This window comes from Leptodactylus fuscus, chromosome 10, assembly GCF_031893055.1.
Source record: "Leptodactylus fuscus isolate aLepFus1 chromosome 10, aLepFus1.hap2, whole genome shotgun sequence".
Taxonomy (NCBI): domain Eukaryota; kingdom Metazoa; phylum Chordata; class Amphibia; order Anura; family Leptodactylidae; genus Leptodactylus; species Leptodactylus fuscus.
The window spans coordinates 59,682,672-59,737,587 of record NC_134274.1 but is presented as its reverse complement, the minus strand read 5'-3'; the positions used below and the strand labels follow the sequence as shown (position 1 = coordinate 59,737,587).

The window sequence follows — 54,916 nt, the reverse complement described above, 5'->3', positions numbered from 1 at the left end:
ATTTCAGGAGCCCAGCTCTATACAATATATGACGTCTGGTAACAAATATACCTGCGCTGTGTGCACAAACCATTTAAAATAAAGAGTTCTTGCTATGAGGGGAGCGTGTCCTTAATTCTAGGCATGCTGGACGTGTTTGCAGAAATCACCAGTTCACATTGTGACTAATCAGCTCCCGGTCTGACTTCCACCACGGCCAACCTTTGAACTGCCTGTTGTCTGCATTGTGATTATTGCAGTGACCTCACCAGAGTTACCATTTCAGTGGATAAAGTCCATTTTCAGGCATTATACAAAGTGCAGCCACACAGCGCAGACAGTTTCCTCTGTACATCTGAGCTCTCGCTGCAGTATGAGGGCCATTATTAAGGCCGCTGTGCTCTGTCTGGCACTTGGTATAGTAACCAGTACGGACGATGGAACTCAGAATAACACCCCGCCAATTCCCCCTGAAGACGACTCAGCAGATTGGGGCATTGGAACAATACGGGATGGATTTGAAGCAGTCAATGGTTATTTTGATTCCTTCCTAGAACTCCTGGGTGGAAGAAATGGAGTTTGCCAATACAAGTGCCGTTATGGTAAGTTCCAATTTACAACCAATATTTGTACAGATGTAGCAAACTGTAACCTGGCTTTCAATGAGATACATAAACAGTTGCAAGAAACTTTTACTTGTCTTTTTTAATGGCTTTAGTGATACGATATCACGCTTAAGCATATTAACAGATGCAATCTGAAGTTTGCTTTATATGTACATTCACCAATAAGCCATTATCAGCGGTGCATTAAAAATAGGGCAAACATTATATCTGTATCAGGTCTATGGTAGTGGGGGTTCCCCACGTCCAACCTGGAAAGTCCCATATTTTGAATGCTGTCCCGTTGTAGCAGTTTACAGGTAGTGGTTTCCACTTTATCTGCACCCTGAATACAATGGAGGAGCATGGCTCCCATCAGCTGAGCGGGAGACATCACTACAGTGTAAACCTATAGACAGCTCAGTGATACTTGAAGTGACATTAAATTGTGTGGGGTGAACCCACTTATGAAATCTTTGATCTGGGCCCACTAATAGCCAAAAACAAACCTGGCCATGATCATCTATAGATTATTCAGGGTGTTGGTAGAGTGGAAACCACTACCTGTAAACTGATACAGCGGGACAGCATTCAAAATATGGGACTTTCCAGGTTGGATGTGGGGAACCGCCACTACCATAGGCCTGATACATATGTAACATTTGCCCTATTTTTTATGCACTCCTGATAATGGCTTATAGTCTAGGATCAGTAATGGTGTAGATGAACAAGTAAAAAGTGGTTTAATCCCAATTTCCAGCTGATAATACACAAACTGACAGACACCAGTCTCCACTGTAGATTTAAATTTAATTTTGGAGGACACCTCTAACAAAAAGGGACAGTCCAAGGCAGACAAATCCTTTAAAAGCAATTTAATAATAATAATACATTTTATTTATATAGCGCCAACATATTCCGCAGCGCTGTACAATTTATAGGGTTCAGATACAGACATACATAACAAAGAACGTCATTTCACACAATGGGACTGAGGGCCCTGCTCAAAAGAGCTTACAATCTATGAGGTAGAGGGGGTGACACAAGAGGTAGCAGGGGCGGCATTGCTTATACAGTGTTCAGACAATTTTGTGCATTAGGAATTGTGATAGGCTTGTCTGAAAAGATGCGTCTTTAGTTTGCGTTTGAAACTGTAGAAGTTGGGAGTTAATCTTATTGTCCGGGGTAGAGCATTCCAGAGAAGTGGTGCAGCTCGGGAGAAGTCTTGTATACGAGCGTGGGAGGTTCTGATAATAGAGGAATTTGAACTATTATACTAAACTGTATAACCTCCCTCCCCGCCCGAGTGCTGACCCCATATCTCATGTCACTTTTACGCTCATACCTTGACACTTGCCCCATCCCTAAGTTCCCATCCTCAGCAATTGTTAGTTTAAATACTCCTGTCACAGAGGAGGAGCTTACACTACCCTTAGGGGCTTCCCGAATGGCAGGGCCCCAGGCCCGGATGGGTTTACGTATTACAAAACATTTCAATCTGATCTGTTCCCATACATGTGCCACCTCTTTAATTCCTTCCTTCATGGCGCCCCTATCCCCCAGTCTATGCTTCATTCTCATATCCCCTAGTCCCTAAACCCCATAAGGACCATCAGGAGTGCTCTAATTAACCACCCTGTTGCACTCCTGAATACTAATTTAAAACTTTTCACTAAGATTCTGGCCAATAGGCTTAGCGCCTGGCTTCCATCTCTAATCAACAAAGGTCAGGTCGGTTTTGTCCCCTGTCATCAGCCAACTGGTCTGCCACCCCTACTCTCCTTTTGAGCCTTGACGCTGAGAAGCCCTTTCACCGCCTTGACTGGTCATTTATGTCCACCACCCTTGAAAAATTTTGGTTCTCTGGAGCCTTCCTGATGGCAGTCAGGGGACTGTACTCCCAGCCCTTGGCTATAGTAAAACTCCCCAACTCCCTTTTCGTCGCCATTCCCCATCCATAATGGGACGCGCCAGGGTTGCCCTTTATCCCCTGCTTATAAACGCATAGTGTATTGAACCCCTGGCCTCCCAGATTTGATCTAAACGTGACATTACTGAGATGGCAGTTAAGGATAGGGACTTTAAGATTAGCTTGTTTGCAGACAACGTCCTTTTGACCCACACTAACCCTCACACATCCCGTCCCAACCTTCTCCAGGTGCTGAAAGTATATGGTGATTTCTCTACTTACAAAGTCAATCCCACTAAGACCAAAGCTTTACCCCTTAACATCCCTAACTCTACCTTACAACTGCTCCAGTCTAACTTCGATTTCCAGTGGAGGGAGGGCTCCCTCCATTATTTGGGGATCCAGCAATCTCCACCTTTTACTCAGTAAACTATCCCAGCCAGTGTAGTGAATTACGTTCCCTTCTAGATAAGTGGCGCCCTTTTCATATTTCCTTCATAGGTGGCGTTACCTCCGTCAAAATTACCCTCCTTCCAAAGCTTCTTTACTTCTTTGAAACGCTTCCAGTTGCTGTCCCCCGCTCAGAGCAACGTGCCATACTAAAATTGATTTTCCAGTTTATCTCAATATGCCACAGTATTCCCCGCTCGGTGATGTTGTTGGGGGAAGGTGGTGGTGGTGGTGGGGGGGAATGTTGGTGATCCCACATGTTTTGCATTACTACGGGGCATCCCATTTGCACTGTATCCCGTTCTGGCCCGCTCCGCAGGCCTAAACAAAATGGGTCGAGATTGAGAAGCTCTAGTTTGTGCAAATCCACCCATCCGCTTCACGCAACCTATTTGGATCACGTGCTCCAAATTTTTCACCTCTCTTCCCCATGTTACTCTATGGTTTCCATTTTTTACAATCTGGTACAGCCCTGGAGTAAACTGGGCCTCTTTCACATTGCTACCCTGGTGGATCTGTCGCCCTTGGAGCTCACACTTAGCCACATTTTTTGGGAGTGCTCAGGGATCCACCCTTTTTGGTCAGACGTCAGGTCCCTTACTAATGCCCTGTTTGTCCAGGACCCCTTTACCTACCTGCTTAATCTTCCTTCCCCACGCACTTAGGTAAACAGACCTCTAAATTGTTTTTATACCTACATACTGTCACCAAAACCCTTATTGCTCTCCACTGGAAGGAGACTTCTCCTTCCACTGGTCCGGAGCTTATCGCTCGAGTTAAAGACATCTGTAGTATGGAGTATTTGATGGCTTCTTTTAACCATACAACCAATGCCTTTACTTCTGTGTAGTCATCCTGAGGCGCATATTGTATTTTATGTCTCTGACTCCTCCCTCCTCTCCCTTTTCCTTTTTCTCCCCTTACTTCTCCTTGTCATCCCCCTCCTCCCTGTGTTCTTTGTGTTACCTTTGGACGACTTGTCGTTTACGCTTCTTTTTCCCTGTTTATTTTTATTTTATTACTTAGATTGTTGTTATATTATTTATGAAAATTCTAATAAAAATTACAGTTTAAAAAAAAATAATAATTAAATTATACCTACAGAAATTCTGGCATTTTCCATATCCATGAAAAGCGTTGCAGAGAAAAAAATGTGATAGTTTCCGCTGCAGTCTTTTCCGCAGTGCTTTTTGGCTGCAGCTTGCTGCATGGGGAGCTTTAGCCTCAAACAGGTTTTTGAGTGAGCTTTTGGTTTGGAAAGTTTCAGACTCCAAAATTATACTAATTGTATCAGTCTAAACCTTACTGTTTTCCCTTTAGTCACCCACACCTTCCAAGAAACCATTTACAAATTATTATTATTTATTTATTATTTTTTTTAAAGTGGCCCAGCACCCAAATCCTCCTCCTCCTCCTCCTCCTCCTACTACTACTAATAATAATATAATTAATGTTTGTTACTCGATCACGCAAAAACGACTGAACAGATATGGATGAAATTTAGCACATAGATAGTTTGTAACCTGGATTAACACATAGGCTACTTTTTATCCCGGTAAATTACATGGCTTCACCACTGTTAAGAATTTATGTTCTTATAGTATATTACACTGCTCTTGTTGCCAGGACTATCAGTTAATTGCACTTTGCTGATACAGCCAGGTCTGTTATCTCTCTATGTAACCACACAGATAACCCTAAGTCCATTGTGTACAAGTATCTTTATATTATCTGATCTCCTCTAGGCAGTGCTGACATACTGGATGGGAAAACACCTTAAATCCAAATTGTCAATTTGCCAATTTTAAACATGCCGAGAAAAAGATAATCTAATTGGTCGCAAAATTCTAAAACAACGAGAGCTATGAAGGTAGCCAGAAGTCAAAAGCATTCTCCTCAAGCGGATCTGAGGGGGATCATCAACACCAGCAACATGCTCATTATATGGCGTCCCAGTGAGCTACTAAGATGCCGGAAAAAAATCACAGGCACAGTGCGAGGAACAAGTTCAGCAGCAGGCAGATTCAGAGCTGCCGAAACACCGGAGCAGGCAAACCATCGACGGCAGCAGTTTGCTGAAAATAGCACAACAACACGCAGACGAAGTCGCAGGCAGAGGCTAGTTGTGTATAATTGAAGCAGTAAGATCTTCAGTATCTGGCCAAATAAACACCAGACTTGTTTACTGGGAATAGTGACCAATTCATGATAGTTAATGAATAGAGATGAGCGAACACTAAAATGTTCGAGGTTCGAAATTCGATTCGAACAGCCGCTCACTGTTCGAGTGTTCGAATGGGTTTCGAACCCCATTATAGTCTATGGGGAACATAAACTCGTTAAGGGGGAAACCCAAATTCGTGTCTGGAGGGTCACCAAGTCCACTATGACACCCCAGGAAATGATACCAACACCCTGGAATGACACTGGGACAGCAGGGGAAGCATGTCTGGGGGCATAAAAGTCACTTTATTTCATGGAAATCCCTGTCAGTTTGCGATTTTCGCAAGCTAACTTTTCCCCATAGAAATGCATTGGCCAGTGCTGATTGGCCAGAGTACGGAACTCGACCAATCAGCGCTGGCTCTGCTGGAGGAGGCGGAGTCTAAGATCGCTCCACACCAGTCTCCATTCAGGTCCGACCTTAGACTCCGCCTCCTCCGGCAGAGCCAGCGTTGATTGGCCGAAGGCTGGCCAATGCATTCCTATGCGAATGCAGAGACTTAGCAGTGCTGAGTCAGTTTTGCTCAACTACACATCTGATGCACACTCGGCACTGCTACATCAGATGTAGCAATCTGATGTAGCAGAGCCGAGGGTGCACTAGAACCCCTGTGCAAACTCAGTTCACGCTAATAGAATGCATTGGCCAGCGCTGATTGGCCAATGCATTCTATTAGCCCGATGAAGTAGAGCTGAATGTGTGTGCTAAGCACACACATTCAGCTCTACTTCATCGGGCTAATAGAATGCATTGGCCAGCGCTGATTGGCCAGAGTACGGAACTCGACCAATCAGCGCTGGCTCTGCTGGAGGAGGCGGAGTCTAAGATCGCTCCACACCAGTCTCCATTCAGGTCCGACCTTAGACTCCGCCTCCTCCAGCAGAGCCAGCGCTGATTGGCCGAATTCCGTACTCTGGCCAATCAGCACTGGCTAATGCATTGTATTGGCGTGATGAAGCAGTGCTGAATGTGTGTGCTTAGCACACACATTCAGCTCTACTTCATCGGGCTAATAGAATGCATTGGCCAATCAGCGCTGGCCAATGCATTCTATTAGCTTGATGAAGCAGAGTGTGCACAAGGGTTCAAGCGCACCCTCGGCTCTGATGTAGCAGAGCCGAGGGTGCGCTTGAACCCTTGTGCACACTCTGCTTCATCAAGCTAATAGAATGCATTGGCCAGCGCTGATTGAAGCAGAGCTGAATCTGTGTGCTTAGCCAACTACTCCACCGGTGTAGTTGAGCTAAACACACACATTCAGCACTGCTTCATCACGCCAATAGAATGCATTGGCCAGCACTGATTGGCCAGAGTACGGAATTCGGCCAATCAGCGCTGGCCAATGCATCCCTATGGGAAAAAGTTTATCTCACAAAAATCACAATTACACACCCGATAGAGCCCCAAAAAGTTATTTTTAATAACATTCCCCCCTAAATAAAGGTTATCCCTAGCTATCCCTGCCTGTACAGCTATCCCTGTCTCATAGTCACAAAGTTCACATTCTCATATGACCCGGATTTGAAATCCACTATTCGTCTAAAATGGAGGTCACCTGATTTCGGCAGCCAATGACTTTTTCCAATTTTTTTCAATGCCCCCGGTGTCGTAGTTCCTGTCCCACCTCCCCTGCGCTGTTATTGGTGCAAAAAAGGCGCCAGGGAAGGTGGGAGGGGAATCGAATTTTGGCGCACTTTACCACGCGGTGTTCGATTCGATTCGAACATGGCGAACACCCTGATATCCGATCGAACATGTGTTCGATAGAACACTGTTCGCTCATCTCTATTAATGAATAATTGGCATTTGTTGAGACTGGGTTTACAGAGTGCTTTTAAGGCTGGGTTCACATGCTTGCTGTATTGAGTAGCACATATTACAATACATTTCACCTGTGTGATTAGAGTGCAGGACAGTATGTCACTGGGAGGTAGGGACTCCTCACACCATAGATAACTATACTACTAGGAGTCCCACTCCCAACCTGCTGCTTGGGCTAGTGAATTGGAGGCACACACAGATCAGATTTACATCTGAAATGTGGTCATTTAAATGTAGTGTAAGGCTAAGGCCCAACATTGTGATACGCAACAGGAAAAAAAGATGGTGTTTTACAGTACCAGCATATTAATTGTAGCTGCGAATTTACAAGCATTTACTTATATATTTACCGTAATAGGTGAAGGAAAAAAAATAGAGAAAAAATTGTAGCCTGGGTCAGTTTTAAATAAAGTGTGGTCCTAGGCAAATTTAAAAGTGGCTCCCAATGCTGATATACCAACAATACTGTCATATACTGTCATTTCAGAAGGCATTGCTAGGGTCTTAATATCAGGGAAAGAGATTTATAAACATATATATATATATATATATATATATATATATATATATGGTTATGAAATAATACCACTATACTGGGGAGAATTACTACTATTATACAGACAATTATTGAACTAAACACATCGTATAAAGACCAATAGTACCAACAATACATGACCTGGATTGTAAACTACCATGACCGCTACATAGTGACACAGAGGCAATAGTGTTACTTTATGTACTGCAAGCACCACTTTTCTCTCCACATGCTTTGTGTCGATTCAGAGTGGAAACCACACAGACCCCATATGGGATCCGTGTGTTTTCTTAGTAAACGCGTGTGTATTTTGGCAAAATGCATGTGTACAAAATACACGTATAAAAATAAGACTCCCATTGACTCCAATGACATTTTACACGTGTATTTTGACGTGTTTTTTTTTTACACATGTAAGAAACGTGTCATTGAAGTCAATGGGAGTCTTATTTTTACACGTGTATTTTGCCAAAATACACATGCGTTTACTCCGTGTGAACGGGCCCATAGGTAACTTTTTATATGTATAGGTTTCTGTTCTGGCTAATCCCATCCACAAATTACAGAAAATAATCCTCAGCAGAAGTACTGCGATTTGAATAGCGCACGCGTTTTTGCACATCAGTTATGCCTACGGAAAAGCTGGCGGTTTCCACATAATGGAAATGATAAAAGCAGAAAGTTTGCAGAGGAAAACTATGGTTTGCAGGATTAAAATTTAAAATTTCATTTCGCTTTGTATCTTGCATCAGTACACTCCTTTTATCTGCTAAATGGGAGGAAGACATGCTACCCTTACGTGTAAAACTGAGAAGGGTTTCAATGTCTGGTTTTACTGTACCCTGCCATTTCTGTCTGAAAAACACAAATCTGATGCAACAGGCTGTAAGCAGGCTATACACAGGACAGCCCCAAAGCTTGCAGGTTCTCAAGACTGCTTTCTGAACATCAATGAATAATAAACCTTTTGTGTTTGTATCTTTCAAACTGTGATACCACGAAAAAAAAAAATTGCTTAAGAAGTAATTTGGAAAATATTAGGTGTCTTCCAGACATGGTTCTTCTTAGAGGATATGGCTGCATAAAAACATATCCCTCAGCTGGATATTAGTGGATCCATCATGGGAACTGTTGACATATATTACACTAAACATAAAAAAAAACACATTTATTCAACAATATCTTAAGAATTTGACCTGATAGAGCAAAACGGTTTTCAGATTTGAAATCAGCATAAAAAATAGCGTAAGAAACACTTAATAACATTTAAGATATCCACGGCAGTGTTATTGGCCACTTTGGCTTAGTGGTTAGTGACATAGTGAACATATCCTCAATGTGTTAAATTGCAATCTTGCTGCTGAGAAATTCAACTTTCCATATTCAAGTGAAATTTTTGGTGTATTTTGGACAGCTCAACACCTGCTAGAACACTCTTAGGATAGGTCACCAATTAACAATTGGCAGAGGTCTGTCAACCTGCCCCCTGGCCAATCAGCTCACACTCATGCTGCAGCCTCTTCACCACAAGCCACAGCGCTGTACATTTGTGCAGTAGTTGTGTTTAGTACTGCAGTTAGGTCACTGGTGAACCTAGGCTCTCTGCTGCCTGAGGCAGATGATCAAAAGATGCCCCCCGGCTGAATACCGGGGGTAGAAGGGGGCAATGTTCATCTTTTCATTGTCCACCTCAGGCAGACTGTGTGTGTGTGTGGGGTGGTAGTCGTAACATTACAGTGAATACAATGCAGTAATATTTTGTGCAGTAATACTCACAGGAGACATCTTCTCACATTTCCTGTCTCTTCCCTTTGGACCGCCATGACCACTGTGACTTGACCCTGTAAAGTTTACAACACAGACGTCTTTGACTCCTCACTTCTCCACGGCGGCCCCTGCAGCCTATCTTATGCCCTACAGTGGCACAATAGACTAGAGGTTTCAGACCCCCGAATATAATAATCAGAGCCCCAGGGGAGGTAAGGGAACATAATAAACAGTGTTACTCACCTCTCCAGGATCCGATGTTAATCCTAGCAGGCTTCAGGCCTGCACTAGCAATACCGTACAGGCCCAAAGCCTGTGCTAGAAGTAACAGCCTGTTACTACTAGCACAGGCTTTGGGCCTGTATGGTAATGTCCCAGATGTGACAGGCCAGAAGCCTGCTAGGATTAACATCAGATTCCTGTTTATTATGTTCCCTCACCTCCCCTAGGGTTCCGATTATTATACTGGGGGGGTCTGAAAAGACGCCCCCCAAGTATAATAATAGCGGTAGTGGGTTTGTGGCCTGGGCCTGCTCACAGCCGCCCCCTGCGTCCTATAGTAGAAGGGGAAGTGGAGAATCAGCTATGAGCAGGCCCAGGGAGGTAGAAAAATATGCCGCTACTTGCTGGGGATATTCCAGCAGGTAGCGGCCTATTATAAAACAAAAAAAAAGTATTTAACTTACCGACCTCCCCGCTGCTGCCGCCTCTTCAGTTACCCAGCTATAAGACATCTGCGTATCAGCGCAGAAGGCGTGATGACACCACCTACGCTGAGACGCAGAGGTCTAAACCAGTGCAGGAGAGGGTCGCTCGGTTTTTTTTTAAGAGCATCCCCTCCCCTGCGCTAGTTTAGAAAAAAAAAAGTAAAAAAAAAAAATCCGGAGTGCCACCTGAGGCCGTCGCCTCACCTCGCCTCATTAGAGGTGCAGGCCCTTTGACTTGCATGGGATTAAGCCAAGTGACCAATGAATTAGACAATACATAGCCTGAGAAGTGGAAGTAACAATCAGGGAGCGCTGCTTCAGTCAGTTGATCCACAGAGGTCCTGGGTATCAGAATAGGTAGGTCATTGATAAATATAAAATAAATGAATCTTGGAAACCCCCTTTAAATTTTTGCTGAAATTTAACCTTCTCTTTTTCTAGTGCACATTTTGTGATCTATATAAGCAGATGATGTTAAGCGCTTCTTTCATTTAGATCGAGTAAAAAAACTTACCATAATATGTGGAGGAAAGTGAACTTCCTATGTGGGACGCATGGTAGATGACTCCAAATGAAACCTGCAGTACAAACTACACTAGATTCTTGGCATGTTTCAGATGTATGAGTTTCCTGTCATGCAATATGTATATGATAATAATGGAAAACTGGGGATTTATCTCCAAAATGTATAAACTCCCTTCCAGTCAGGGTGCTAAGAATAAATGAGAAAAAGAGCTATGATTGATCCCGAAACAAGAGTGGAAAGAGTCCAGCTCGAAGACTATCACATAATAATTATTAGATTAGCCAATTTATTTTATAGTTAATAGACTATATCTCACCCCAAGCAATTGGGCACATTTAATAGTAATAAAACCTCTAATTGCCCGTGATGTGAGAGGCAAATAGAAAAAATAATTAGAATAATTTCTTAAAAAATTAAGAAAAAAATGTAAAAACACTTCACAATAGAATCGTTCTACTGCCCATAAGAAAAAATACTTGGGAATTGAGAATTACTCTTCTATGCAAAAGAAAAAAAAAAACTTGATGAGATAACAGAAAATAAAGGATATGTCTATGGATAACAGAAGATGAAGCAACGATACAATGAAATATGACAGATCCAGCAATGAACAATACATCTCTCTCTTGCTGTAAAGGTCATTTCTTTTCATCTATCATCAAACACATCTTTTTCGGTTAGAACATATAGACCTTTACTACCGGTTACATCATTGAAAACCGCTCCGACCAGCTACAGATAGCAAAGGTCATACAATTCTGTAGAACAAGAGCGGGTATCTTGTTAACAAACCGTTAAAAGTACTCTCAAAATTTGGTGACAAATATGTTGCAGTCTGGATGATACTACTGCGATCTTAATACAATGTTTCTTCTGAATTTCTTAAAGGTAAAGCCCCGCTTCCACGACCAGACTACAAGCCTCCAGAACCCAATGGCTGCAGCTCTTACTTCCTTGGTCTCAAGGTACCAGAGAGTGTATGTACCACTAACATCTATTGTATTAGATGCACAAATATTAACATTATTAAGGAATATTTGTCTGTATCGGTAACTCCCATAGCAGTAAATGGCCAGAGTAGCACACTTACCACTTCACAAGGCAGATCAGTGGCTGGAGGACCTCCATTCTCTGAAGGTGGGACCTGAATCCATCAGACAATTATAGATACCATAGTTGGAAATATTCCCATAAAAGTGGTTAATAAATATGTATTTGATGTTATCACACAAAGGCAAAGCTGAAACTTACTTTATAGAGGAAGACCATCCATCCATAGCATACAACACTGGAGCTGTTCATTTTTACATGATATTTATGGAACCTGAAGATGATTAAGCAATAGATAAGCTTATTAGAGGCAGGTATACAACCATAACCACAGGCACATATACAGAAATGCAAAACAGCTATACACAGTAGTCCCTCGAGGTACAATACTGGCTCCAGGACCACCAGAATAAGTTGAAACCATTGTAAATTGAGACCATAACTCTATGGAGAACTAGTATTTGGTCTCTGAAGACCCAAAATGTCACCAAAAATATGAAGATTAAAAGAAAAATCAGCCTACAAATATATTTAGCAAATCCTTGCACATAATGTCATGAAGAGACCTGCTAGAAGCTGTACACATTTTATAATGGCAAAACAGAAAAACATGGAGTTGCTCTCAGGGGTGAACCTACCCCTTTCGCCACCCGAGGCGAACTACAGAAAGCTGCCCCCCCCCAAGGAGGGGGCGGAGCGAAGGGGCGTGGCCGAGCAAATGGGCGGGGCTTAGCGCCGTTCACAGGCACGGAGATGACCTGCTCTCTGCCTGAGCTTGAGGGGAGGCTGCTGGAGCAGCGTAGATGACTCTCAGCCTGCGCTGTGAACAAGCAGCACCCCGGCTCCCTCCATCCCTAAGAGCGGCCTGCAAGTGTCCGGAGTGCTTGTTCACAGCGTAGGCTGAGAGTCGACTCTCAGCCTGCTCTGTGAACAAGCAGACACTGGGGATCCCTGGCTGCATCCCGCAATCGACCCATACGTCCATTGCGATTGACCGGTAGATCGCGATCGACGTATTGGACACCCCTGCTCTATCCTGATATCCAAAGGAGCAGCTCAGCCTGGCACAAGAAAAGTATAAAACATGTAGTAGGCCCTATACTAAGACATTGACAAATCCCACGAGTATGTTTTTGCCCTCATGCTCCGTTTCATAAATGGGGACATGACAGTCTTACTCACTTCTCCTGGGCCTCGATGAGACATCGAGTGGTCCCTCAGTAGTCCCTCAGCATCCTCTTTGCCTCTTCTGGCTTGTAATTGATGTCAGCAGCGACCAGGGACCACTGAGGCCTATGATTGGGCCTCAACAGTTATTTGGGGAACGCCAACATGATGACCATTAGACGCAAGTGTTGTGACGCAGGCCTCAGCTGTCCCTGATGGTAACTGACATTATTTAGGAAGCTGAGAGAAGCTAGAGAGGACACAGAGGGACCACCAGATGCGAGGACACAGCCCATGAGAGATACGACATTTTATTTTTAATCACATGCTCTGGGCCTCTGTCTACATACTGAAGAGACCCCAGAGTATAATACTGGTTCATCGGTGGCGACATGGATTCGACCAAACTTGAAGTTTTTAGAAAATTTCCAATGAGTCAAACCAATTTTCTCACCCCCACCCTATATAGTAGAGAGGCGCTAATACTCAGCCAGTCAATACATGCATTTCACTAATACAGGGATTTTACAAGGGAAAAGACTAGGATGATGTCATGTTGGAACCACCAACCAAACATCGTACAGTAAGTTGAGTCTGGTTTTAGTTGCAATGGTCCAAAAAAGCCATTGCATGTTGTAAGTATCCTGAGTCCATTGACTTGAAGGACGACTGGATCTGCTTCTATCATTTACCTATTGACATCTCACAATATTTTTTTCCTATGTAACAAATTTGCTTATAAAAAAACCCCAAAACATTACTGCATTATTTCCATGCAGTTTTCCATAGACGCATCAAAGCTGCTACAAAATAAAGTGCACACCTACCATGTTCCCAGCTACGTGAAAGAATGTAGACAATTATGGGAATTTACACATGATGATAAGATCTGCCAGCAGGCACTTAGTCGTCTCTATTCTCGGCAGTCGCTGCCAGTCACTTATTATGCAGGTACGGTCGCATTAATAAATAATCTGCAAATCCAGCATCAAGGCACACTGTCATTTTTTTTTTTTTTAATAAATGACCCAATTTACGCTTCTCCATCACAAAGTCACCTTTGCATTCTCTTTGCATTATCTAATTATAAACCCCTCTCTGTTAAATTGCATGTAAATACTCATGAATATTCATAAAGCAATGCGAGATCCATCAACATTTCTACCCATAGACTATTGGAAACCAGACAACACTGAACAAAATAAGGGGCTGTGACGTGTGATCAGCCAGCCAGGCAGAAATATTTGTTGTGGGCACACTATAATCTCTGGTCCTGCCAACCCACCCTAGACAGCAAATGCATGCAATATTGTGCCACTCGGCTGACTGCACGTAAATGTTCTTTATGAGCATCTATTCGCGGACTGAAAGGTTTAATCTGCAGCATAATTCAATAAACCTAGAGGCAATAAAAGGAAAAATGGAAATCTATATGCAAATATTTATACTGAGGAACCCAGCCATGGTCTCACATTCAGCCCTCTGCAAAAGTGAATGGAAATTCATGAGTTTCACTAATTTTGTGAAAGGGATTTTACGTGTTTTCAATATTGAATATGACTTATCCCTTAATATCAATAATAAAGGGGTTGTCCCAATTGTTAGGATAGGCCATAAATTCCTGATCAGTAGGGGACAGACAACAATCAAATGTACGGAGTCACTTCCAGCTCAGTGCCCATTGAAGTCAGTGAGAGCTGAGCTGCTGTGATAGCGTCTAGCCAATATATGGGGTCATTGCTTTTTGCTTCCATCCTGTATTGTAAGAAGGGTGCCAGAAGCAGTTCCGGCCATCTGATCGGTGCCAGGGGGCTTAACCGCGGGTCAACCACTTTATTTTCTCAGAAGACTTAACTTCTACGTAGATATCTTGGATAAGCAGAAATGGAACCATTCTGCTGACATTGTGTATATTAGGCCCCTTGTAGACCACCGAGGCCATGGTCAGTGTGCTAGCAATGTATTTCACGGATAGCACACTGACCCATTCTTTTCTATGGGCCTGTACACACAACCGTAAATTTCACAGTCCCATGTGAGGGCTGATAGTTCTGGTCACAAATTATAAAACAGGTCCTATTTCTGTCTGATTTTGCGGCCCATGTTTCTGTGGTTCCTATTTCTGCTAGCAGAAAAAGGATGCCATTGAAGTCAATGGGAGGCTTTTTTTTCAGCGCTGAAAGTGCACATCAAATTCCTCACCATTTTCCTCCGTGTGAATGCACCCTTTGGCTTCAATTTGACTTACAAGCTTGCAGAGGGTAATGCTTTTTCTGCAAAGTTTTTATTTTAAATTTGGCTTTTATTGAGAAAAAATTTTCAACGTATAAAGTCCAACAATAAAACAAGGGTACAGAAATAGTGGCCCGGTCAGACCATGCTAAAGAAAAGAACAGAGAGCAAATTCATGACGAGCCGTCAGAATAACAAACAAATGTCGTCCAATGTCAGATTGAGCCGAGTCTAGGACAGGGTGGGAAACAGGGAGGGGTGTGGCGGGAGGGGGGAGGAGAGAAACGGGACAGAAAGAGTATAGGATGTAGGGAAAGAAACGAAAAACAAGTAAACCAGTGACTCAATATGTATGTAAGGTACTGCGTACTCAGGACAAGGTGATACCATTCTAAATTTGGCGTGACAAGCAACGCACAGAGGAATAAGCAAACACTTGCGACTATTATGGTAATAATGAACCAGCGTGCGAAGCACTTCAGGGAGTTGTGTCAGGGGGAGGACGTGGGGTCTGGGCTAGGGCATCCTTCCTGTTCTCCATAAAGGAGGACCAAACAGCCCATCTGGAACGAAAGCTAAAGAAGGTATGCTTTTTGGATGCCAGCATCTGCTCCAGGGTAAAGGCCGAGTCTAAGTGGTAAATTGGTTTGCCTACTGTCAAACAGGGTGCAAATTTCCATTGCCTCACTATCATGGATCTGGCTGCTAAAATTATTTGACCCAGTACCACCTGCATACCTGTGGGAAAAGACCCAGTGTCCAAAAAGCAGAGTGCCAGGCTCGGGGAGGGAGGTATAGTGAGACCAGCCATAGAGGAAATAAATTGGAAGACCGCTATCCAAAAGGCTTGGACCAAGGGGCATTCCCACCACATATGTAGGAGGGTGCCAACCTTCTCGCAGCCTCTCCAACAGAATTTCGGGAGAGAGGCATCAATATGGGCCAGTTGGCTAGGGGTTCTGTACCAGCGCAGCAGGATTTTTTGGGCCGTCTCCCAATGGGCCGCTACTTTTGAAACACGTTTCACAAACCCACAGGCTTCGTACCACTCAGGCAGGGAGATAGGTTGAGCAAGGTCCGCTTCCCATCTTGAAAGGCAAAGAGGTTTAACCCGTTCAGAGGGGGTAGAGAGAAAAACATAAAAAGCTGAAATGCTGCCCTTGACAGGAACGGACTGTCTCCGCAACCTCAAGGCAAGCCTGGGGAAAATGAGTCTCGTCACTCCGTGGGTTTGTAAAAGGTGCCTGATTTGTAAATATTTAAAGAAATCCCTATGGAGGAGGTCAAACTCCTTCTGTAGCATGGAATACGGTTAAGTAGAGCAGTGGCAACTTTACAAGGGGGACAAGATCTTCCAAGGAGGTATGCGACATATCGTACCTCCAAGCCCATATAGAAGCTTTAATGCTTAATAGGGGGACCTGAACACAGTGGGTGCCACAATCTTTAGGACGTAAAAGACTCATGAGAGGAGTGCCCAGCATCACCTCTTCCATCTCCGCCCATCTCCAGTTAGCAGTATCATCCCACCCAACTCTACGCTGCTCCAAAACCGCTGATGCAAAATATTTTTTGACATCCGGGACTCCCGCTCCCCCTTGAGACCAGTTCCTAGACATGACCTGAAATCGGACTCTAGTCCTTTTGCCCTCCCATATAAAATGGAACAGGATACGTTGAAGCTTAGCTAGGTAGATATCTGGTATAAGGATGACCACTGTGCGGAATAAGTATAAAATCAGAGGCAGTGCCATCATCTTAACAATGGCGATCCTACTCGCCCCAAGACAGCACAGGCTTAGCAATATTGGCTAAGAGGGAGGACACCTTAGACAACAGCAGAGAGTAGTTTACAGAGAACAAATTGAAGCTAGGGGACGTCAGGGTGATGCCTAGATACGTAATACAGTCGCCCTTCCACTGGTAAGGGGTAAGGGTAAGTCAGAGGTCGTCTTGTAGGGGGGTGAATGAGAATAGGCAGAATTTGAGATTTGGAAGGATATACTTTATAATAAGATACTTTTCCAAATTTTTAAAGGACGGTAGTAGCAGCCCGCATAGAAGAAGCAGGGGAGGTCAGTGCTAAAATGACATCGTCTGCGTACAAACCTATTTTATGTTGTCTCTGGCCCACAGTGATGCCCCTGATGTCCTCATCCATTCTAATTAATTACGTCAGCGGTTCCATCACTAAGGCGAAGATGATGGGGGAAAGGGGGCAAACTTGGCGATTGCCATTAGAAATGGGGAAGGATTCGGACAGGAAACCCGAGGACAGCACACGAGCAGATGGGCAGGAATATAAGGCCAATATCGCAGACTTAAAGGCAGGGCCCATGCCAAACTTATCCAGTAGGCTGTCCCGGTAGTGCCAGTGGACCCTATCAAATGCCTTTTCAGCTTTTAAGGCAAGGAGCAGGGATGGTGCCCCATCACGCTCCGCTTTTTGAATGAGTTCAATGAATCCGCCTGTGCCGTCCGAGGCCTGCCTACCTAAAACAAACCCCACCTGGTCAGTTTGAATCAGCTAAGGAAGGAGGTGTAGCAGGCGCTCAGCCAAGATTTTGGCATATATCTTAACATCTACATTCAATAGTGAAATAGAACGAAAGTTAGCGGGTGTGGTAGGGGAGATGCCTGGTTTTGGGAGGGTAACAATAGTGGCAGTAAGCATCTCTTCTGGAAACCGCTGGTCCTCCGCAGCGCTCCTGGACACTCCCACGAGATAGGGGGATAAAATGTCAGAGAATTTCTTATAATAGATCCCGGAAAAACCATCGGGGCCCGGGGATTTTAATGGCTTCAACACAGAGATGGCACTTACAGTAAAGTGATGGGCTGATATGTTCCTGAGTCACTTCTAAGGTTATATAGGGAGCTGTAATAAGAATGAAACTGTTCAGCAATAAGACGTGGGTCAATGACTTTATCTCCATGTTTATTTAACAGATAGGCTATAAGTGTCTTGGGCTTGACCTGTTTAATTCTCCTGGCCAGGAAAGTGCTGGCTTTGTTGTTGTGCACATATGCCTGGCACTGAAACCTTTTAAAAGCCAAATCCTGTTGGTAAACCAGTAAACTTTGCAACCTTAGCTGGCATTTTCTAATCTCAGCGGAAGTACCATTTTTAAAACTTAGAAAGGATAAAGCGGTACAGTGTAGCAGATACATAAACCAATAGAGCCCTAGAGTCACGCGGAAATACAGAATCAAATTGAGCAGTATGCCAAATAGCATGTAAAAACAAACATAGTAAGTAATGCAAACTGAACATCTTGGTGTCAAAAAACACTGATTAAGCTATGTAAGGGGGAAAAAAGAATCAAACATCTTCTACAAGATGGTGTAAAAGCCTAGGCAGGCCGCAGGCACTCTCAGAGGTAGTAGTGAGCTGCTTGAGCAGCAGTCTTTTATTGTGTTTCGCTTACTTTAGGGCCTAAGATCTGGATGCAGCCTATTGAAGATGGCAGCCGGGATGAGGATGGAGGGTCCCGGTGTAGGAGACGCTTGATCTACAGGCTTGGAGGTGACTATAGGACGACCCTTAGTTGTCAGGTTGGCAAGCACAGTGTCCTTGCTCCGTGTCACGCTGGTGAGCTGTACTCCCCTTCCAATGCAGCTGAGGCCTAAGATGGCAGGCAGCCTGAGTGTATGAGTAGGCCCAGAAGTGCAGCTCTCTCTGGTTTGGCAACTCTGTAGCAAAAACACCCCCGATGGGTTCACTGAGGCCTGTGGGAATGCCTCCGGGTGGTTTTAAGTGTTTGTAGCCGTGGATGGAAGAGATAATTCGCGGATCATATGTTGTAAACTGAGGAGCTCTCTTTAACACATCTTCTTCCTCTGCTGGCTAGCCACGCCCCCTCTATAGCGAAGTTTTTGATGGATGTAAATTCCATTAAAAACGGACATTGTCAGCCATTTTACCTACATTCTGTTCTGTTTTTCTATTTTTAATGGCTGTGGAGTGTCATCAGTTTTTAACTGTCAATGAAGAAAAATTGATAACTTCCATCTTGAATCCAACCCACTGAACCATTTTTAACATACGTGAAAGTGATGATAATTAATTTCTCGGCCATTAAAAATGGGTCCCATAGACTTGCATTGAGTCCGTTTGGCCATCAAAACAGCCAGAGATTGCGTGTAAGTTTTTTGTTGAAAAAAAAAACACACCGTGAAAAAACTGACACAATGAATTCAATATATTCTCAAAACAGACATATGGCGGATGATGGGAAAACATCCATCACATGTCTGTTTTTCAGTGTTGTGTCCAAAAGGCCTAAGTCATAGATTGTGAGGAATTCCTTAAAGGGGTTGGCCACTTTCAGACTAATATTGACAAACAAATGTACAATAAAAAGATATACAATTTTCCAATATACTTTCTGTATCAATTCCTCACGGTTTTCTAGATTTCGGCTTGCTGTCGTTCATTCTGTTACTTGTAGTGGATAAAACTCTGATCATGGTCATGTGATTTACGGTCCATGGTCATGTGATGAGCACACAGGCGCACAGCTGATTACCAGGCAGATGTCTGATTACTGGGCTGTGACTATAACGAGCGGCACCTGTGTGCTCATCACATGACCATGGACCGTAAATCACATGACCATGGACCGTAAATCACATGACCATGGACCGTAAATCACATGACCATGGACCGTAAATCACATGACCTTGGTCAGACTTTTATCCTCTAGAAGTAACAGAATAAATGACAGCAAGCCGAAATCTAGAAAACCGTGAGGAATTGATACAGAAAGTATATTGGAAAATTGTATATCTTTTTATTCTACATTTGTTTGACAATATTGGTCTGGAAGTGGCCAACCCCTTTAATGCATATGATAGGTGTTCAGCTGAAGATGTTACAGAGTAAAAGCAATTCTGTAAAGAGGCTTATAACTTCACAGATTAATGATGCCGAGACGTCTTAGGTCTTTAAGCTTGGAATTGATTTTCTAGAGATACTGCTGGATTGGAGCAGGAAAAGTGTCAGTCATTATTAACATAGTAGGCCTGATAAATTTCACTCATGAATAAGTTATTGCATATAGCACATTGCAAAGTAACAGTATTATTTATCAGATTTGACACCGAAGGTCAAAAGCAGATATCTTTGTGAGAACCGAAGCGCCAGTAGGTAAAAGGCAGTGAAGACATGCAAAACTGGAAAGGAACACATAAGATTAATACATTGGCTTTCTCTATAACCCTCTCCCTACATGCATGTGAAAAACAACTGTGTGCACCTAGTACAAATATTGGCAGTTTGCTGATCTGGAGCAGTCAGGCGTGTGTTTACAATTCATCAACACATTTCTGGCAGTTTTCTGACTTAGATGTGCGATTATGTGAAGAATCTTTGACACAAGGCCCTTTCTTGCACTTAATATGCTTCAGATGCCCATTCCATGAATATGGGCAGAGTGGGGTGAGATGGGGACACCTCAGGCTGACATATTTATTATAACTGATGCCTATTTTTTTGCATGAGTTATACAGGTAAAACTACACTGGTTCCTGACTGGCGTAGATTCCGACAGGCGTGCGTCTGATTTATTAAGAGACCAGAGCTTCTTGTTAAGTCAGGTGCGCCTGTCAGGGACTTTATTAAAGGGGCTCTAACAGCAAAATTATGCTGTATGAGCCCCACATATGCGTGAATAGCCTTTAAAAAGGCTATTCAGGCACCGCTAATCTTTTTTTAAATCTCCCCCCCTTTTTAAAATAAAACTATAAAAACATATATGTAAATCATACCTGAACGTGCACGCTGGACGGTCGTGCACGATCCAACGTCATCTTCGGTCCCTCCTTTCTCTTCTTTCTTCTTCCAGCGACGTCCTCCTGTCTTGGTTCTTCTCCACCTTCATCTTCTTTTCTTCCGGATATGAAGGCGTTCACGGACGTACTGCGCATGCTCGTGTAGTTCTAAGGGATACTTAGAACTACAACAAAAATGGTGGCGGCACGTGCAAAGTAGCGCTCCAGAAGGAGCGCTACTGCGCACGCATGGGATTTTAACACAACCCGCCAGAAAAACAGAAGATGAAGGCGGAGAAGAGTCAGAACAGGAGGATGTCACTGGAAGAAGAAAGAAGAGAAAGGACAGACCGAACATGATGGCGGATCATGCACGACCGCCCAGCGTGCACGTTCAGGTATGATTTACATATATGTTTTTATAGTTTTATTTTAAAATGGGCGGGGGGGGGGGGGTTAAAATTAGAATAGCGGTGCCTGAATAGCCTTTTTAAAGGCTATTCACGCATATGTGGGGCTCATACAGCATACTTTTGCAGATAGAACCCCTTTAAGGCTGGTGTACAAAATGTCAATTTTCATAACTCTGCTCAAATGACCTTAGAGAAGCAATTGTTGCTATCCATCAATATGGAAAAGGGTCATAAGGCCATTTACAACCAATCTGAAAAGTTGTTATTGTATAGTGAGTAAGATTATTAACAAGTAGATAACATTCTGGATGGCTTATATTACAATCTTCCCAGAAGTGGACATCTCAGTAAGCTCTCCCCAAGGCCACATTGTCCACAGAAAAATCACTAAAAACAAAACACAAAAATAGCCATATCTAAGATGCTACAAGCCTCAGTTACACAGGCGTACCTTCTTGAAGCTCCTGCTCCTCAATGTAAAATGTGTAATGGTGCTCCCACTTACTTTGTGCTATCTATAATATTGGTGTCTGATATTGTAGATCTGCCTTTTGGGCCCTTTAAGGCCCAGTAGCAATTGCTCTTTGCAGGATAAGGACAGTACAATTAGAACAAGACTGATCATGGCTTGTATGGAATGGTTCCCAGGATATAGCCTCTTCTTTCTAAAAAGAACACTGCTTTAACTTAACAAGTTGCATCTGAATAAACCACAAGACTTCTGGAACACTGTCTTTGGAGAGGAGACCAAGGTGGAGATGTTTGGCCATAAAGCACAATCAACGTGTTTGAGGAAAACCAAACACAACATATCAGCACAAACACCATGCTTAACGGCTGGTATAAGGTGGTGGATTGGTGATAAATTGGACAAGTTTTGCAGCCACTGGATCTTGGTACCTTGTAGTCGTATACCAAAGTAATTCAAGTATTTCAAGTCTACACTAGTAAGGATCTGGCATAGATTTCCATTGGAAACTGGCATGGATTTTAGTAGCTCAGTCATCCTTGATCCCTGCCCCGCAATGCCCACATTTGAAGAATGTGGTTGGTGAGACACAGATCGGAGTTTGAGACACACATTTGGTGCAAGAAAGGGTCTTGCACCAAATGTTTGCCTCAATATCATTGCTCTACGTCAGTTTTCTGGGTATGTGGGATGATAAATTACCCCCATTGTATTTTTCGCAGGTGTGCACTAGTTTTACTGTGGCACTCATTTCTGATGCAGGGGGAGCTCCTTGTTAAATGTTATGCAGATGTGTTAGTTTAGATGCTCCTTTATAAGCTATGTGTACTTTGCTCCTTTATTGCTAAAATTAAGGCACTATTGCCCCTATTTAATCCTGTCTGATCCGATTGGCTTTTTTTATGTTGCATATATACTGGAGTGCATTTGCGCCTTTTTTTGTCCCTTTTTAAATAGACGCAAGTCATCAATTCAACATGAAAAGGATCAGATTTTATCACCACTGCGGTCGGTCGGAGATAAAATTTTTCCAACTTGCTAGACAAATGGCTTCACTTGAAGAGGGAGCATGACAAATGTGACAAAGGGTGTTGTAAAATTGTGGCTGAGGATAAGCCGAATAAACTAATAAAACACCAAAAGGTAGTATAAACCTAGACTACACAGACTACAGATACACCAGATTTCTCATCCAGCATCAGTCATATGATAAATCACAATATCGTGCCTCCCACACGCAGGTCTGCTGCCGAGGACGCAGGTCTGCTGCCGAGGATTACAACGGTATTCTTAAACTTTTATTGTCGCTTCTTAACTTGTTACTAGCCGAGCAGTTTTGCAAATTTACCTGGGGAACCGCAAGGCTGATAAAGCGAATACGTGACAATAAATGTGTGTAAATGTAGTTTGTGGGGACAGAGCACAGGCCAAACATGAGCTTATTGATCCATTAACGAAACCAGTTTTCTGGCCTAATAGTATTATATCAACGATATGTTTATGCTTCTTGGCACTTTGTCCATAGATTATGAAATGTATGTATTTATTGAAGAAAGGGGACATAAATGCCATAGGGTGATGGTAGTTTGTATTAGGGATTATTCATATGACTGGGAAAAATGTCATTGTGATGTGAAATTTTACAACGTGCGTTATACTGTGTACGTTGACATGTCCAGGGTTTTTTTAGAATATTTTTCATGGCTATCAAAAGAACTGATGTGCACTGTCTGTCAAAATGGACATAAGTAGTGCCATAGATTAATTGAATAGCCCATGGGATGTCCTTGAAAAATGGCATGGCCGTATTGATAAGACCTTGCTGTCGTAAATGTGACACACCCTGAACCTTAAAAATTAACAACAAATAAAGTAAAAGTACAAAAATTCTAAGAGATTTGTGGCTTAGGACACACGTCTGGTCTACCACAGAACGCCCATAACAGGCAGCAGATCCACCGATAGCAGATAACCCCTCAGATAATCCCTAATGGGATTTGTCTGAATCCCCTCCCCTACACTGTGTCTGTAGGCCACAGAGGGTTAGCCAGCTACGACTGCATAGAGGTTAAAGGGGTTGGCCACTTTCAGACCAATATTGACAAACAAATGTACAATAAAAAGATACACAATTTTCCAATATACTTTCTGTATCAATTCATCATGGTTTTCTAGATTTCGGCTTTCTGTCATTCATTCTCTTACATCTAGAGGATAAAACTCTGACCATGGTCATGTGATTTACGGTCCATGGTCATGTGATTTACAGTCCATGGTCATGTGATGAGCACACAGGTGTACAGCTGATTGTCTGATTACTGTGCTGTGACTATAACGAGCAGCACCTGTGTTCTCATCACATGACCATGGACCGTAAATCACATGACCATGGACCGTAAATCACATGACCATGGACTGTAAATCACATGACCATGGTCAGAGTTTCATCCTCTAGAAGTAACAGAATGAATGACAGCAAGCCGAAATCTAGAAAACCGTGAGGAATTGATACAGAAAGTATATTGGAAAATTGTACAAGTTTTTATTGTACATTTGTTTGTCAATATTGGTCTGAAAATGGCCAACCCCTTTAACATATCGCAAATTCAGCATGTGTTACCGGCTTAATGTAGTTTCCATCTTGTAATCTACAGGTAACCCCAGCATTTAATATTAATACTGCGCCACCACAGGGTAAATGAAGCAAAACAGGGTAACCACTAAAATAAAAAGGATATCCTTATAATAAATTGATGTCTCAGGTCCTCTAGAATGGCTAACTCCCTAAGTTTAGTAACTGGGAACGTCCAAACAGAAATTTGATAACCTAGACAACCCATTTAAAGATTTTTTTCCCTTTCCAGTTGGATATGGGCATCCCGGCTATGACAAAATGCTGTAACCAGCTGGATATCTGCTACGACACTTGTGGGGCAAACAAGTACCGATGTGATGCCAAGTTCCGCTGGTGTCTGCATTCCATCTGCTCAGACTTGAAGAAGAGCCTGGGGTTTGTCTCCAAAGTTGAAGGTAATTTTTTCCTTATCTGAGTATTCCCGAGCTGAATATTTTTAAAGATACACTTGCTGTGAAGCATATTTCTTGATTTTCATGCTGCCATGTTTTATTAATTTTTCCATAAAATGTTTAGGGAAAATTCTCTCTTATTTCCCGCTAATAAACTCTTAGTAATTGTTTCTTAATATCTTGTAGAAAGTTACCATGGCATTAGGCCAACCTTTCCATTATCAAACAGAGTTGTGAAATGCAAAAACAAGAATATATCTGTGCTCACAGATGGCGATAGCTACAGAATATAGAAGTATCTTGATGTCCTGTGATGAAGTAGACCTGGACTGATAGAGTTCCTTGGTGGTTGGGCCAGTATGAAGAGTAGGCAGCAGTCTAGGCCACTATTAGGGAGTGGGGCATAATTTATGGCTCCGTGTCTAGATATACCATATATATTGTGAAGAAGGGATGGTCTCTACTTCAGATAAGAACATGAAATAAATAAATAAATAAATAAATAAGAATAATAGGAATTGGGTAGGGAAAAGAGAGCAATTCCAAGTTAATAAGTTAGGGACTGAGGTTTGGGAGGCGGGAATCCTGAAACACATTCTTGGGAACCAAGAGCACTTATCCTGTCCTTCCCATTATATGAGGCAGGCAAGCATGGGGTTGTAATATCACATTTATTGATCAACTTGTATTGATCTCCATGATTAAAGCAGCTTTCTGTCTGGCTACTGGACCTGGAATGGCTAGTCAAGCAAGACAATAGACATGAGTTAACCCCTTCACTACCCTAGACCACCAGGGATGCCAAATCACACACCTTTAGTACTAGGAATATTACTATTAAAGTTATGCAACCCAACCACTGGGATAAAATTAATTATCCATTAAACCATTCTAAGCACCCATGGATACTATTAACTCACCCAACCACACAAACTGGGATAAAATCTATTAACTATCAAGCCACAAGCCTCATACACCAAGCCCCATATAGGGATCACAATGTACTTTTTTTTTTTCCTATTAGTATGTATTTATAGAGTGGGAGGAAATCCACTCAAACACGGGGAGAACATACAAACTCCTTGCAGATGTTGTTCTTGGTGGGATTCAAACCCAGCACTCCAGCGCTGCAAGGCTACAGTGCCAACCACTGAGCCACCGTGTTGCCCAAGCTATTTTCAATATTAAAGATGGTTTTACCAGGAGTTAAATAGTTGACCTATCCTTAGGAAAAATTATCAATATGTAATAGGTAGGGGGATCCATTACCAAAGAACTCCACAGATCAGCTGCTCAAAGAGGCCAATTCAGCTTCATAGGCCATTGATGACCTGTTAATTGGTCACGTGGCCAGTTTGCAACTCACTCCCTTTTGAATCAATGGGGTTGATCTACAACAACACGCATAGCCCCTATACATGTTATGGTGCTGTGCTCAGTATACAGTGAACAGGCTGCAGCACTCTGTGGTCTCTTCAAACAGTGAATCGGTAGGGGGTCCCTGATGTTGGACACCAGAATATCTCATATTGGTGCACTGTCCTAAGAATAACATACAGCTACAGTATGTGTGGCAATAGAGAGCTTGCGACATATATTCCCTCCCTCTCTTGGTATATGCCTTTCCAGTGAAAAGAGTTGTATAATATATTAATATTAAAAACTATTAAAATGAATCAGAATAGAATACGCCAACTAATAGTATGTATATAATAACTATGCTTTGTTTCCATCCAGCCTGTGAGTCGGTAGCAGACACAGTATTCAACACTGTCTGGGCCTTGGGATGTAGACCTTTCATGAACAGTCAAAGAGCATCCTGCATCTGCAATGAGGAAGAAAGAGATGAACTGTAAGAAAATAGAGGCTTCAACCAAACATCAAAGAAGACAGCTGCAGTGCACGGCCTGGTGGACAACGCAGAGACGTTACAATACTGCATCCAGTGTCACATTATATTACTGCTATCAGCACTAGCCCACTCGCTTATTTGTAGGATAAGTTGCAACAGGCCATTGGGCTTGTATAACTGTAAGTTAAAGACCTTGGAGACCAGCTCATTGCAGATTCCAGGGATGGAATTAAGAGGTGCCATCCTGCTTTCTGTGTTGGCCATGTCAAGATACACATTTACCCAATTTCATTTAGAATAAATGTCTATTTATTGTGACATTCAGTACTGGATATCCCCCAGGACAATGCAGAACATTTTTTGCACTAACTTGGCAACCAGAGACTTGAATTCCACTAGATAGTATCAGGCTCATAACCCTAGATAAACACAGATATATATATATATATATATATATATATATATATATATATATATATATATATATATATATATATATATATATATATTGTATATATATATATCTTGCAGAGCAGAGAAGCCCCGTATAGAGCTGTGGAAAATAAAAATACTCTTGTTTCTCCTACTTGTGATTTCCCCCCCATTAGTCTGCCCTTCTTTCTTCCAAGGTCCTTTTAAAAGGAGTACAAGAACCTTCTTAAGATTGGCTACATGACTATGCAGTGCCCATGACCCTTATCTGTTCTCATCTGCTCATGAGATGGCATAACCATGTTCCAGATTTTGTACACTTAAGCATGTGTACAAATAACACATACATAAATAAAAAGAGCATCATCTCATTTTAATGAATCTCAATAGACAGATATATTAACAAGTATTATTTTAATTGGAAAAAACCAATGGAATCTCAGTAATAAATTATGTCAAGCAGCCAAAGACCAGCAAGGGCCACCAAATCATACTCACTAAAGTAACCCATCATCCCGAGGCCCCCCAATTCCCCTTCCTCCTCAGATGTTCACATTCTAATCTGTACCGGTACCCTACTATGGAAGATGCAGACCATGCAGACCTTGACACCTTCCTTTATCTCAAGTGCTTCCACCATTCTTGCACCTGGCATTGAGGCTGCCCTTGACATTTTGGGTTTCTGACTGACTAGAAGACTCATGTACAGTATGTCAGACACACAAAGTCAGATGAAAATGTGGTAACCAAGAGCTGTGGCAATGAGTGCGCTCCTCAAAGAAAATGCATATTAGTCAGCTACTGATGTCTAATGCTTCTCCTAACTGCTGCCCAGCCAGACATGGATGGATTGGTCTGCAGTCTACACCTGACACACAGAGTTCAGACTTCGTAGAATACAGTAAGCTTGCAGAGTGTGAATGACACATAATCATTGGCAGGACATGATCCTGGAATTGCGCTTCCCCCTTCATTCTGATCACAGGTGGCACCCTAGGCAGTTGTCTATTTCTGTCTTCCCATTACCCTGGCAAGAGGAATGAAGCAGCTTTATATAATTTGTAATTTATTCATGTATATGTGTGCTAGTGTGCATACAAAGAAAGCAAGTCACTCAGTAGACTCAACCACATGATGGTCTGTACATACCTGGGGTTCAATGATTACTCACCTTAGTAGTCTCCAATGTTGTTCCGATCGTAACAGGAGGCTAAACACAGATGGTAAATCTTCATTTTTAACCTATGCAGTGATTATAGGAATAAGAACAAAGAGAGTGTAGAGAGGACCGTGCAGCTGTCATTGTAAGGCTGCACAGTTCTCTCGGAATGATTCAGAGCACCAGTTCTAGAGCACTTTGTCCAATCATTAAGATGAGATTTCAGGGAGTCTGCTCTGCACTTTTGATTATTTAAAGGTGTTGTTCCAAAAAAATAAAGACTGGAACCCCTCGAGCCTCTAAAAAAAACCTCCTGATTTCCTGGTGGTGTTTTCATCAGATATAGATTTTCCTTGCGTCATGTACTACAGAGATGGCTCAAGTCCACCAAAGCAAAAACCTCTGTGTTTTTGTGGTTCCCCTATTGACCACCCGTGCAGGAATTGCCCTTTATGACGTTAATGTGTTTTAGAGGAGCTTTGTGAGAAAACCTCTAGGGCCCCTTCACACGGCGTAAGCGCTCGGCTCATTCTGAGCCGTACACGCGAGCGCTTCTAAACACTTCCCATTCACTTCAATGGGAGCGCTCGTAAAGCCGAATGTTTACGCCATGTGAAGGGGCCCTAATAAACATATAATGGGGTTTAGGTCACAGTTTTTCCTACTTGGAAATGTCAGATGTGTATTAGAAATTCCGATGTCAGTTGCACAAACCTTCTAATAGAAGGCCCTAAAAATGTTGAATTACAGATATCCATGTAGTAGTGCATTGGAGCCCCTTAGGCCTTCAGAATGGCAGGAATTTTTTATGGCATACACAGACATCATCCACAAGTATCTGAGGACCCAGTTGTGCCATGTAAACGTAATCTGGATTTATCTAACTAGGTGATGTTTTTCCCACTGCTCAGTGATACATTTTTTGCAACCTTTTTCCATTAGGAGTCTTCCCATTCTCTTTTTCTTGGAGACCAATGGCACTCAAGTTGCTCATCTGTGGTGGTAATCTGTGCAATGTAGTGACAATCTGTGCAATAGAGTCAAGCTGTGCATGTTGGATGAGGCACCAGTATTATATTCAGCAGCAATATGCTTAAAGGCCTTGTCCGGGAATTTCATTTATGGCCAATCATTAGGATAGCCTCTAATTATCTGGTGGAAGGAGGGCGTGACAGGCGTGACGGGCATCCCCCACACAGATCAGTTGTTCGGGGGCACTTCCAACATCCATATAATACAATGTAAATCACTGATGTAATGGTGCCCTTCCACTATACAGGAGCCAACTGCTTCTGGCTCTATACAGTGTCCAGTATGGGTGTCGTAAGTAGCCCTAAAGAGCTGATCCTTAGCATATCCTAAGGATAAGGCTATGAATAAAAATTCCTAGACAACGCCTTTATCTAGCCAATAAAATACTGGCCCCTGTTAGTCTAGCACTGACAATCCTGACTCATTTCAAGTTGTTCAGATCACTTGGTTTTCACTTTCTAAAGTGAATTCACACTGAACCTAATCCACGGCAAACTTTATACCTCGCTACAGGGTCCCATTTCCATTTAGTACATCTATCTTGGCAGAAGTAGTGTAGAGAAATAATACCCCTCCTGACACTAGATTCCAGAATAAGACACACATCTAAATGGTTAAAACAATGTAATAATGAATAAGGAGATCTATACAACTGTCTGAAATTGGATGGAGATAAAGGTATTAAATATAAATAATATGAAAATAAACAATGTTTACAAAGAAATGAATGAATACAACACAAATGTCGAAAATACACGTAAAGGGAATAAAAAAGGAGAGATTAAATTACAAAAAAGTAATTCGGGGGCAGTTTAGAGGAGCATATTGAAGTGTCACTGATATTTTAGGGAAGATTGACATATAGAGACATGAAAAGTTTACATTTGTGGGGGGGTCTGACTGCTGAAACAATGAACATTCTGTAAAGTAAAGGGGCAGAAATTCAACAAAGTGTCAATTGGGCTGCTGTCGGCATTTCTCGGCATATGATAGAACTATGGAGGCTGCAGATATACTGATACGTATGTGGCACAGTGTTTGGTGAAGGTGAGCAGTCCGACTATAACTGTATGGCAGCCCTGGCCATGGTGCTGAAGACTACAGAATACTTAAAGGGATTCTAGCACTAAACCAACATTTTTTCTAATTACCACGTCGGAATAGCCTTAAGAAAGGCTATTCGACTCTTACCTTTAGACGTGGTCTCCGCGACACCGTTCCTTAGAAATACCGGTTTTAACCGGTATGCAAATGAGTTCTCCACAGCAATGAGGGCGGGCCCCAGCGCTCAAACGGCAAAGGGGGCGTCCCCAATGCTGCCCGCGTGCTCACTCCAGTGACGCCTCCATCTTCAGCTGCAACCTCGCCTCTTCTGCCTTTCGTCTCGGTCCAAACTCCGACACCTGTGTAGTACGCTCCTCTATTGAGCTACAAGAGCAAGAGCGGCCTCCCAAAAGGCCAGGAGCATACTGCTGGTCAGGAGCGTATTGCGCAGGCGTTGGAGGTTGGACCGAGACGGAAGACAGAAGAGGCGGGGTTGCAGCTGAAGATGGAGGCGTCGCTGGAGTGAGCTCTCGGGCAGCAGTGGGGACGCCCCCATCGCCGTTTGAGCGCTGGGGCCCACCCTCATTGCTGCGGAGAACTCATTTGCATATCGGTTAAAACGGGTATTTCTAAGGAACAGCGCCACGGAGACCACATCTAAAGGTAAGAGACAAATAGCCTTTCTTAAAGCTATTCCAATGTGGTAATTAGAAAAAATGTTGGTTTAGTGGAAGAATCCCTTTAAATACAATGGTTAAAAAAATAGAGCAATGGAATGACTATTGAAGCAATTTATATACAGCACTGTGGTTTTGAAAGGCAGAAAGAACTACTCTTCCATGTCTATTATTATGGGGCCTCCAGTGAGGAGACGACTTGACAGGTGACTTGTTTCTTCTTCTACATCAGCTGATCTTCGCATTCTACGGCGACAACCTTGAGCACATCGTGATCGCTCATCTGCGGCTCCACATACCAGAATTTGGCAATGTAAGAACACCTCCTGCATGATGGGAGAACAAGTATGAGAGTTGTGAGATTTTTTTTTTACTAAGGAATATTCTTTGCAGTGTTCGGGTATACTGCTGTAGTTAAAATCTTTACAAAAAATAAAAGTAACTAGACGAGTATTAAAGAGATTGATGAAAAAAATGTACTGGCAAAATACACTGCAACATATTTCCATACAGGTCTATGGTATACACAAAATAACCCACATAGATCTCAGATTAAGTAGAAATCAACTAGAATGAACTTCTGGCTGCAAGGAATCTTCATATGTATTCTAGCTGTGTAGTACATGGTTATACATAGAAGAGAGGAGGCCCCACAGCAAAGATGGGGCCAGGTCTTGAAGGCCTTGTCAGCAGTGTCAAACTAGCCCACCAGAGTACCAGATAATCCAAAGGTGGGCCCAAGCTTTACCATGGTAACGGACTAGCAGAAGATATACAAATATGATGGGCACTATGGTCTATTTCTGAGAACTTGTTGAAGGGTGGGCCCCCTGATTTATGTTCTCTTGTGAGATCAAATAACCTCAGTAAGACACTGCTCATCAGACTCTTCTGATAACCTTTAGGTAACTCTCCACCTTATGGTTTGTTAAAGGAGATGTTCTAGGTGCAGATCAATATTACTACAGGCTTAGTCTATGCCTGAGCATATTGCCCATGCGACATTGGTTACTTCACTCCTAAACCCATTAGAGACCTGTTTGCACTATGTTATGTATGTAATTTACCTGAAACACTGCTCAACTCCCCATACTTTCTTTCCTGCCCAAATAAATTTAGTAAGTATGCCATTCACAGAAGTGGAAAACGCAGATGGGAGAGTAATATGTAATGTACAAAACAAATATAATAAACGAGGAAGAAGAAGCATCTTAAAAGCTGCAATTCTGCCCAAGCAGGAGATCTTGTTTAAGCCAATTTGATCTGCCTCTGCATAGCTTCTTGCCACTCCATAGAAAAAGTAATTAAACCCACCTACCCTTTTACCCCTAGGGGCATTGCTGTTTCTGTATTTATATAAGGTTAAGATGACATTGAAAGAGCCTGGAGTTTCCTCTTAGAAATCATTTATGCTATAAAATGTGGCCTTGTAAGCTTATTTTATTGTCCATTTATGTGGCCTTGTAAGCCAGTTCCCCACATTTCTTGCTATCTTTCACTTGAGCACTAATCTATTGCATTCACATGCCCAATTATATGTACTTAGTTACTCCTCAAATATTGATGATCCTGCACCTAGTTATCATATCTCATGGAGAGAACCTGACCTTTACACCTGCAGCTAACAACTATTATCTAGAATACACAAACTTAATGGAAGTCTAAGATTCAGTTCTTAGGTCTTTCACTGAGCAGGCTAAACTCCTTAACTCAGCTGATTCAAGTATGATATAAATAAATAAGCTGTCTTATTTTAGTATCAGATCTAATGAAGGGGACAGGGGTAATCTGAGAATCTCTTTAAATATGATCTACTAGGGTTTAGGCCATAACAAAGTTGTCCTGCAAAAAAACAGCAAAACTCTCTGCCCAGAAGGATCCTCTGACATCCTCTGACCTTAATGGATGTCCATTCACATCAATTAGAACCACGTGATGTGTCAAAATGATCAATAACTCTGTGCACTTTCCTGCAAAAGAAGCTGACATGGCATACAAGACTGCCAACTACTGGTCTTGAGTAGGCATCAGTCTGGGCAGCTGTCCAAAAACGACTATAGGGCAGATTTACCAATACCATATAAAATTAAGTATATCCAAACTAGTCTTAAACTGCACCAGATTTACTATAGTGTCTAATGCTGAATGGCGTATCTTTAAAGATGCCCTTTCATGTGCTTGGGCACATGTGGTTTTATATACCACTAGAAAGCCGATAGTGCGCTGAATTCAGTACACTCTCGGCTTTTCCCGTTATGTGCCCTGAGGGAAGAGATATCGGTGCAACTACCGATAGCTCTTCACCATCAGAAGGGTGTTCCTGACAGTAGTGTCCATAGTGCTGTACTGTCAGAGGGGGTGTTCCTTACCACCCAGCCATGAGGAGTGCGGAACGTTCTTCATCGCTCAGCATCATGGCTGGGCAGAAAGGAATGCCCCCTCTGACATTACAGCGCTATGGACAGACTGTAAAGAGCGGCTTTCCCAGCTAGACCATCAAAAACTCCCTTCTGACAGTGAAGAGCTATCAATAATTGCACCGATATCTGTTCTCCCAGGGCACATAACTGGAAAGTTGACAGTGTGCTGAATTCAGCGCACTGTTGGCTTTCTAGCAGTATATAAAACCGAATGTGCCTGAGGACAAGAAAGGTTCTCTTTAAATTGTCTAGGCATATATTAACCCATCTATTAGTTTGTTTACTTATCTGATAAAACAAGTGCCAATTTTTTTGGCGCACGGTTTTGCATCATAGGCCATACCCCTTTCATGCTCAGCCATATCCCTTTTTTGGTAAGCCTTGCACCCTTTTCACACAAGTCATTAAAAAAGTTTCTAAAATGCATAATTGTGGTGCAAGGTATGTACATCAGTTTTTGGGGCAAAGTATCCCAGAATTCTGACACATTATTATTAGCAAATATGCCCCATGTCTATTAAAAAAAAAATATTTTTGACTACTGTATACACCATCCTGCAGTTATGGCATCTGCATGTGCATCTGCACGAGAATGTATGGCCCATGACCGTTGCAGCAAAGTAAACAGAGCTGCGTCAGATGAAAAGAGTAGGTGGTCTTAGTGTTGTTTTTTTATTATTATTATTATTATTATTATTATAGCATTCCCAGCCATTAGATTACTGTTGCAAATATTCCATCCACTCCCAAGGTCGACATAAAATTATCCAAATTATAAGTCTATTAAATTAACAGTAGAGATGAGCGAACAGTGAAATATTCGAGATTCGATATTCGTTTCGAGTAGAGCCTCAATATTCGACTACGCAATTGAATATCAAATCCCATTACAGTCTATGGGAAAAAATGTTCATTTTAGGGGAAACCACTATTTGACTAAAGGAGAGTCACCAAGTCCACGAATAGCAGGAGGAGAGTGTTTAGGAAGAGCGCTGTGCGCATTAATTACACAATGCTTGCAGTTGCGCTGATAAAAAGTAAGCTCCCTCGTAACCGCAAGCTGCCAGCTCTCCCAACTAGCAAAGACGAGCCTTCACTGCTTCTGCAGCAGGCTCGTCCTTGCTAGTCGGAAGAGAGCTGGCAGCTTGCTGTTACGAGGGAGCTTATTTTTTCCATAAATACAGATATGTGACTAGAACCATTGGTTCTGCCAGAGGCTCATCTGTGAGGAGGCGGAGTCTAAAATCGGACCACAATGGAGACTGCTGTGGTCCGATCTTAGATTCCGCCTCCTCACAGATGAGCCTCAGGCAGGATCAGCATTGATTGGCCAAATGCTGTACACTGGCCAATCAACGTTGGTTAATTCATTCCTATGAGAAAAAGTCAGCTCCCTCGTAACAGCAAGCTGCCAGCTCTCCCGACTAGCAAAGACGGGCCTGCGGCAAATCAACACTGGTTCTGCAGCAGGCTCGTCCTTGCTAGCCGGAAGAGAGCTGGCAGCTTGCTGTTACAAGGGAGCTTACTTTTTCTCATAGTAATGAATTGACCAGCGTTGATTGGCCAGCGTACAGCATTCAGCCAAACAATGCTGGTTCTGCGGGAGGCTCGTCTGCGAGGAGGCGGAGTCTAAAATCGGACCACAATGGAGACTGCTGTGATCCGATATTAAACTCCGCCTCCTCACAGATGAGCCTCTGGCAGAACCAGCGTTGATTGGCCGAATGCTGTACGCTGGCCAATCAACTCTGGTCAATTCATTCCTATGAGAAAAAGTCAGCTCCCTCGTAACAGCTAGCTGCCTGCTCCTAACAAGGACAAGCCTGCTGCAGAACCAGCATTGATTTGCCGAATGCTATACACTGTATGCCGAATGCTATACCTACTCGATTGAATACTACTCGCTCATCTCTAATTAACAGCTTTTCTTTTATAAAGCACTGACTTAAAATTTGAACTATAATTGAGAGGTCACTTTATATGCAGATTTTTTTTTTTTTTTTTTTTTTTTAACAACTGACTGACCTATCCTATTTTAATGGGGTCATTATGCATCAGACCTGCGAGGCCTGCGTTCTCCTAGTTTACAGTTATTCAGTCCTATTTCTGGAAAATCAATTATGATGATTATTATTATTATGACTTCCAGTTTCATAAGTTAATAATATATAACTCCTTATGTCCTGACTCCTATTTGCAATCCTATTAAAGGACAGGGCTTGGCAATAATTGAAATACTTATAGAAAATAACTGAGAATTTAATTCAAAATCTAACCCTGGGTTTCTATCCTTCTATCTCATAAGACCTCATGTACACATTTTTGTAACGGCCATCACATGGACATTTTTAGAACACATTGATTTCAATGATTCTATTCACATATCCGTATTTATGGAAAAAAATAAAATAATAAAGACATGTCTTATTTTTGTCAGTTGTCATGGATCCATTAATAGACTTAAATCCATGAAGGATCTGTGAAAATGCCCCAAGGATGAAAAATGGGTGTGTAAAAAAAAAAAAAATAAAATAAAAAAAATAGACGTTGCATCTGTTTTTCACAGCCTTTTTTTTTTTTTCTTCATTGTTCGTGTGCAAAGGGCCTAAATGTATTCTTGTAGGCTGTGATACAACTGCTACAAGTAATCTCAGCAGTTCTGTAATAATCTACTGTATATAAGCAATGTATACAAGCATTATATTTATGGTCAAAGAAATGCTCAGTATGTCTATATACCTTTTTGATTTGCAGAAATTATCTACTATTCAGTAAAATATCAGAAAATACACAGTAGGAAACTCGTACAATTACCTTGTTGTCTTTTCCCACAAATTTGAAAACTGGGACCTGGAAGTGTTTGGCGAGTTGATCTTTTGAGGTGTATTGTTTTACAGCCTCATCTGAGACACAACTAGAAAGAAAAAAAAGGAGAAGTTCAATCTTTAGAGAAGGCAAAAAGTGTCTGATTCAGCCATCTGTTTGTCATCCATGTGATGCCATGGGTTTTCTTGGCCACCACACGTAAAAATTTCACAAAATAGTAACATGATCACAAAACCCTTTGGATAGACCACTAGCTCGTACCGTGTTTCCCCGAAAATAAGACAGTGTCTTATATTAAATTGTTGTCCTAATTATAGGACCTGTCTTATTTTCGGGGGTGGGGGGGTGGGGGGGTGGGGTGTCTTATGACAACCGGCACTTCCTTAGCGGAGCATCAGCATGACTGCCGGTTGTAGGTAGTGTAGGGGAGGAGGGGGAAGGTATCATACTTACCTTTCCCATCTTCATAGTAGTGCTGGTGCTCGTTCATCCCGGCAGTGGTGGGCGGGACTTGGCGAGCCTTCGGGGGCGGTGCTTAGTGGGCCTTTTATGGGCAGGGCATAGCGATCCTCACTTCAATGACACAGCAGCCGGCCGGATGCTGCACTCTGTGCTCCGTGTGCACAGGAAAGTCGGCTGCTGCCTCTTCTTTATCCCAGCTGCTGCCTCTGCCTCTGGGATGAGCTGGGAGAGCTTATCCTACAGCAGCAGGGACAGTGGACACAACAGCAGAGGCAGCAGCTGGATTTCCTTTGCACACTGAGCACATCGCACAGTGTTCAGTAGTCTGCAAAGATTTTTGGGCATGCCTTATTTTTGGGGGGTGCCTTATATTAGGCAATTCAAAAGAACCCCCCCCCCCTGCATGCCTTACTTTCGGGGGGTGTCCTACTTTCGGGGAAACACGGCAGTACTCACTAAGAAAAGTTATTGAGGGTGTGGAGGCACAGGCATATTGTTTATGTGCCGCCCTATGTGCATGTCAGGGTCATATCAGCTGTATTGTAATCCATTTTTGCCTACATCAGTACATTGCATATATTGCACTACAACTATAAGGGTATTATGAATAATACAGGACAGAAATAATTAGAGGATACCTCCAGTTTTATAACAACTTTTCATACATTAATACTACTGATGAATATAAGAAACATTTGGAATGTGTTTCCTTCTCCATTTATCGGGTTGAGTTACTTGTTACATAGAAGTCTACAGAGAGGGGAGGGAGAGAAGGGTGCTACTGTAAGAGACACCTTCTGATAGAAGAATGATCTCATTCACTGTGTAACACTGCTACCTTTCAAGATAAAACTCAACCACTGCACAGATTGAGTAATACATCAGTTCATAGTTGGTGCCTCCTCCTCCTCCCCCTTCCCCTCTCCATATACTTGTGTGTGATATGGAGACCGTTTCATCATAAAAAAAAAAGTAGTGTGAGTGAAGATAAGAATGAGAGGAAAATCCCAACAAGTGAAGAAGGAACCATATTTCTTGTGAGTTCATCTATATACAGTATTGTGCCCTTACGGTACCCTTAGCACTATATAGCACAAAGTCAGGCATCCACAAGGTTAGTATTACCTTTACATTATTATGTAGCATAAGTTATATACAATACTTGCCCATCTTTAATGAGATAGTATTTCAGGATTTCATCATTTTTGGACGATGGTGTAGCAAAGCAACTTTCCACTAGGGTTTCCAGGCCATTGACACGCATCAGAGGTTCAATGCCAAAGTATAGGGAGTCTCTAAGCTTTAGTGTTGGCAGAGTTTCCTTATACGGTTCATCAAAATCTTTGTCTTTGAAAATTTCTAGGGTGAAGGGAAAGGTACCTCTGTTGCGCCCCATAATTTCCAGTGGTGTGTTCTTAAGATTAGGTACATATCCTTCTGTGATTGTGTAAAGTCTGGGGAACTCGCATGTAATAGGGATAAGAATTTTGCTTGTGCGTATTATAATGTCCCCATTGCTTCCTGGTGTCTGCTTGGGCATGCCGGTGACTAGATTGGTAGCAATGATCTTATCACTTACTACCTGCAAACGATGGAAACAACTGAAGTCAAGGGCAATGCAGTAAACACATATAAATATAACACAATGAAACATCTTAGATCAATAAAATCAAATCTCAGCTATCTTTGATTTGGCTACACTACTAAATATCAGAAAACTTAGAATATGATAAGGTATGTCTTCATTTATGGTAAAGTAATATGTACAATAGGGGCACCATTCCACCTGATCCCATCTCCCACTATCCTACAATAACCCTCATTAGTAGATCAGGAGCTCCTGTCATACTCTAGCGCAGTACAGGGGCTTAGCTGTAGAGGGCACAGTGGTAGCAGTTGCTACTGGACCGTGGACAATGACAGGGCCCTAACGTTCCCTCTATCACATAAAATTTACCACTATTGTAAATGGTGCATGGTAGGTAGTGGCTCCTCTATGGATTTTGCACTCGGACAAGATGCGCCACTGACTCATTTATATAATTACAAAATGCTGATCTAAAGGGCAGGTAATGCCTCTATGTGAAGCTCCTGGGCCCCAGAGCAAAATGGTAGCCAAGGCCCTCCTGTGCCATTTATATGTAGCAGAGAGACCATTAGAATCTCTCAGGCACCAGGGCATGGGTGAGACTCGTAATGTTGCACCTCCTATAACCACGCCCATGAGGACATATACATGAAAATTATATATATATATATATATATATATATATATATATATATATATATATATATATAGGGGGGGAGAATATGGCTCTATATCTATATATAAGGAAGCCAGGGCACACAGAGAGAACAGAGAACTTGATCTTCATTCTAAATGAGTTACATACATTAATAACCGTCCCGCAGGTCTTGAGGCTGAAGTTGATGTTGACATGGGTGCCATTGGAAACACCCTTGCAGGAGGAATTGGTAAGTGACAATTCAAGTCCGCCAACTAGATCCTTTGGGACAGAGACCTCTATGAAACTTGCCTTGCATAACACTGGAACTGAAAAACAAAAGTAGTGCAGAAAAAGAAAGTATTTAACCTTCATTGTAAACTACAGATCTTTATTTTGCAGCAGAACCACAGAGAATCAGGTCACACAGTGAGAAAATGCAATTTGCTATCACTTCTCTCAGCGTCTAGGAGAAGAATCCCTGGTGTTATTAGCCATAGAATGAAATGTTCAATCCCAGACAGATCTATGTAACAAAGCAGAACATTGACTCTCCGCCACAGGTCAATGGTCTCTTATGACTTTCACACCAATACACATGGAGAATGACAAGTGCTTGCACATGCAGGGTGTGTATTAGCTCCAGCAATAGAATACAGTACCTAAAATGTGCAAGATTATAATCTTAACTAGAAAGAAAAGATCCAGCTATATACAAGCAGAACGCGGCAGTGCTGTCTGTGCAGATACATTTTAAAAACAAGTACTGTATATCAGTAGTATATAACTAGTATACCAAGAATACAAAAATCAAAGAATACAGGAATCAATGCTACAGTCTTCACTTATAACACTGCGGTGTATGGTAATATTAAATGTGGCAGGGACTTATGGGCCCACCAGAATACCATAAGGTTCCTCTAATGCGCCTAGACGAGATCAAAATAAGAGGCCTCCATATGTCCAGCAGAGGACAACCACTACTAGGGTCTACTTCTTACGGATAGGATCTTATGTGGAACATGTTTTGTGGGTGCAATGATAAAATCTATGCTTACTATACACACAGTTCTGTATAGATAGAGGGTGGTCCTTTAAAGAGGACCTGACACCAAATGCACAATGCTTCATGCCATACAGCATTTGATGTAAACTGTGTTTGGGATTAATTTGGTGCTTCTTTTGTAAAACTGGTTCACCCGTTCAAGTAATAGGACTCTTGTTCTCCAATGGGTAGTCACCTATTGTCTTTCTCAGAGAACATAAGAGAGAAATAATACTTACCTCCACCTCCACTATACTGGAGCTCCCTGCAGTGTAATACTGTGCTGCGAACAAAAGCCATGCCCACACGTGACAGCTGTAGCCAATCACAAGCCATAAAGGTTTTATCATTCCTGCACCACAGTAAACACCAGCAGGGATCAGAGCAGTGGTGCTGAAACGGCAGGGATCTAACAAGTACTACAGTGGTCCCTTGACGTTCGCGGGTCCGACCTTCGCGGAAGTTCTATACCATGGGTTTCAATATTAATATTAATGTTCTTTTTTATCACCACGGGTTTTCCCGCGGCCGCTCAGCAATATCATCAGAAAAGTTTTGTGTATCTTCTTCAATGGTGAGTTCCCATATCATTTCATATACTGTACTGTACGTAGACTATTTTGGATATGAACAGTATTGCAGGACATCCCCTAACATGAGATTAAACACCGCATCTCCACTTCGCGGAAATTTGACTTTCGCGGGCGGCCTTGGAACGTATCCCGCGCAAAAGTCAAGGGACGACTGTACTTATTTATTTATACAATTCCCTTCCATTATTTTTGTTCCTTAATCCAAGAAACCTTTAAGCATTGACCTACTAGAAACTGGCCATACCCTAATACAAATAGTAATAACAACAACTTGAAAATGTTCAATAAAGTTTTTTTCTACAATACCTTGACATGTGTGGTTATCCTCGGACAAGATAAGCCCCCGTGGACAGAGACACTGGTATGAATCGCCAAAAGCGGCACAGGTGTGACTGCAGCCTCCATTGTTGTTCTGACATCCCTGAATATCTAAAAGGAGATGTGTAAGGATGTGTAAATGTTGTTTTTGTACTGTTTTAGCCAGTGGGTAGGAAATATAAAAAAACCAAAAAACTTGAAAGTCTTCAGTAGATGATACCTACAGGTATCATCTACTGAAGACTTTCAAGTTTTTTTTGTTTGTTTTTTTTTAGAAAGGAGATGTGTAAATACATAAAACTTACTTTAACATCCCAATAAGTTTAATTATTAGCAATAACACAAAACTGGAGTAAATTAAAAAAAAATTAAGAATAGCATATAAGCTACTTAACATTATGGACCAGAAGGATGGAAGGAGCAAATCTGCCCAGATGACTAGAGGAGTATGTTAGCGAAAGGAATAAATAAGAACTCTAGTACAAAATAGTTTTTGTCTCCTCCACAATGGAGACTGCTGTGGTCTGATATTAGACTCCGCCTCCTCACAGACGAGCCTCCGGCAGAACCAGCGTTGATTGGCCGACAGCTGTACACTGGCCAATCAACGCTGGTCAATGCATTCCTATGAGAAAAAGTTAGCTCCCTCGTAACAGCAAGCTGCCAGCTCTCCCGACTAGCAAGGACGAGCCTGCTGCAGAACCAGCGCTGATTTGCCGAATGCTATACACTGTATAGCGTTCGGCCAATCAACGCTGGTTCTGAATTGAATATTTACTGCGAATAGCTAGTAGTATTTGATCGAGTACGAATATTTCGAATACCGTAGTATTCGATCGAATACCTACTCGATCAAATACTACTCGCTCATCTCTAGTAGATCACCCCTATTGATTTCACTAGAGTGAAGCTGCAATAGCCAACCCAATTGATTTGTTTTGGATGAAAATGGCCTTATTTGTGGTTTTGGCATCTCAGACATTTATGGCATTTCTGCAGGAAGCACCATAAAAATCATCTTTCTGGGTCTCACACATCTCAAGAAGTGGGGCATTCTAATAATTTCCATGGAGGTCCAAAATTGGCCAACTGAGAGTGTCACGCATGCATTGACAATGAACATGGAAGAAGAGTCCCCAATTCTCAATCTTAAGACAGATATGGGTTGCATCTATAGGACATTTATGGCCTATCCTACAAAACAACAACATTATTTTGCTGAAAACCCCATTTATGCAAGAGACTATACATGAAAAGAAACATGACGATGTAGTCACCTTCACATGTTTTCCCGTCACTGCCAAGTACTCGACCTTTTCCACAATCACAGCGATGCGAGTTCTTCAGATTGATGCAGATCTCACTACATCCACCATTGTCCTGCTCACATTCATTTTCATCTGCAACATATATCAACAAAAACCTGAGTACAGTCATGTACATTTCTCTTCCACATTCATCTATTAGTTCCCCTTCACATAGCTCATATCCCTTTAAATAATCATGTATGAGAAATGAAGAGATTTCCAGCAATATGTCACAGCAGATTGCTACCTGTTATAAGTGAAGTGCTGGATTTTACATCGCATCTTAAGGGTCTTTGCACTGGTCTATAAGGATGACATTAACTAGGGGAATTGGTTGAACTGCTGATATCACAGATCTTAGGATCTTTGTCTCTGTCCCTTCTCTATTCCTTCTTGTTCTGTATGTCCTTTACAAGTAATATTAACAACTCTCCGCTGTCCCATTTCTCTTGAAGTTGCCATATTTCTAGTATAATTTTGCAGGAATAAATGAATGGATCAGTAATAGCTGCTGGCAGATGATTTTTCCATCATGTATCAAGTCTGGGGCGCTATAAATCAGACAGTACTCAGAGTCTGCTCTTTTGGCAGATGGAATCTAAAAATATTCCAGGTCCTTCCCATATACTGTCCTTACCGGCTCATTCTTTATCTCTAGAAAGGCATTGCTGATTATCCATTTAGTATTGAGGCCCCCCACTCCAATATACACTATGTGATCAAAAGTATCCGGACACCTGGCTGAAAATGACTTACAAGTTTGTGGTGCCCTCCATCGGTAATGCTGGAATTCAATATAGTGTTGGCCCACCCTTAGCCTTGATGACAGCTTCCACTCTCGCAGGCATACGTTCTATCAGGTGCCAGAAGGTTTCTTGGGGAATGGCAGCCCATTCTTCACGGAGTGCTGCACTGAGAAGAGGTATCGATGTAGGTCGGTGAGGCCTGGCACGAAGTCAACGTTCCAAAACATCCCAAAGGTGTTCTATAGGATTCAAGTCAGGACTCTGTGCAGGCCAGTCCATTACAGAGATGTTATTGTCGTGTAACCACTCCGCCACAGACCGTGCAGTATGAACAGGTGCTCGATTGTGTTGAAAGATGCAACCACCATCCCTGAATTGCTCTTCAACAGTGGGAAGCAAGAAGGTGTTTGAAACATCAATGTAGGCCTGTGCTGTGATAGTGCCACGCAAAACAACAAGGGGGACAAGCCCCCTCCATGAAAAACACGACCACACCATAACACCACCGCCTCCGAATTTTACTGTTGGTACTACACACGCTGGCAGATGACGTTCACCGGGCATTTACCATACCCTGCCATCGGATCGCCACATTGTGTACCGTGATTTGTCACTCCACAATCATCCAATGTTTACGCTCCTTACACCAAGCGAGGCGTCGTTTGGCATTGACCTGCGTGATGTGTGGCACCCAATCACCTGACCACGTTCGAAGTCCATGAGATCCACGGAGTGCCCCATTCTGCTCTCTCACGATGTCTAATGTCTACTGAGGTCGCTGATATGGAGTACCTGGCAAAAGGTGGCAGCACAATGCACCTAATATGAAAAACGTATGTTTTTGGGGGTGTCTGGATACTTTTGATCACATAGTGTATGTCACATCCACATGACTTTTGTTAAGCTGCTCATTCATCCCGTTGTTAGCTGAACCTAATTTTTTTTTTTGGGGTGGGGGGGGAATCAGCTGATCATCTATTGTATATGGTGATGTCCTGACCTCCCTATAAAAGCAGATATTGGAGGAGAACAGGGTCAGGCATGTTGGATTGCTACATTTTGTTTTCAATGGAGATAAGCCTCTGTGAGAGGGGTCTTGCAGTGACATGTCCCTATATAAAACTCTCAACTGTCCAGGATTCTGAGTGCTGTCCCGCTGTCCCGGACAGCAGGTGATATCTCCCGGCTTCAACTCATGCTGCATTGCCATGTTATGTTAAACTGGCTCCAATTGTGTTTTATAGGACATTCCTACTATGGATAAATTTGTTTCAGTGTCCAGCTCCATGTACTGTATAATACAGGGACCCGGCACCCATCCAAACTGCTGGCAACACAAAAACAAGTTAAAATTAATTTCTGCGGGGGAAGTTTTACTAAGCAAAGTAGTAAAAAATAACCTATAGAAATAAATTGTGTATTGTCATAACTGGCATTGCATTACAAGATCTCATAAAATACATAGATATCAAATATAAAATGTTATGAACGTTGGAACATAAATGGAGATAAAAGGTTACTGTTTCAAGGCTAAAATGAGTTCAAATTGAGATACGGTTAAAATGCACATAAAGAACCATAGATATGTGCCTGCAATATTTACTAGAAACATAAAGTCACAATCTGTAATAAAAAGAAAAAGTGACATTTGCAGGAAGGTTTTTGCATTTTTAATCTAACTGTTGTGGGGGTTAATGACATTAATCCCATATCCATTTAGTAATATGGGACTGCCAAAACAGCAATCTTCAGCAGCCCCATAGTAGTGAATATGTTGGTGGCCAGGCATATGCACCACTCAGGAGGACTTTCAGACCCCCAGTTAACTGATAAGTGGGAGGGGGTCCTCTGGGGGTATCCTGTGGATAGGGTATGCATATCAAAAGTGGGAAAACACCCAAAAGTGTTTTTGTATTAAAAACTGCCTATATGTTGGCAGGACTCATTGGTGAAGCTTGAGAGTCCATCTCCCACCACCCACACTCCACAGAACGATCACCTCCAGTTTGTGAATTTGTATACATGCAGAACTCTCTATCACTTTGGGTGGGCAGGGGGAGAAGAATAAAAAAAAATTGAGCACTGTTAGGTTCTAATTTATTAAGACTGGTGTGCGAAATGCCCTATGGGTGCAAGGAACGCTTGATTTATCAAAAGGCTTCGGCTTCTTCATAAATCAGCCCCACGTCTATGTACCATGATGGACAGCTATGCCAGTTCCTCACTGCTGCAGATTTTCTGTATATATTACACCAGAAAACTAGCATTAGTTATAACAACCTGCCCTCCGCCCATATCACCAAAAGTGGCAAGCGAGACACAGAACACAAAACATGGTGCACATTTGGTGGAAGAAAGGGCCTTGTGCAAAATGCACAACAATGTCACCCATCTGCCCTCCAGTTTTCTGGCATAGAGCATGATAAATTTCCCAAGAGTGTATTAGAAAGTTGTCCAACGTTTTACTATGTAATGCCGATACAATGTTGGAGAAGCATTTAAGTTTTAAGATTTTCTTCTTACCCAGACATGTTTGCCCATCAGGACCTAGAACTGTGCCAGAGCTGCATACACAATCTCCGGTGTCCAGACACGTTCCTCCGCACTCCATCTGATCGCAGATATCATAAAAGTCTAAATAACAGATACCATGTTAAAGGGAAACTCTAGCAACAAATAGAATATAGTGTCAGTCTATGAAGCGGTTAGGTTTTTGTTAGGGACATCTTTATGCTGCTTTTTCCTGTGGTGGCAGGTGTCTCAGAGACATGTAATTCTTACATATGCACATCAATGTCTTCCAGGTAGTTGTAGGTTATACTTCCTCTGCACTGATGTAGCTGAATCGACAAGCATGAATATATGCAAAGATATCACAGAAGCTTTGCATATGGAAACTCCGCCTTAATATGAATGCAGAAGAAGACAAGACTAAACTAAACCATGTGTGATGTTCTAGGCCCGGTTCAGATCTGTGTTTGGTATTCCGTTCAGGGAGTCCACTTGGGGACCCCCTCCTGAATGAAATACCGAACGAATTAAAAAAGCGGTGAGCAATGAAACCACACGAACCCCATAGACTATAATGGGGTCTGTGTGTTTTCTGCAAGTGCTGCTTGAAGTTCTTTTCTCTCTGCATGATTCATGCGGACACTGCACGGAAAACACACGGACCCCATTATAGTCTATGGGGTCCGTGTGGTTTCATTGCACACCGCTTTTTAATGCATTCGGTATTCTGTTCGGGGGTCCCCAAGCAGACTCTCTGAGCGGAATACCGAACGCAGATGTGAACCAGGCCTAACACAATAGAAGTAGACTACAGTGTGCCACATTTCACATCCAGAATTTTCTTTGACAAGTTATTTTGCGCTCTGATGTTTAGAAAAAAAAAATACATTCCCATCCACTTTGTAGGTATTGGAAAAATGAAGCTTTTTTTGCTGCTGTGTTTCTTCCATGGCCAATACGCTGAGTGTTCACAATGTGGGGCTTGAACTAATGTAGGAAACTTGAAGGTCACATGCTGCACCAAAACCTTGTACCAAATGACGGGACTGTACATAGGGATGTACCTACTAATATGCAATGGAAAAAAACCTGCAGTATGCTTGTTACTGTAAGTCGTGGAATTGCCACAGATTCTCAACACTGATCACACCATTCACATTGCAGTATCTGTATGTATTACACGTCATTGCTGTGAAATTCATGGAAGAAAAACTCTAATATGACCACTAAGGGTCTATTCACACTGAATTTGTAGTGTATACTCCAGGAACGGCACTTGGAGTGCAGTCCTATAATGTGCTTGGAGGTTCTCATATAGTAAAGTGGTGCTAACATCTACTGGGCTGGTATATCTTTAGTTTCAATGGATAGAAAACCACAACCTGCCATGTATACCTATGCCGCTGGACACTGTATAATAGTAGTATGGTGGTCTGTGGGCGATAGAGGCACCTTTATGGTCCAAATTATCCAGTATTTTGCAATGTATATGTTAATCTTATACCATAAACAGAGTGTGAATAAGGCCCATACTTCCAATCCATTCACTGTCTATAGGGCTACTAGAATACAATGCTTGGCCATGTTCACCAGTGCCATAGAGAAGGAATAGCGCAATAGTGCACACATGCAGATTCCCATTCCACCATGTTATTCCCTATTGTCTGGATAAAGGAGAACATTATAACTTGGGCCGACTCCTTTAAACTTCATTTCTGAACACTGAGAATTAGAGTACTTACGTCCACAATAGACATGGAAGCAAACATTGGGTCTTATAAGTCGGTACACATAATACCCTCCTGGGCAGGCCTTGATATCCACAGTTGTGTTCCATTGGCAGCAATTATTACTGAAACTGGCACAGGCTTGTCTTTGGACAATGCCCTCTGATTCATTTGGATGACTGCCATTAAGCCAAATGGGTGCATGTGTGCCACAGTGGTTTTCTGGGATGCAAAATGTTGGCATAGCGTCTCCAGCCATACCAGTGAACCGATACCATTCCCCATTTAGGTGGTTGTCACACATTGGTTTCTCTTCGGATTCATTCAATAAGTGGTCCGTGTTTCTCCAAGGCTCATTCAGGCTTATGTAAGCCGAACATGGATCCAAGGCTTAAAATAAAGAAAAGAGGTTTTTAGAAAAGTCTATGATAGTGAACTGTGAAATACTGTACAAAATACATAAAGATGAATAATCTTAATAAAACATAAGAAATTACACAGAAAAGTAATATTAAAACTAATAGAAATGATGCTGTAGTATACGCTAATATATAAAGGTAGCAGAGCTGAATTTATCCTACAGCCATTCGGACCTTCGTTGTGCATGGTCATAGCCCTCTGAGATAGGTTAAGGCCACATAGGCTGACCCTTAGGCCTTTAATGGCCTCTTTTTGTCCTTCTACTAATTTTCTAGGTAACCAGCAGTATCCCCTGTGTGTAGCGATTCATTTGTTGAATTTCTAATTGAATGTGTAACTAGTTGGTACCATTCCCCTTGTCAAATGGCATTTCTATATTGGAAAAACTGATTCGACAGTACGAGAGTGTACAGAGACCAGCGCCAAACTGGTAACACCTTATTGGTCATTTGGCAGACTGACCTGACTATTCACACTACAGCCAGAAGTCCCTGGTTTCTACGTATGTATGTATGTATGTATGTATGTATGTATGTAGGCACTTGAAAGGCTTATCCATTTTGTACAATTGATGGCCTATTGGTGGACTTCAATGAGACAGCGCTGTAGTACCCCCACTTACCACTACAGTTTGTACAGCGACTGATCAATGTGGCAAGATCAGTATCGGAGATCTGTGAAGGTCCTGGGTGTCGGACCACCCACAGATCTAATATCAATGACACCCTAAAGGATAGGTTATCAACTGTAGAAAGTAGATAATCCCCTTTAAAGGAATTTTCTAAGTTCACAAAATTGATGCCCTATCATAAGGACAAGCTGACACCCTGAGACCCCATCAATCAGTCGTTCTCAGGAGCTTATACACAGACAGCAGGAAGCAGACAGTTCTGGTCAGACATGGTTACGGTAATTCAACTCCAACTCCTGGATGTCGGCAGTCAAAGTAGACTAGGCCGTAAATAGTAGACAGGTACAGCAGAATTCCACGATAATACCAGGGGGTGCTCTCCTTGCAGAATTAAGGACCGGAACCAGATGGTACAAACAATTCGAATTTTATTGGATTACGCATTTCATGGTATTTGATGAGCACAACAGATGCCACCCCTTCATCAGATCTCTTCCAGTTCAGGTGCCTACGAGTAACCCAATAATTCTAATTTTATTTGTACCATCTAGTTCCCATCCTTAATTCTACAAGGATTGAACCCCCTGGTTCTTCGGATTGTGCTGTACCTTAAACATCAGTACTCCATACTACTACCGTAGGATAGAGGTTAATATAATTTGCCAGTGTGGGGCTTTAAAGTGAACATTTCACCATTTACATGAACTCAATCTCTTTTCAACCTGTAATAGGTGCTGCTCTACTAACTCCAATGCACTTGGATTTTTTTTTCTATAGCCCACACTGTTCCTGAGCAATCAGTGCAATTATTGTTAATGCCTGATATACTAACTAGACTCTCTAACGTCAAGTGGGTGGAGTCAGACAGGATCAGGCAAGCGGAGGCGGGAGCTAGAGAGAAAAATGACAACTGGAGCTGTGCCTATACTAAGGGATGCAAAGAACTGGAGTTGGTGGAGGTGGTGAAAGGTCCTCTTAGGCTGTGGCCCAATGTTGCCGGAATGCAGCATTTTTTTTTGCCGTTTTGCTGCGTTTGTGAGAGCCACAATCAGTAGAGGAGTTAACAGAAGGGAAATGTCTAAGAACTTCCTATATGTTCTCCATTCCTTTTCAAACTTTGGCTAAATAAAACCCCAAACCAAACCACAAAAAAATCTGCAATAAAAAAAGTGGGGCCTCAGTCTATGGGAGCCTTCACACGGAGTTACGCTCTGCTCATTCTGAACATAAAACACGTTCAGAATCAGCATGTAAAAACCAGCTCCCATTGACTTGAATGGGTGCCGGCATACGAGCGCTCCCCATTGAAATCAATGGGAGGATTTTTTCCTTATTGCTTTCAATGTGATACGCGCGTATTACATTGAAGGCAATAGGGACCCCCCAAAAAAAAGCCTCTCATTGATTTCAAGGGGGAGCGCTCATATGCCGGCACCCATTCAGGTTCCAGTTTTATTTAAATAAAGCTCAATCTGTATATACATTTACTATGGTCCTATGTCACTTTTCTGATGAAAACAGTCAGTATGCCACTTTTTAAATATTGTCATAAATGCTGTCTTTATGCTGCCTTTGGGCACAGCAGGGGACCCAGTCAGCTTTATCATCAGCTGCAAATGTTATTTATTCCCAAAAGGTACTGGCATAGATTTCAGTACAAGTACGTTCTCCCTTACAGCAGGGAATATCAAGACAAACATGGAAAACTCTGGTCTTGACAAATCTTTTTCTTACTTATTGTGACCGGGTTATCTTCTCATACATGTAGTGTCCCTGCCTGATAACCTGTCCACAATAAGGAAATCATGGCTGGGTTTCTTCTGACCACTGTCACCCCATAGAAAGTTCACGGTCGTATGTATTGGCACCTGATCAAGACATAGAATGACCATATGATGTTGCAGAAAATACATCCTGGGACCATTGTCCACTGCGTTGGGTATGGTTTGGAATATGTGCGGTTTCCCATACCGTGGATGCCATATGCAACGTTATCCTGAGAGGTCAAATGTCTAGATGTGCAGCCCTCATATAACAAAGATTGCAATTTTACAGGATAACAGATTTGTGCATTGCCTAGACTAGATAAAATCATATCCACTTCTCAGGATTAGCTGCAGAACGTATGGGTTTCGAAAATGAAGCACAAAGTATATTAGAAAATCACAGAACTCTTCATTATACAAGATAAATGTGACATTACTGTGCTAAGCATGGACTTAAATAGCAAACACAATTATATAATTTACTAAAAGATCAAAGTCATCTCTAAGTAACTTGTCACTAGGAGTAAATTGTAATGTTAATTTTACGTTAATTAATGTATCCGTCCATCCCGCAGCCAAGATGATAACCGTCATGACTTTTAAATTCCTCCATGTGAATAACACCAGGGGGAGGGGGGATTTATTAACATTAGAGATGAGCGAACACTAAAATGTTCGAGGTTCGAAATTCGATTCGAACAGCCGCTCACTGTTCGAGTGTTCGAATGGGTTTCGAACCCCATTATAGTCTATGGGGAACATAAACTCGTTAAGGGGGAAACCCAAATTCGTGTCTGGAGGGTCACCAAGTCCACTATGACACCCCAGGAAATGATACCAACACCCTGGAATGACACTGGGACAGCAGGGGAAGCATGTCTGGGGGCATAAAAGTCACTTTATTTCATGGAAATCCCTGTCAGTTTGCGATTTTCGCAAGCTAACTTTTCCCCATAGAAATGCATTGGCCAGTGCTGATTGGCCAGAGTACGGAACTCGACCAATCAGCGCTGGCTCTGCTGGAGGAGGCGGAGTCTAAGATCGCTCCACACCAGTCTCCATTCAGGTCCGACCTTAGACTCCGCCTCCTCCGGCAGAGCCAGCGCTGATTGGCCGAAGGCTGGCCAATGCATTCCTATGCGAATGCAGACTTAGCAGTGCTGAGTCAGTTTTGCTCAACTACACATCTGATGCACACTCGGCACTGCTACATCAGATGTAGCAATCTGATGTAGCGGAGCCGAGGGTGCACTAGAACCCCTGTGCAAACTCAGTTCACGCTAATAGAATGCATTGGCCAGCGCTGATTGGCCAATGCATTCTATTAGCCCGATGAAGTAGAGCTGAATGTGTGTGCTAAGCACACTCATTCAGCACTGCTTCATCACGCCAATACAATGCATTAGCCAGTGCTGATTGGCCAGAGTACGGAATTCGGCCAATCAGCGCTGGCCAATGCATTCTATTAGCCCGATGAAGTAGAGCTGAATGTGTGTGCTAAGCACACACATTCAGCACTGCTTCATCACGCCAATACAATGCATTAGCCAGTGCTGATTGGCCAGAGTACGGAATTCGGCCAATCAGCGCTGGCTCTGCTGGAGGAGGCGGAGTCTAAGGTCGGACCTGAATGGAGACTGGTGTGGAGCGATCTTAGACTCCGCCTCCTCCAGCAGAGCCAGCGCTGATTGGCCGAATTCCGTACTCTGGCCAATCAGCACTGGCTAATGCATTGTATTGGCGTGATGAAGCAGTGCTGAATGTGTGTGCTTAGCACACACATTCAGCTCTACTTCATCGGGCTAATAGAATGCATTGGCCAGCGCTGATTGGCCGAATTCCGTACTCTGGCCAATCAGTGCTGGCCAATGCATTCTATTAGCTTGATGAAGCAGAGTGTGCACAAGGGTTCAAGCGCACCCTCGGCTCTGATGTAGCAGAGCCGAGGCTGCACAAGGGTTCAAGCGCACCCTCGGCTCTGATGTAGGAGAGCCGAGGGTGCACTTGAACCCTTGTGCACCCTCAGCTCTGCTACATCAGAGCCGAGGGTGCGCTTGAACCCTTGTGCACACTCTGCTTCATCAAGCTAATAGAATGCATTGGCCAGCGCTGATTGGCCAATGTATTCTATTAGCCTGATGAAGTAGAGCTGAATGTGTGTGCTAAGCACACACATTCAGCTCTACTTCATCGGGCTAATAGAATGCATTGGCCAGCGCTGATTGGCCAGAGTACGGAACTCGACCAATCAGCGCTGGCTCTGCTGGAGGAGGCGGAGTCTAAGATCGCTCCACACCAGTCTCCATTCAGGTCTGACCTTAGACTCCGCCTCCTCCAGCAGAGCCAGCGCTGATTGGCCGAATTCCGTACTCTGGCCAATCAGCACTGGCTAATGCATTGTATTGGCGTGATGAAGCAGTGCTGAATGTGTGTGCTTAGCACACACATTCAGCTCTACTTCATCGGGCTAATAGAATGCATTGGCCAATCAGCGCTGGCCAATGCATTCTATTAGCGTGAACTGAGTTTGCACAGGGGTTCTAGTGCACCCTCGGCTCTGCTACATCAGATTGCTACATCTGATGTAGCAGTGCCGAGTGTGCATCAGATGTGTAGTTGAGCAAAACTGACTCAGCACTGCTAAGTCTCTGCATTCGCGTAGGAATGCATTGGCCAGCCTTCGGCCAATCAGCGCTGGCTCTGCCGGAGGAGGCGGAGTCTAAGGTCGGACCTGAATGGAGACTGGTGTGGAGCGATCTTAGACTCCGCCTCCTCCAGCAGAGCCAGCGCTGATTGGTCGAGTTCCGTACTCTGGCCAATCAGCGCTGGCCAATGCATTCTATTAGCCCGATGAAGTAGAGCTGAATGTGTGTGCTTAGCACACACATTCAGCTCTACTTCATCAGGCTAATAGAATACATTGGCCAATCAGCGCTGGCCAATGCATTCTATTAGCTTGATGAAGCAGAGTGTGCACAAGGGTTCAAGCGCACCCTCGGCTCTGATGTAGCAGAGCTGAGGGTGCACAAGGGTTCAAGTGCACCCTCGGCTCTCCTACATCAGAGCCGAGGGTGCGCTTGAACCCTTGTGCAGCCTCGGCTCTGCTACATCAGAGCTGAGGGTGCGCTTGAACCCTTGTGCACACTCTGCTTCATCAAGCTAATAGAATGCATTGGCCAGCGCTGATTGGCCAGAGTACGGAATTCGGCCAATCAGCGCTGGCCAATGCATCCCTATGGGAAAAAGTTTATCTCACAAAAATCATAATTACACACCCGATAGAGCCCCAAAAAGTTATTTTTAATAACATTCCCCCCTAAATAAAGGTTATCCCTAGCTATCCCTGCCTGTACAGCTATCCCTGTCTCATAGTCACAAAGTTCACATTCTCATATGACCCGGATTTGAAATCCACTATTCGTCTAAAATGGAGGTCACCTGATTTCGGCAGCCAATGACTTTTTCCAATTTTTTTCAATGCCCCCAGTGTCGTAGTTCCTGTCCCACCTCCCCTGCGCTGTTATTGGTGCAAAAAAGGCGCCAGGGAAGGTGGGAGGGGAATCGAATTTTGGCGCACTTTACCACGTGGTGTTCGATTCGATTCGAACATGGCGAACACCCTGATATCCGATCGAACATGTGTTCGATAGAACACTGTTCGCTCATCTCTAATTAACATGGGCACCAGTCCTTGGGCTAGTGTAGATTTCGGTTTTGGCACAAGGAATCTCCCAGGAAGCGCTGGAATTATTAAGAGGCTTAAAGCCTCCAAATTCTGACACATCTCATGCCAGTGGAGGAATTGATGAAGATTGTCTTAAGATCCCCCCATTGTCAACACAGAGATACTTGGATACCTGGTTTACCATGCACCCAATAATAATATATTTTTTGCTTTTCAATTTGCATACCTTGTAAAAAACCTTTGAAAAACCAATAAAATGAGAATTTAAAAAAATAAATAAATTACATAATGCACTGGGCATTGGTTTAGTCTGGCACTGCAGGGTGAGAATCACCTTCTATTTTAGCAAAAACCTTCTCTTACCGTAAATAGAGAAACATTTATTCTGACAGAATCCTTCACATACTATTTGTTCAGCGGTTTTTAATATTTATTTTTTTATTTAATTATTTTTTAAAAATGTCAAGCTTTTAAGACTATTTTGTTTTTTATTTTATAATGTAATGTTTTTTTTTCTGGCATTATTAAAAAAAGAAAAACAACATAAAAAAACCCACACAAAACACCAGGACAAATGTGACTATTTTCAGCAAAACACTGTACATGAAGATTGTTTCCATACATTGCAGTTTAGGTAACAGTTGTGGTTTTTGTCACGATTGATAAACCTTCTATTCCTTCAGAACACACAAAAAAATCCTACAATGTACTATAATAACTTGATACAAATAAAAAAATAATAGAACAAAATCACCAAAAACTACATCTGCAACATGAAAAACTTATTGAAAAATATGAGGAACATCTAAATGAACACCAAAAATACGAGGAACATCTTAACACAAAATTGTTGCTGCACCCAACATAGGGTTGTCCAATGATATACATTGATGGCAAGATGATACCAAAAACTGTAAGAACTACAACCCAGGAGGTAAATACACATGTTGGGTTTTAGAACCATACATACATTAACTTAATCCTAAGTATATATACACAGTTCAGCTCTAGAAAACATGTAGGGTTCCCGTTCCTTGACTTTCTCTTACAAAATGAATGTTACTCACCCAAGGGGGTCACTTGATTAAATCGGAGGTAGAAACAGAAGGCCAGGAGAACAAACATGTTAACAATCCGAGTGTAAAGTGAAGTTGTGGAGCTGGAGTAAGGATCCTTGTCAGAGGGTCTCCGTCTTCTGTGCCTCTGAGGGACAGATGATCTTGTTTTCCTTTATTTATCACTATGACCTCTAAGTTATCATTTTCAGTGGACACATTATCAGAAGGAAGAGGATGAAATGGACCAAACCTCTGACCCCTCCAGCAGAGATCTGCCTTGTAAACAAGGATATTTTTATGGATTGATCCTGAAGTCTCATCCTCCCATTG

At 42.5% G+C, this 54,916-nt stretch overlaps 2 protein-coding genes across 3 annotated transcripts; one reads left to right on the top strand and one right to left on the bottom strand.

The window, feature by feature from the left end:
• Positions 1 to 338: 338 nt before the first annotated feature.
• PLA2G12B (phospholipase A2 group XIIB) lies at positions 339 to 29,797 on the top strand. Of its 2 annotated transcripts, none has more exons than XM_075258568.1 (4): positions 339 to 581; positions 11,409 to 11,485; positions 24,488 to 24,653; positions 26,388 to 29,797. In XM_075258568.1, exons 1-4 carry the CDS (start codon positions 353 to 355, stop codon positions 26,504 to 26,506), a joined length of 591 nt encoding a protein of 196 aa, XP_075114669.1. In that variant the 5' UTR covers positions 339 to 352; the 3' UTR covers positions 26,507 to 29,797. The 2 variants fall into 2 exon arrangements, with proteins under 2 accessions (XP_075114669.1, XP_075114668.1); XM_075258567.1 differs by having other exon boundaries at positions 11,409 to 11,497.
• Positions 29,798 to 30,998: 1,201 nt separating this feature from the next.
• On the bottom strand, positions 30,999 to 54,653 carry OIT3 (oncoprotein induced transcript 3). The gene is made up of 9 exons (XM_075288243.1): positions 54,596 to 54,653; positions 47,042 to 47,416; positions 45,312 to 45,422; positions 42,013 to 42,135; positions 40,724 to 40,846; positions 38,948 to 39,108; positions 37,721 to 38,136; positions 36,081 to 36,180; positions 30,999 to 31,172 (listed from the first exon to the last, which is right to left on the bottom strand). The coding sequence occupies exons 1-9, from the start codon at positions 54,651 to 54,653 to the stop codon at positions 30,999 to 31,001; spliced, it is 1,641 nt and encodes a 546-aa protein (XP_075144344.1).
• Between the last annotated feature and the right edge of the window lie 263 nt (positions 54,654 to 54,916).

Bases quoted from the DNA above. Each gene is read 5' to 3' on its own strand.
- OIT3 (XM_075288243.1), bottom strand. From the start codon at position 54,653: ATGTTTGTTCTCCTGGCCTTCTGTTTCTACCTCCGATTTAATCAAGTG. The intron at 42,136-45,311 runs GTAAGAAGAAAA...TATATGTTGCAG, and splicing joins TGATGGGCAAACATGTCTGG to ATGAAAATGAATGTGAGCAG. The intron at 36,181-37,720 runs GCAAGTATTGTA...TTTTCTTTCTAG, and splicing joins TACTATCTCATTAAAGATGG to TTGTGTCTCAGATGAGGCTG.
- PLA2G12B (XM_075258567.1), top strand. From the start codon at position 353: ATGAGGGCCATTATTAAGGCCGCTGTGCTCTGTCTGGCACTTGGTATA. The intron at 11,498-24,487 runs GTATGTACCACT...TTCCCTTTCCAG, and splicing joins GTCTCAAGGTACCAGAGAGT to TTGGATATGGGCATCCCGGC. The intron at 24,654-26,387 runs GTAATTTTTTCC...GTTTCCATCCAG, and splicing joins GTTTGTCTCCAAAGTTGAAG to CCTGTGAGTCGGTAGCAGAC.